The following is a 72,089-nucleotide window of genomic DNA, read 5'->3' as shown; positions in this document are numbered from 1 at the left end:
GCTGACTGTAGATTTTTCTTTAAGCTTTTCCTTTCAGTTAGTTTCTCTACTATGTAGTAGACCAAGTTCTCTTATAATGGTTATGAATTTATCTTCTGAGAGTGGTTTAGTGAAGATATCATCCCATTGATCATTTGTGTTGATGAATTCTAAAATGATATCTTCTTTTTGAACATGATCTCTTAGGAAGTGATGTCTTATGTCAATGTGGTTGGTTCTTGTGTGTGAGATAGGATTTTTTGATATGTTTATCGCACTCGTATTATCACATTTAATTGGTATAGTTGTGTATTTCAAATTGAAATCTCTTAATTGATGCTTCATGTAAAGTACTTGTGCACAACAACTCTCGGCTGCTACATATTCAGCTTCAACAGTTAACAAAGCCACGAAGTTTTGTTTCTTAGAGAACCAAGAAACTAAAGATCTTCCTAAGAAGTGGCATGTGCCACTTGTACTTTTTCTATCTATCTTACAACAGGCATAGTCCGCATCTAAATAACTGATTATTTCAAAACCAGTGTCCTTAGGATACCATAGCCCTAGGTCCATAATGCCTATTAAGTATCTTAGGATTCTCTTAACAGCTATTAGGTGTGATTCCTTAGGTGTTGATTGAAAATGAGCACACATACACACACTAAACATTATCTCAGGTCTACTAGCTATTAGATATAATAGACTTCCAATCATACCTCCATAGTGTTTTGTGTCTACGGATTTTCCCTTTTTATATTTGTCTAGGCTGATGGTGGTACTCATAGGTGTTCCTATGGGTTTACTATTTTCTATACTAAATTTTTGCATCATTTCTTTTATGTATTTGGGCTGACTTATAAAAGTCCCATTCTTCGCTTGTTTGATTTGAAGTCCAAGGGAATAGTTTAATTCACCCATCATGCTCATTTCAAATTCTTCTTGCATACACTTTGCAAATTCTTTACATAGATGTTCATTTGTAGCACCAAATATTATATCATCTACGTAGATTTGAATTAAAAGTATGTCATCTTCCTTGGTTTTGATGAACAAGGTACTATCAATTTTTCCTCTTGAAAAACCTTTCTCAATTATAAATCCACTAAGTCTTTCATACCAAGCCTTAGGGGTCTGTTTTAATCCATACAAAGCCTTAGTTAGTCTAAATACATGATTAGGATTTTCTACATTTTCAAAACCAGGGGGTTGTTCAATATATACCTCTTCATTAATATTCCCATTCAAGAATGCACTTTTGACATCCATTTGGTATAACTTAAATTTTTTGTAGGAAGCATAGGCTAATAGCATTCTTATAGCTTCCATTCTAGCTACAGGGGCAAAGGTTTCATCATAGTCTATCCCTTCTTCTTGGTTATACCCTTTCGCTACAAGTCTAGCTTTGTTTCTAATGATTATACCATTCTCATCCTTTTTATTTCTAAATACCCATTTAGTTCCTATGATCGAATGATTTTCAGGTTTGGGTACTAATTGCCATACTTTGCTTCTTTCAAATTGGTTTAATTTTTCTTGCATTGCAATTATCCAAGATTCATCCTTAAGGGCCTCTTCAACATCTTTAGGCTAATTTTGAGATAGGAATGCATAGTGATTACATAGGTTCTTTAGAGAAGATCTAGTAGTCACACCTCTAGATGGTTCACATATAATTTGTTCTTGAGGGTGATCTTTTTTATACTTCCATTCTCTTGGCAATTCCGTATTTTCTATAAGTTCATCTTTTGGGTTTTCTTTGTTTATTTCCTTTTCTTCCTTGATTTCTATTTCATCCTCCTTTTTGAACATATCATCTTTTTCTTCATTTTTGACTTCTATTGAAAAAGGATCAAAGTCTACGTGAATTGATTCAATAATGGTGAGTGTTCTTTTTTTTTTTTGTAGATTCTATAGGCCGTACTATTTGTGGAATATCCTAGGAAAATACCTTCATCCAATTTAGTATCAAATTTTCCTAAGTTGTCTTTGCTATTGAGTATGAAACACTTACATCCAAAGACATGGAAGTAAGTTATGTCAGGCCTTCTTCCTTTCCACAATTCATAGGGTGTCTTGTTTAGGCTTGATATAATGGAAACCCTATTAATTATATGGCAAGCTGTATTTACAGCTTTAGACCAAAAATACTTGGGTAAGTTATTTTCATTAAGCATAGTTCTTACCATTTCTTGTAGGGTTCTATTTTTCCTTTCCACAACTCCATTTTGTTGTGGGGTTCTAGGTGTTTAAAAGTTGTGATTTATGCCATGTTCATTGCAAAATTTTTCAACGTATTGACTCTTAAATTCTTTTCCTTGGTCACTTCTAAGGTTTGAGACATTATACCCTTTCTCATTTTGAAGCTTCTTACATAGAGTGATTAATAAGTTGCAAGTTTCCTCTTTGTTAGCTAAGAACAACACCCATGTGTATCTTGAGTAATCATCAACAATTACGAAGGCCTATTGTTTGCCTCCTAAGCTTTGGGTTCTAGTAGGACCAAACAAGTCTAAGTGTATGAGTTTTAGGGGTCTACTAGTTGATATATGCTTCTTCTTTTTGAAGCTTTTTTTTTCATTTGTTTTCCTACTTATCAAGCATCACACACTTTATCGTTGATAGATTTGGTCTTAGGCAAGCTTTTAACTAAATTCTTTTTAGAAAGCTTGGATATAAGATCCATGCTTGCATGTCCTAGCCTTCTATGCCAAAGCCAACTATTTTCACTCATGGCCGCTAAGCAAGCTATATCTTGAGAAATCAAGCTATCAATGTTTAAGCAATATACATTGTTCATTCTATGTGTAGTGAATAGTGTCTTTTGATCCTTAGAATCTTGAACTAAGTTGACTAATGCTTAATAAATTATGCTTTAGACCATCTATCAACAAGAAATCATCTATAGTAAGTAAAGAGTCTTTACCTATTTTACCAATTCCGATGATCTTGCCTTTTGTATTGTCATCGAAGGTTACAAATCCTCCATCCCTTTGAGTGAGAGAAGTGAACTTAGATTTATCTTCTGTCATATGCCTTGAACATCTGCTGTCCAAGTACCATTTATCCTTAGACAGAGTGGTCCTACAGCTACAAGAAAGGATTTATGTTGTCACTTTTGGAATCCAAACCTTCTTAACTTTCTTTAAATCTTGTCTAGTTTTAGCATTTATCTTCCACTCTTTTTTTACTTTAATGTATTTTTTCTTGAGTGGACAACTAAACATTATGTGTTTTTTATTTTTACACATGTAGCAAGTGGTGTGCTCATAAATATTTGTTGATGAATTGCTTGAATAATGTTTACATTGATTTACAAAATATCCCATAAACAAGTTTTTCTTTCTTTTGTTTGGTGCTCCATTGTAACCAATTCCTTCTTTGTTGTTTGCCATCCTTTGTTGTCCTACCATTTTTTCAAAGTTATCTTTACCTTTGGTAAAGTTGTAGATGACCTTTTCGTTCTTTTGAATTTGGTTTTTAAGATCATTTATTTCTTGCACTCTCTTGCTATCTTCATTCGCTTGAGACTTAGCTAATTTTTGAGACAAGTTATCTGCTTTCTTCTCAAGCTCTTCAATCTTTAAGTCTTTTTCTTCTTCAAAAAATTTTGAAGATTCAAGCTGATTTCTAAGTGTTTCGTTTTGTTGTTTCAAGCTTATGTTTCTTTTTGAGACTTTAATAAACTTATTATGTAGAGAGAATAATTCAGATTGAAGTTCTTTGTAAGAGGGCATGCTTTCACATGAATTACTACATGATTCATCACACGAATCTTCAGAGAGAGAGAGAGTAATAAGAGTTTACCTCTTCGTTATGTGCCATGAAGCACATGTTTGCTACTTCTTGATCACTTGACTCACTCTCTGATTCACTCGAACTTGTGTCATCCCAAGTTGCCTTCATTGCAGGCTTCTTCTTCTTCTTCTTTTCCTTCTTGAGTTGTGGGCATTCCGGCTTGATGTGCACGACCTTTTTACAATGATAGTAGGTGGGAGGATCATTTTTGCTTTTGTATTCCTTATTACATTCACCTCTTTTAGCTTTTGACTCGTTGAATTTTCTAGTGAATTTCTTATTTATTTTTAAGAATTTTCCAAGTCTTTTAGTTATGAGAGCTAATTTTTCATCTTCTAATTCACTAGATTCATTATCTTCCTCACTTGAATGTTCTTTCAAGGCTTTTAGGGCTATAGACTTCTTGTTTTTATTTTCATTGCTTCTTTCCTTCAACATCATTTCATACGTTAGAAGAGATCCTATGAGTTCATCTAAGGAAGTTGTTTTAAGGTTTCTCCCTTTCGTTATGGTTGTGGCTTTTGGTTCCCAAATAGGTGGAAGGGCTATAAGAATTTTGCCGATCATCTTATGGGTGGAATATGTTTTTCCTAAGACACTTAGTGAGTTTATGATATGTGTGAACCTAGTATACATGCTTGTTATAGTTTCATCAAGAATTCATTCTAAAAGCTTTGTATTCACTAGTTAACATATCAATTCTACTGTCCCTAACATTTACTGTGCCTTCATCGGCCATTTCTAATTTATCCCAAATCTCTTTAACTGTTTTACATGCCATGACTCTATTGAATTCATTTGCATCAATTGCACAATATAAGACGCTTATTGCACTTGAGTTAATTTGCAACATTTTGTAATATGATTCGATTAGTTCTTTATCTTCTTTAGGTACTTCTTTTCCATCTACTAGTTTAGTAGGAATTAGATTTCCATTTGCAACAACATTCCATGCCTTCCAGTCCATTGTTTGAAGGTAGATTCTCATTCGTTGCTTCCAAAAAGTGTAATTTAGTCCACAAAAAATGGGTGGCCTAGTTGAGGATTGACCCTCACCAAAGTAAGCTACTCCTATTTGTGCCATTTTGATCTTTATAAAGCTACTTGTTAGGTTTTGCTATAACTGAGCTCTGATACCAATTGAAACCTAAGTGTAGTCCCAAAAGGGCGGGGGGGGTGAATTGGGTTATTTAAAAATTCCTTAGATCCTTTTTAAGAGTTCTTGCCCTTTTTACAATCTTTTAAGGATTTCTTTTGTTCTTATTGATTTGGCAATCTACACAAGTACTTACTTCTTCTATTCAATTCGCAAACACAACATACACAACCAATTAATTAATCGTTCAAGCAAAACAACCACAAGACAAGAAATCAATTCTTAATTTGCAATATTCAGCATCCTTGTATATGAATGTGCAAGTCTTGTAGTTGGGTTTTGAATTGAATATTAAAATAACATCCAAACACTTTTTCAAGAATAGAATTTAAATAGACCTTCATCTAATAGGTTTTGGGTTGTTAATCAATCAACGTACTCCCTTATGATTTCCACAAAATATCGATTAACCAATGTACTCCCTTTTGGCTTCTGCAAGCCCAAGAAAAAATTAGGCATAGGTTTATCTAATTTCCAATGTGCGTTATTCTTATGATTGAAAGAATTATAACATCCACGCAGTTTATATCTTTGTTGAAATTTAAAAGAGAGTAAGGGAAAGAGAGTGACACCACAACTTTTACGAGGTTCGGCTTACCCCAGCCTATGTCCTCGCCTTAGGTCAACCACCTAAGGATTTAACTATACCTTGTTCCTTCTAGGTGGAACAAAAACCTTACAATAATCACCCTCTTTTTTCAGGAAGAGAAACCTCTCCAAGCAACAACCTATGCTTGGTTTAACGATTCAACAATGCCTTGAACCATCAAAGATCAAGTAAAAAGAAATGGATCCGCATACAAAAACACTCTCAAAACACAGAGCAAGTTGTACAAGTTAAATTCCAAGTCGTACTTCAAAACCAAAACTAAATAGAAAATGTGAAGCTTAAGGTTTAGAAGTCACCAATGGTTCTTAAAAGATTCTAAATGCAACTCAGAACCAAACCCTTGATTATCAATCGGATAACTTCGTAGAGTTTCCCCCCCAACAAAAAGATGTGAGCAAGAATGATCTTTTAGGAGAATTTTAGGGTTGAAATCGTGTTTTTCTTTGGTGTATTTTTCATTTAACAAGGGTGTATTTTTCATTTAGCAAGGGAGGTATTTATAGACTTTTTCAAAGAAAAATTTCCTTATTTAACATGAAGCATTTAGGTAAATTTTCAAAAGATATTAAATTAAGAAATTAATTTTGAAAATCTTCTCGTTAATTTGAAATTTAAAAATTCTCCACAGAGTCAGTCAGCTGACTCACTTGACTGGGTCAATTTTTCCACTAGTCAGTCGGCTGGATAGGCAGTTGACACGATTCTGACTTTCAAAAATTAATTCAGATAAATTGTTAGTTAGCTAACTGAACCACGTTCAAAATAGTCAGTTGACTAGGTACTGTCAGTCGACTGGGCGTTTTCAATTCATTGAGTTAGTCAGCTGGACAATTAACTTTGCTAAAGTTTTCCTGTTGGTTGACTGACTAAACCATGTTCAAAACTAGTTAGTCAGTTGGGTATTGTCAGTCGACTGGGTATGTTTAGTTCAATGACTTAGTCGGCTGGGTAGATCTCTTTTTCAAATATTTTCCAATTTTTGATTTCTTTAAAAATATAGTTTGCTTGAAAAATTTAATTGGCACTTTTTAAAATCATTTTCAAGAGTCTTTCAAGTGCTAGTCTCTAAGTCTTTGTATCTTAAGGAGCTTCACATATCTAAATAGTAACGACTTTGAAATACTTACAAATATCCTTCTAAGCATGGTCTCCTTAATCACTAACTCTTGCAACCTCTTAAGGTTCACTTTTGACTTCAAGATCTGCTTGGCCTTTAAGCTCTTCATTTGTCATTCATTACTCCAATAAACTAAGAAACTTTCACTTGATTGACATTTGATCTCCAGCTTACTTCCATGATTAACTGTGAGTGTCCTTTTACTTTGACCTGAAATAAAACCAATCAATAACACATTTTAGAGCATCCTTCATTTTGTTATCATCAAAACAAGATTGAAAAGCCCAGCTATGCCAACACTGCAGATGCATTAGTCAAGCCGAATGACATAACCATAAATTCACAATGGCTGTACCAAGTTCGGAAAGCTTTTTTTGGACATCCTCCGTCTTCACCTTCAACTAGTGATATCCATACCGTAGATCGATCTTAGACACTGTAGCTGATCAAACAGATCATTGATCCTGGGTAATGTGTATTTATTCTTTATCGTTACCTTGTTAAGTTCTCTCTAGTTGATGCACATCCTCATCTACCCGTCCTTCTTCTTCACAAATAGCACAGGTGCTCCCCAAGGGGAAACACTCGGTCGAATGTACCCTTTGTCTAGTAGCTCCTGAAGCTGTTCTTTCAACTTTTTCAATTCAGCTTGAGCTATATGATATGGAGCTTTCGATATCGGCACCATACTTGGAGCTAACTCTATAATGAATTCCACTTCATAGTCCGGAGGTAATCTTGGCAAGTTCTCTAGAAACACGTCAAGGAACTCGCGCACTATAGGAATCGTCTCCACTTTACGTCCTTTTGCTGTCGTGTCTTTCACAAATGCCAAATACCCTTGACATCCCTCCCAAAGCAATCTACCAGCCTGCAAATTTGAAAGGATTCATGGTGCAAAACACACACACGACCCTAAGAATCTGAATTCCTGCTTCCCCGGAGGTCTAAACATGACTTCTTTCCTGTGGCAGTTGATACTAGCATAACTAGAAGACAACCAGTCCATCCCTAAGATGATATCGAAGCCATACATGTCAAATACTATAAGGCAAAATGGTAATACCCTTCTCTGGATTACTACTAGAAAATCACGAACTACTTTGCTACATACAATTGCTAACCTCGATGGCATAGCCACTACTAGTTCATAGCTCAACTGTTGCATCTCTAATCCACACAGTTTAACAAATCCCTGGGAGATAAATGAATGCTTTGCTCATGTGTCAAATAATATAACAACTTTATTAGAAAGCATGTAAATATTACCTGTTACCACATCTTCAGTATTTTCTACATCACCTGGAGTCAAAGAGTACACCCAAGCCTAGGCAGTACCCCTGCTGTCCATCTCGTGGCACCTGCGCATCACCTCTGAAAGGCTACTATGGAGCTCCGCTGTAACTTCATAGATTATAATCCCTCACTTGATGTCCCATCTTGCCACATCGTAAACAAGCCCCCATAGCCCTCCAACACTGCCCTGCATGAGGTTTCCCACACATGGAAGAAATTGAAGTGAACATAGTACTCTAAGAAGCACCACTACAGTTCTTATTCTTCCCATTGCTCTACTTTGCCCCTCCATAAGAATTGGAAGGCGCAAGTCTCTTCTTCGAGATCTGGACCCTAAGGTCCTTTTGTAAACTCTCCTCTACTAGGTGGCTTTGTCAACCAGAGTAACAAAGTTCTACATCAGCCAGATAGCTGTTTGCCTACAAATCTCTTTCTTCAAGTCCCTTTAAGACTTCCAAGCCTTCATTACCTCGTTCGGAACCATGAATGGAGCAAAACGGGATAGCTCCTGAAAACTGGCAGCGTACTGCTGAACTGTCAGCTGCCCTTGCTCCAAATTTATAAACTCCTCCATCTTTGCATTCCTAACCATGGTTGGAAAATACCATTCAAAGAATAACTCCTTGAATCTGGCCCATGTCACTACTATAGGGATAGGTCGATGCTTCTCAAGCATCTTCACGGACTTCCACCATCTCTCTGCTTCGCCCAACAACATGAACGTTGCAAAGGCCACTTTCTGCTCTCAGTGCAGTTCAGGAAGTCCAGAATCTTCTCAATCTCCCGATCCAATTCTCAGCTCGAATCGGGTCTGCACTTCCCATGAAAAAAGGAGGCTTCAATTGGGTGAATTGATCAATAGAACAACCTAACTTAGCCGCAGGACGATCCTGCCCCTTATTCGTCTGAACCACCTCAGCCATCATCCGCTGAGCAAAGTCCTGTATAACATTCGTGGAGTCACTGCCAGCCTCAGGGTCAGGTCCCTCACTGCTACTGCCTCTAACATTGGCAGTATTATCCCTGGATTTCATCTTGAAAAGCAATTGAGGAAACCAATTAGAAGCTTAACCAACTAATACTGCAACACTATAAACTCTCTTCCCACAATAACAGTCCTAGTATTGACGTACCCTAATGACCCACATTCTCATTCTGACTCAATTTCTGCCCTTCCACTTAGAAACAAAACCGCTAATAGATTATTGTGATTTTCTAAACCTTTTAAATGATCTAGAAAAGCATAGAAGTTTATCAATGGATTTCTGTCTCTAGGTATAAAAAGCTGCACTCGATAATCTTATTCACATCCTAAACTCTAGTATATTCTAAACTACAGAACCTAGTAACCTAAGCTCTGAGTATACTACTAACTAGGCAGTATGAATCGCATCACACTTTTGACTGGTTAAGGGCGCTGATACTATACTGTAACGCCCCGGTCCTATATACGAACCCAGAGTGTTACTACACATCTGATATACCTGTATCTGATAAGCATACATAAATAACCCGCCCTAATCAGGGATAAACGGGTGTATCTCATATATATATATATATATATGTATTCATGCACAACGAAAAACACAAACATTCTTACGGGGTTCTATTAGACATATACCAAAATTCTATCTGTATCCTTCAGTACATAATATCAATGCTTAAAACATAAACTGTATTACATGTCCTTTACATTCCACTAGGCTAACAATCCAATATTGATACAAAAACTTATGTCTACTAACAAGACTATATGTGCCAAAGTCCCTCTAGAAGAACTAGGACTAACGTCCTGTAGGACCTAAAACCAAGGTTGTAAGATTGGGGTGAGACACTTCTCAGTAGGACATCAGCACATGACTACATAAGTTCATTCCAATTTAAAAATAGTTGCACATTATCACATTCATAGTACAGTACTTCGCAAGATATATAAACATAATACAACATCATTACAAGCAAGAGTCCCTGAGGTTAGGGTAGGGTATAAGCCCATACACTGTACTATTCCCTCCACACGGTACTCAACCTTGTGAGTTTGCCCATTTCAACTTTTAAATCATGAAAATTTAGGACAATGACCAGCTTTAGAACTTTCAATAATATGCCTAATTACCCCATGATACGGGTTATGCACTGATAACTCTTATAGAGCCCTGTTCGGGCAGGCACTCTCAAGCATCACATATATAGTCTAGCTACCCCACCTGGTCCATTATTTCACTAGTGGCCCTATACACTCCCACAAGCCAACTATCTCGATACCCGCACTGATTCACATGTGTGGTTGCACTGTACCTCAGTTAGCAACAGAACCGCGCCTCAAGCTATTTAAAGCTTTAGATAAACTGGAGTATCTTTCAACTCCTTCGAAGTGTCTTTCAACTTTTTTAGTAACAAGATGTGGTCCCAATCAATCATATATATAATTTACAATAAAACATAACAACCTATGCAGTTCCAGTAATTTCACAATCGTAATCATGCAATCTTTCATGCATTATTTCTTTCTGTCAAATAGTAGTGTTAACCGACACAAATGCTCTCGGTTCAACCCTTTTTTACATAAAAAGCTCAGTGATTAACTAGCACCTCTTTTCCACATTTTTAGATAACAAGATGGAACTTCAGTTTCATAGTTCAATTACTAGTAAACAGTTTAGTACGTTCCATTTCACATCATATATCACGCTTGTTTCGTCAAAATCCACTATAAATAATATATAATTCGAAAAATATCATTTGGACTGCAAACATGGGTATCAAGTAGCTCCTACTTTAGTTTTAAAACAATTAAAGTAGTTTTGGAAAGTTTGGAGTTCATATACCAAAACCCCTATTTTTGCCAAAAATTGTAAAATTGTAAACTCGTAAGAAACAACATTTATACCTAGTAAAATTTTGCAGATAACTAGTCAAAATGTGCATAAAGGCTATTGATCTTATAGGTCACACCCCATTTTGATAATGACAAATACTTAGGTATTTGATGGTTTTCAAGTGTTTGTGTAGGCTTAGATGAGTATCTCAAGGAATGGCAGTTGAAGTGACAAGAAGACCCTGAAGACTTGTATTTTTTAATTGTAAATTCAATGTCTGTAATATGGGTCTGTAATAGTAACCTAGGCTATGGTTTGTATTTGTCTTACCTGCACATCATGCATATTGGATATATGGTAAGCTTAAAATGACCATAGAATGACCATAGGGGCTGAATGACTTTAGGGCACCCTTTGGTTGACCGATGCTGGATTTTTGGGACTATCTCAAAATGGCCCTTGAAAAGACGCTAGTAAGACCTTAGGTCCCAATACTCACACACATATCAGATAATATAAAAGAGTGTTAAATCTGTGCTTAAATTGAAAAATATTAGGGATTTTGAGAGAGCTTGGGTGATCGAATCCTTGGAGTACAAAACTCTTTGGGCGCTCGAACGTTGACAAGTCAAAATGTTGACCAGGCTCTCGGGTGACCGAATTAAAATGTACTTATCTTCCTCAGGCGCCCGAACACCTCGAAAGGGATAGTTTACCAACTCAAGCGACCGACCGTTTTAGTTCAAAAAGGCCCCCAGACGACCGAACACATCGGTTTGGACCACCGAACATTGGACTGGGCACCTGAAGTCACGAACAAATGCTATTGACTTTAATTTGGGCTGCTGAAGCACTATCTGGGTGGCCGAACTGCGTTGAACACCTTTTGTCACTAAGTCAAGTCGGGCGACCAAACCAAGGTTCAGCCACCCGAACCTCACCCAGTTAAAATTAGTTTAACAGTGGGTAAACATGGTTATTTTGAGCTAATTGTATTTTAATCATTTAGGACTTTTTTAATTATTCCCATCATATCCCAAACAATTATATTTTTACCCCTGGCTATAAATATGACTTCATTTGCAAGATTAGTATAATTTTAGAAAATTGATTAGCCAAAATATTATCTCTTTTCAAAATACTCCTTTTGGCCAAATACTCTCAAAATCTCCACTTCCTTGATATATTATGAGATTGTGAGAACATTTCTAGAGTGCTTGTGATTGCTATAGATTGCTAGAAACTCCCATTTGATTGATTGATTGTTATATTTTTATTGGGGAGTTTTAGCTTAGGTTTATCCCACAGATTTGCTCATTATAAATCTTGTGTGGGGGTAAACCAAGTAAGCTTAGAATATTTGCATCTTTGTTGCAAGTGTCCAATAGCTTGATTTTTGGTTTGTAAAAATTCTTTCAAACAAGCAAACATTTTCAAACTAGTTTTGTGCATATTACTTTGAAGGAAACTTTTTTAAACTAGTTTGATTATCTGATTCGTATACTTGGAATATTGATGTACTATTGAAATACCTTGTTTAGATTCCAAGATATTGCTTGTGTTGAACACCGTTGAGCATCTTACTGATTATATTGTGATTAGGTGTTGATTACGAAAAACTAGCATCACTGAGCTTACACTATATCTATGTTATTGATGTGTATGTGAACGTGCGTATTTGGGTACAATCTGCCTTACATGAAAGCATAATCACTGTACCATTTTATTGTGAACAAATACTGTTGTATTTCTAGGCACGAGCCTGAAGAGGGAGACCAACTTTTTGAAATAGTCTCGGATTGGCTTAGGCCCGGTTAGGAAAGCTAGGTGCGCCATCCTGTTAAGGCATGTAGTTTGAGGTCATCCCTGTGTTAATTGAATTGGTTGTAAAGGTCGAGGTCAGCCCTGTGCTAATAGACCTAGTTTGTATAGGTGCCGCTCCACCCGTTTAAGTGAGTAAGTATAGTGGTAATCCTTGTGCTTGTTAGCCAAGGTGGGGACGTAGGCAATGGGCCAAACCTCAATAACATTTCTGCGTGTCACCTTTAATTTACTATTCTCTAGTGCATGTGTGTTTGATTAAATTGCTCTATTTACTTTCCAGTATACATTTTCATTACTTGCACTAGATTGACCATAGGATTGTGAATATACTGGTGTTAGAATGTTTACCTAGGGATTAAATTTCAAAAATACCAATTCACCCCCCCTCTTGGGATTGCACCAAAGTTAACAAAGGCATAAGCCATCTTTCTGGTGGTTCAATTTTCTAAAAATACTGATGTAAACAAATCCTATTACCTTAATCTCGAAAACTGAAACACGAGCGAATCACTCCAAAACAACTACCTAGGATCCTCAAAACCTAAAACTGAAGAACAATACTTCACTATAATCTCGACTATTACATATATACCGAACCAAAAATGAAATAAGATCCTTACCTCGATTTTAGGGAAAAACTCAAAAATCCTCAGAACGAAAATATGATCCACTATAATTGTAGAGATTCTTCTCATAATCCACGTAGTGATGTTGAATTGTTGATTCTAGCAACATACGACACGAATCCTAGAGAGAGAGAGAGGGTTGGTTTGTGTTCTAGAGAGAGCGAGAGAGAGAGAGAGAGCGAGAGAGAGAGAGAGAGAGAGAGAGAGAAAGAGAGAGAGAGAATGGAATAACTTAGCAAGGAAGAAAAGGATATTCTATTTTTAACTGGTTTGACCTGGCTAGCCTCGTTGATGAGTCGGAGTTCTCATCGATGAGCCAAATAAGGTTGTTCGTGGCTGAGAAGGTAACCTCGTCGACGAGTTAGAGATTTCAGAATCTCTCAAAATCCCTTGATATCTCCTCATTGACGGGCCTTTGCATCTTGTCACCGAGTAGTAGAAGAGACTTCGTCGACGAGAAATGATGCCTCGTCGATGAGCTCTATTGTTTTATCCTTTTTAATTCCCTTCTATTTTCTTTATTTATTTTTTGGATTCGGGTACCTACATATATGTTTTAGTATGAATATATTAAATATAGCATATCTTTGTCCAACACATGAAATTGAGCTTTAGGGAATTATTCTAGTACTACATATTTTTTTACCCTGAACTCATTTTGAAGCTTAACAGTTTAATCATCTACAAATTGGCTGCATAATTGAGGGGGAGCAACCTTGTTTTTCAAAATTCATCCGATAAGAAATATATTATGTTATGCTTATCTTGTTTTGTTTATTGGATGATTTGTTTGAGCTGAATGCAACTGTCCATTGTTTGCAAAACGATCATATCTTCGTATGGATAGTTTCTAAAGTAATTTCTTACCCCAAAATTTCCTTGAAGTAGTTTCCAATTTTTTCAAAATAATAGTGTCCAAAAAATCCATTTAAAAAATCTTCCCGTTGAGAGTTTTTAAGCCAACATTTGAGTGGCAGTCGCCTGCCATGACTTGGCAGTCGTCTGTCATAGAACAAACTCACAACACAAAACACTGGCAGTCGCCTGCCAGAACCAAGGCAGTCGCCTGGCATGACCACTAAGGCACCTAGCTATGTTCAGGCAGTCACCTGGCATGCTACTGCCTCTATGAAAAATTCTTCATTTTAATTTCGCAGTCGCCTGCCACAAGAGGACAGTCGCCTGGTCCTTCTGTTTTTCAAAAACTTTTCTTATTCAAAAACCTTTCTTTTCTTCGATTTGAAAAACATACTTTAGGGTTTTTCTAAAAATATATTTCTGAATTTCTTTTGATTTTATGAGAGTTTCAATTCAGTTTATACTTGAAATTAACTTGAAGTACTTACATACAAACATCCTCAAAACTTTATTCCATTGATCTTCAAGTAAGTCCTTGTTCTTCCATCATCTTTGAGTTTTTGATCCTTTCTTTGAGCTTCCACCAAATTATCTTTAAACCTCATGCTCTTCAAGAGCTTTCTTGATCCATAAACTTTATCATCCTTTTGAGTTTTGTCACTAGCTTTAAGCTTTGCCTTTTTCCTGAAAAACTTTCACTTAAACCACATTAAACACATCATGATTTTTTATCTTCAAAATAAGAATTGTAAGCCTTGTTAGGCCAATAATCTCCCTCATTTTTGCACTCCCTTCTCTCAAACATCTCTCCCTTTGGACATCAATCAAAAAATGAGAGGAGAGTAATACAAAAGAAATATAGTGAAGTGCTGCAATACATAGTACTTATAAATCTTACAAACATAAAGAACATACTATCTGGTAAAGCACTAGTACATCGATAAAAGTTTTTAAATAGCTCATAGATGAAATACGTCAATCGAAGGCTTCCATAGATCCACTTTCTTCTTCTTGTTCATCAGATTCATCATCACTTGATGGAGTAGAGCCAATATCCATATGAGATTTCCCTTTAGAAGAACTAGCCAAATGTTGCTCAATCTTGTCAACACGCTGAACAAGACTTGAACAATGAGTTTCCACAGTAGAAACTTTCTCCCTTAGTGTACCAAGTCCAGATTGCATTCCATCACTGAAGGTCATATAGTGATTAAAAAATGGAATGAACCAAGAAGGAGTTTCTAGATCAAGTTGAACTGAAGAAGCTGGTATGGAAGACTAAGGTGGTGGTGCAAATGATACATGACAATGCCCTTATGAAACCACCCTTGAGGAGACTTCTTATATCCCATACGCTTAAAAATAGTATTAGAAAAGAAATCATAATGGGTTTTGCTAGTGAAGTTAAATGATGGTGTAAGAACATTGAAATGAGCAAATACCATATTTAACATTCCAGCATATGGTAGAATAACATGAGGGGCATCAAATTTCATAATAATCCATTTGATAATTAGACTTGGAAGATCCAACTTTTTCCCTTTAAGAATACACCACATTACAAAACAATCTAAGAATGAAATATGATCATGAGAACCAGAACGTGGTAGGATATTGTATGTAATAAGTTTGTGTAGGATTAGAGCTTATAGATTGAGCTGTTTGTAAAGAGGTGGATGCCCAAAGTTGATAGGTGTATTAGTTATGACTAGGGGTAAAAAATCCTCTAGAGTAAATCCTTGGGACACAATCCATTGTTTCTTAACAATGTGGACCTCAAAATCTCCTGGCTTAGCTCGAAGAATTTTTCCCAAAGATATGGGCGTAAGATGAATATTTTGTCTAAGAAGATTTGTTTTGATCCCATTTTCAAACCATTCCATATTTGCATAAAAAACCGAACCACGTTTGGATAATATCCTTTTGCTTGGTATGTAATAAACTGATCCCAACAAATTTCCTTGAAAAGTTTCATAATTTCAGGAAAATCGAAATTAAAGAATGTAACATCAAGAACTTTACCTAGAATGGGTTCGGCTGAAGCGATTTGATTCCTATAAAGTTGTTTAGCATGTGCAGTTACTAACCATTTCTCTACTTCATCATTGTTGATCCTTGTTGAAGAGGTAGAACCCTTGTTACCAGTCGACTTTATCCATGGCATGTTTGTAATGAAGAGGAAGGTAGAGAAACCCTAGGTTATATTTGCGATTTGATGTGGAGGGGAGGTTTGATGCTCGGTTTCAGGCTAATTTGGATGAGGAGTTTGTGTGGAAAAGAGTACAAAAGAAGAATTTTAGAGAGAAAGAGGAAGGAGCAGGCGCTTGAAGGAAGTTAAAATGACATAAAACAGGGTTTTAAACCTTACCCGCCATGTGGCAGTCGCCTGCTAGGATGAGGTAGTCGCCTGTCAATAAAGAAACTCAAAAGTCAGTAGCCTGGCAGTCGCCTGCCAAGCAGAAAAATTTTTAGTTTACTTCTCGAATATGCATCATTCCCAATTCTCTTCTAATGAATATGAATCGCTCTTCAGAGAGTGGTTTTGTGAATATATCTACTAATTGGTCATTAGTGTTTACAAATTCTAGCATTATATCTTCGTTTTGCACATGATCTCTCAAGAAGTGATGTCTTATGTCTATATGTTTTGTTCTTGAGTGAGATACCAGTTTCTTTGAAATATTAATGACACTTGTGTTGTCACATTTAATTGGAATAGTTTGATATTGGATTTTAAAATCTTTTAGTTGCTGTTTCATATACAATGTTTGGGCACAGTAGCTCTCTACTGCTATGTATTTTGCTTCTGCTTTGGATAATGCTACAGAGTTTGTTTCTTTGAAGACCATGAGACTAAAGAGTTTCCTAGAAAATGACAAATTCCACTTGTGCTTTTTTCTATCTATCTTGCATCCAGCAAAGTTTGCATCGGAATAGCTTATCATTTCAAATTCAGTTTCCTTTGCATGCCGTAAACCTAGTTCAAGTGTGCCTAGTAGATATCTAAGGATTCTTTTAACTGCTGATTGGTGTGATTCCTTATGATCCAATTGGAATCTAGCACACATACATACACTAAACATAATATCCGGTCTACTTTCTGTTAAGAAAAGTAAGCTTCCTATCATACCTTGGTAATGCTTAGTATCTACTTTTTTTCCTTTTTCATCCTTGTCAAGACTAGTTGAAGTGCTCATAGGAGTTCCTATAGGTTTACTTTCTTTCATATCAAACTTCTTTAGCATGTCTTTAATATATTTAGTTTGATTTATGAAAGTTCCATTTTTTTCTTGTTTGATTTGTAATCCTAGAAAGTAATTTAACTCTCCCATCATGCTCATTTCAAACTCTTTTTGCATAGACTTAGCAAATTTATTATACAAATCCTCATGAGTTGCTCCAAAAATAATATCATCAACATAAATTTGTACTATAAGCATGTCTTTGTTTTTGATTTTTATAAATAAAGTACTATCTATATTTCCTCTTGAAAAATTGTTTTGAATTAGAAACTTGCTTAGCCTTTCATACCAAGCTATAGGAGTTTGTTTCAATCCATATAAAACTTTAGTTAACTTAAATACATGATCTAGATTTTTTGAATTTTCAAAATCTGGAGGTTGTTTTACATATACTTCTTCATTTATATATCCATTTAAGAAAGCACTTTTTACATCCATTTGGTATAATTTGAAGTCCTTATAGGTTGCATAAGCTAAGAGCATCCTAATTGCTTCCATTCTTGCTACGGGGGCAAAGGTTTCATCATAATTGATACCTTCTTCTTGATTATAACCTTGTACTTCTAGCCTAGCTTTATTTCTTACAATAACTCCATTTTCATCCTTTTTATTTCTAAACACCAACTTAGTTCCTATGATTGATTTGTCTTTGGGTTTAGGTATAAGTTCCCACACTTGGCTTCTTTCAAATTGATTTAGTTCCTCTTGCATATCTATAATCCAAGAGTCATCTTTTAAAGCTTCTTCAATATTTTTGGGTTCATCTTGAGATAAAAAGGCATAATGGTTGCAAATATTTTTCAATGAGGCTCAAGTGGTTATTTCTTTTGAGGTTTCTCCAAGTATTTGTTCTTTTGGATGACTTTTAGCATATTTCCATTCTTTAGGTAGTTCTAGATTTTCTACAATGTTTTCATTTGAAGTGTCGTTATTATTTTCTTTCTTTATTTCCAGATCTTCTTCTTTTTGTGGAAAATCTACTTTTTCATCATTCTTAATTTTATTCTCATAATTGTTTGATTCATCAAATGTTATGTGTATTTATTCAAGGATAGTAAGAGTTCTCCTATTATAAACCCTATAGGCTTTGCTATTTATAGAGTAGCCTAAAAAGATACCTTCATCAGATTTTGCATCAAATTTTCCCAAATCATCTTTAGTGTTAAGGATGAAACATTTGCATCCAAATACATGAAAGTAAGAGATATTAGGTTTTCTTCCTTTCCATAGTTCATATGATGTTTTATCTATACTTGATCTTATAGATACCCTATTTATAATATAACATGCTGTGTTTACAGCTTCAGCCCAAAAGTATTTAGGTAGGTTATTTTCTTTTATCATTGTTCTTGCCATTTCTTATAGAGTTCTATTTTTTCTTTCTACAACTCCATTTTGTTGTGGAATTCTAGGTGCTGAGAAATTATGGTTTATTCCATATTCATTACAAAATTTATCAACCTCTTTGTTTCTAAACTCCCTACCTTGATCACTTCTAAAACTTGTTACATTATAACCCTTTTCATTTTGTAATTTCTTACATAAGGTGATTAACATGTCACAAGCTTCATCTTTATTTTTTAGAAATAATATCCTAGTGAATCTTGAATAATCATCCACTATTACAAAAGCATCTTGTTTTCCTCCTAGGCTTAAGGTTCTAGTTGGACCGACTAAGTCTAGGTGCAATAGTTCTAGGGGTGTTTTAGTAGATACATACTTTTTCTTTTTAAAGCTTGTTTTAACTTGTTTTCCCTTTTGGCATGCATCACATATCTTGTCTTTTATGAATTTGGTATTTGGTAATCCTTTTACAAGATTTTTCTTTGAAAATTTGGATAATAAGTCCATTCTAGCATGTCCAAACTTCCTATGCCATAGCCAACTTATTTCATTCATGGCTGCCAAACAAGTTACGTTTTGATTCATTAGATTCTTAAGATTTATACAATAAACATTATGTTGGCCTAACAAGGTCTTTCAATCAGTTTTGGTGATAATAAACAAAGGACAATTTAACTTGAAAAGGTTGAGTTTTTTTGTTTCAGGAAATATGGATCAAGTATGGATCAAGTGAAGATCAAGTATGGATCAAGTGTGGGTCATCAAGGAAGATAAACTAACAAATGATCCAAAGAGAAACAAAGGCATTTGCAGATAAAGCTAGCTTAGAGCAAATATCCAAAGAACTTCAAAAGCAAAGAATGAGAATGATCTCAAGCATGGCATACAAAGTCTTAGGAAACATATTGTAAGTATTTCAAAGCTAAATATTGTTTGAAATATGTTTTGAAGCTTTTCCAAGAGATTATGAGGACCTAAAGACCTATTTAGGATTATTGAAACAAGTTTTGTAAAAATCAGAATAAGAGAGCAAATCATTTTTAATGGAAAATATTTTTAAAACGACTTTTTGTCTATTCAGATGACTGAACTCACTGTTCAGATGTCTTAAGAATTACTTCAGATGTCTGAAGAATAAGCTCAGACGTCTGAAGATTTTCTGGGACAAAACTAAAACAGGCAGTAGCTGTTCAGACGTCTGAACTCGACACTTCAGACATCTGAACCCACTCTTTAGTCATCTGACACTGTGTCCAGTTCATTTTTGAAAGTGTTTCAGGAACTTCAGATGACTGAACTCGACTCTTCAGTCATCTGAACACTATTCAATAGGCAAATTTTTTAAAATCTAATATTTTAAATTATAGCTGTTTGAGCTCCAAATTTTCTAACAACTTGGGAAACTCTTTAAGGAAACTTTAGCAACAAGGAAACTTGTTTGAAAGCCTATAAATACATGGTTTTTGTAAATCAAAATACACCAAGCATTGAAAATCTCTCATAAGCTCTCCTGCTCTCAAAGCCTCATCTTGATCATCTCTTGCAATCTGAAGTGCTGTGATTCTGAGATTCTAGCTCATCAATTCCTGAAGTTAGATTACTGATTTCTCATCTAGAGAAAAGGAATTTTGTGAAATCCTTGTTAAGCTTCAAAAGTGTATTTCTTTCTTGATATTTATCTTTTGAAGTACATAGTTTCAATTTGTACTAACCTGCTCTTTGTGTGAGCATCTCTTGTACACCAGCTTCTTGTTATTTCTCTTGTAGATTTTGGATGATTCCAGGTTGTTGGATCGTTGACCAAACGAGGGTATATTGTTTGGAGAAAGCAGGCTCTAGCCTTAGCAAAGGAGTGATTGTAAACAGGTGTTGTTCTGCCCGATAAAGGAACTGCTATAGTGAAACCCTTTAGTATTTTTGCCAAGGGCGAGGACGTAGGTTGTGTTGAGGCTGAACCTCGTAAAAACCTTGTGTCTTTCTTTCTTCTTTACTTCCTATTTTTTGTACAAGATGTTGTTGTGTGATTTAAAGTGCAGGTTGTAGGTTCTAAAGTTAGAGATAAAAAAAGACTCTTGATATTTAGAAAGTATGTTTTGATTGACCGTTTGCGGAAACCTAAAAGGGAGTACGTTGGTTAATCCGCGGAAATCTTGATCAAGAGAAGTGCATATGAAGAGGATATCTAAAGAAGGTTGTGAACATCTACAAGGAAATTGATAAAAGTACTAAGATTCTTGCTTGAGTGGTTGAATTGTTTAAGTTTAATTGATTGGATTATGAATTTTAAATTTCATTATTTTTAAGTGTGATTATTAGTTATTTATTGTGTTTTTCTTGGTGTCATAAGCAAAGCTTAAAAATATTAAAATTAAATAGAATCCAATTCACCCCCTATTGGGAAGCTATTCCTAATTTCAATTGGTATCAGAGCTAAGTTATGGATATTCCTAACCAAAAACTATAAAAAGATCAAATGGAAAACATTGGAGTAGCACCCTTTGGTGATGGCCAATACTCAACCCGTCCACCAATCTTTTGTGGATACAATTATACCTTTTGGAAAAAGAGAATGGAAATATATCTCTAACACATGGATTGGAAAGCATGGGAAGTTGTTATGGATGGAAACCTTATTCCCACTAAGATAGTTGATGGAAAATAGATTCCAAAAGAAAAGAAAGATATGACTGACTTAGATTATAAAATGCTTCAAATAAATGCGAGCACTATAAATGCGTTATACTGTGCATTAGATGCTAATGAATTTAACGAAGTCATGGCCTGCAAAACAGTTAAGGAAATTTGGGACAAATTAGAAGTAACATATGAAGGAACAGTTGATATTAGAGACAATAGGATAGACATGTTAACAAGCGAATATGAAGCATTCAAGATGAATTATGATGAAACAATATCAAGTATGTACACCAAATTTACCCACATAATAAATTCCTTAAGTGCCTTAGGGAAAACTTATACTACCTACGAAATGATCAGAAAAATTCTATGAGGCCTGCCCTCCATATTGGAACCAAAGTCTATAGCTATCACAGAAGGTAGAAACCTCAAAACCACTTCTTTAGATGAACTTATAGGCTTACTTCTTGACTCACTCGAAAAATGAGCAGCTCGAAAGCTATCCCAAGTATAGGAGTTACGTCGTGTAATATTAAGCCCAAGGGCTAGATCGTCTCCTCAGGGAATGCGTTTTAATCTCAGATTTTACGTTCGCCCAATCAAAAAATAAAAGTTACTAAACTCAGCTCAGATTCAGGTTTTCAAGATTGTTAAGATTCAATTTAACCAATTAAACAACCCGCAATCTAAACTCTAAAGACCAATGTTCACTAAATTAAAAAGTAAGAATGGAAACCCTAGTCTACTTAAGGAAATACCGGAGCACATTAACTAAAAATGGGAACTTTAAACATGGAATTAAAACACGAAACACTGAAAATTCAATTAGACACATACGCGGACAAAAAGAAACGAATCTTTAAAAAAACTATGAAATTGAAGCAAACACCATAATTTAACCGCAAACAAGAATTAAAATAGAATTTAAATTAAGTGAACATAAATAAAGCAATCAATTTAAATGCTTAGACCTAATACTAACTTTAACTACGAACAAAATAAGTAAATAAAAAAAAAATTAAACTTCAATAAAATAAAATAAAATCCCTTAACAATTATTCAAATTCTAAATTTCCAATAAACTATAACAAATATAAAGAAATATTATTTCATTGCAATTAAAAAAAACTAGAAAAGAAAAGAAAAGAAAAGGAGAGAGAGAGAGAGAGAGAGAGAGAGAGAGAGAGAGAGAGAGAGAGAGAGAGAGAGAGAGAGAGAGAGAGAGAGAGCCAAAGAGATAGCCATGGGAGTCCTCGGAGCTGCTGCAAGGGAGGCTCAGTGAAGTGGCCACAAGGACTCCTAGAACTAGTTGGCTGGTAGGGAGCTGTGGCCGTCAATAGAGCTGGATGTGCTGAGAGGCTAGACTCTCGGGCTGTGCTGGCCGAGAGCAGGGGAGGCTCGGTGTGTCTGTTGGTTTGCTGTGTGAGAAGCCTGGCTGTGCAGAGGGCTGCCCGACTGCTGCTGTGGTGTGATGGAGGGCTCGGGGTAGCTGGAGAATACTGAACTTACAGCTGAGCTGGAGGAAAGATTTGCAGAGGGAGACAGGGGAAGAGGAGATATAGAGAGGGCTGTGTTGCTGGAAGAAGAAAAGGAACAGAGGGAGAGAGAGATGAGAGTTGCCAAAGGGAGAGACCAAGGAAGAGGAAAGAGATAAGAGAAAAGAGAAAAGTGAAAGGGAAGAGATAGAAGGGAAGAAGGGGGAGCTCTCGGGCTGCCTGTGCAGGGAGAGGAAGAGAAGGAGATTTAAGGGGGAGCTGGGTTGCCCCTAGACCCGGATAGGTGAGATCCGGCCCAATTGGGTCTGACCTATTCATATATATATTTTTTATTTTGTCATTTTATTTGTTCTCTATGTTCATAGCCTATTTTAACCCTTCTAGAGCCCATTTCTCACAAAACTTTAAACAGTAAAGTTGTAGATAATCCTTTCCTCTCTCTCTAGAAATTTGAATCGCCTTGATCGGAGCTTGGAAGAAAAAGTTATACATGAAATAGGAACAGGTGTTGGTTTTGGTTCCCGGGACTTTTCCTGCGATAGAAAATTACCAAAAATTCATAAATGGTGCAATAAAATTCAAGAATAATAAATTCAGCACTCTATTAAAATATTGGACAAATTTGGACATTTAATTAAAAATATAAGCCGTAAAGCCCGGAAAACAATGCCCAATTATGCAGTTTTGACGCGTAATCACTTCTCACCTATGAAATGACCGTAAAAGAAAGAAACCCTGAATCAAAGCATAAAAGATCCATTACACTAAAAGCATCTAGTCACAACACTAGTGAAGAGGAAAGTGAAACAAGTGACTTAGATCAAGATGAATTAGCATTCATTACTAAGAGACTAGGGGCAAATTCTATAGAAGGAATAAAAGGTTTTCTAGAAAGTTCAATAAAAAGAAACCCAAAAAAGGAGAGCCAAGTAGGAAAGAAAATAAAGGTAAGAATGAACCACCAATATGCTATCATTGCAAGAAATCAGGGCATATCAAACCAGATTGTCCGTTGCTTAAGAAAGACAAGAAGAAAAAGAAGGAAACTATGAAGGCTACTTGGGATGACTCTAGCTCTAGCGAAATAGAAAATGAAACAATTGGACAAGAGATAGCAAATATGTGCTTCATGGCGAATGACGAAGAGGTAAATTCTTGCTACTCTTCAACTGAATCTCAAAATGAGTCTTGTGATGAGTCGTGTGATAGTTTGCATTCTTGTAAGGAATTACAAGCTGAGTTATTCTCACTACATAAAAGATTCATAAAAATTTCCAAGAGAAATATAACTTTGAAAGATCAAAATAAAGAACTAGTGAAGCAACTTGAATCATTCAAAGCTATTAAAGAAGAAAAAAATTCTCATATTAAGAAGTTGGAAGAAGAAATAAATATAGCAACACAAGAGTTAGATAAAACTCATAAAGATAATTTAAATAAAAAGGATCTAGAAATAAATGAACTCAAAAAGGAAGTTGAGGATAAAGAAAAGATTATCTATAACTTTACCAAAGGTAAAGAAAACTTTGAAAAGATGATTGGACAGCAAAGGCTTCATGGGAACAAAGAAGGAATAGGCTACAACAGTAAAGCAAATAAAAGGAATAAAAAGTTATACATGGGATACTTTGTTAAAGAAGCTAAGTACTACGCTAACACTTCATCAAACAACAAATATGAACACACCACTTGCTATATGTGCAAGAATAAAGGTAATGTAATGTTTAATTGCCCATTAAAAAGAAAGTATGCTAAAGTTCAAGGAGAATGGAAAGCCAATAGTGGAACTAATAACAAAACAAAGAAAGTCAAAAGAATTTGGGTTCCAAAAACTAACACATAGTATCCTTCATTGTAGGTTTGCTTGAAAACAACGTCAACAAATAAATGGTACTTGGACAGCGGGTGCTCAAGGCATATGATCAGTGACAAGAATAAGTTTACTACATTAAAACAAAAGGATGGGGGATATGTCACCTTCGGCGACAAAGCCAAAGGTAAAATCATTGGCATCGGAAAAATTGGTAAAGAACCTTCACTCACTATAGATAATGTGATATTAGTAGAGGGACTAAAACATAATCTTTTAAGTATTAGTCAACCAAGTGACAAAGGGTTCGAAATAATTTTTATGAAAGAAAAATGTGTTATCCAAAATCCTAAAAACAAAAAAACTCTGTTTATGGCTCATAGAATAAATAATGTCTATTGCATAAATCTTCAGAAATTAGCAAATCAAAACATAACTTGTTTGACAGCAATGACTGAAGTAAGTTGGTTATGGCATAGGAAACTAGGACATGCAAGCATGGACCTGCAATCCAAATTATCAAAGCAAAATCTTGTAAAAGGACTACCAAATACAAAATTCATTAAAGACAAGATGTGTGATGCATGCCAAAAAGGAAAACAAGTAAAAACAAGCTTTAGAAGTGACCAAGGAAGAGAGTTTAAAAACAAGGAAGTTGATAAATTTTGTAATGAACATGGTAACTCATAATTTTTCAGCACCTAGAACTCCACAACAAAATGAAGTCGTAGAAAGGAAAAATAGAACCCTACAAGAAATGTCAAGAACAATGCTTAATGAAAATAATCCACCTAAATACTTTTGGGCAAAAACTGTAAATACAACATGCTACATTGTAAATAGGGTATCAATAAGATCAAAAATAGACAAAACACCATATGAACTTTGGAAAGGTAGAAAACCTAATATTTCCTACTTTCAAGTATTCGGATGCAAATGTTTTATCCTTAACACTAAAGATGATTTAGGAAAGTTTGATGCAAAGTCGGATGAAGGTATCTTCCTAGGTTACTCTACAAATAGTAAAGCTTATAGGGTTTATAATAAAAGAACTTTACCATTATGGAATCAATACACATAACTTTTGATGAATCAAATAATCATGACATTAAAGATAAGAATGATGAAAAGGAAGATACTCCACAAAAAGAAGAAGACCTTGAAATAAAAGAAGAAAATAATAATGATGCTCCAAATGAAAACCTTACAGAAAATCTGAAACTTCCTAAAGAATGGAAATATGATAAAAATCACCCAAAAGAACAAATTATTGGTGAAACATAAAAAGGAACAACTACTAGAGCCTCACTAAAAAATACTTGCAACCATTATGCCTTTTTATCTCAAGATGAACCCAAAAACATTGAAGAAGCCTTAAATGATGATTCTTGGATTATAGCTATGCAGGAGGAACTAAATCAATTTGAAAGGAGTCAAGTGTGGGAACTTATACCTAAACCCAAAGATAAATCAGTCATACGAATTAAATCGGTGTTTAGAAATAAAAAGGACGAAAATGGAGTAGTTGTAAGAAATAAAGCTAGGCTAGTAGCACAAGGGTATAATCAAGAAGAAGGAATTGATTACGATGAGACCTTTGCCCCTGTGGCAAGAATGAAAGCAATTAGGATGCTTCTAGCTTATGCACCACATAAGGATTTTAAGTTATATCAAATGGATGTAAAAAGTGCATTCTTAAATGGATATATAATTGAAGAAGTGTATGTTAAACAACCTCCAGGTTTTGAAAATTCTAAAATTCCAAACCACGTAGTCAAATTGACAAAATCTCTTTATGGTTTGAAACAAGCTCCAAGAGCTTGGTATGAGCGGTTAAGTAAATTTCTACTTAAAAATGAATTCACAAGAGGAAAGCTTGACAGTACTTTATTCATTAAATCCAAAAACAAAGATATGCTAATAGTTCAAATATATGAGGACGATATTATATTTGGAGCTACAAATGATGATCTATGCAAGGACTTTGCCACATGTATGCAAAAAGAATTTGAAATGAGTATGATGGGGGAATTAAATTATTTTCTAGGATTACAAATTAAACAAGCTAAAAATAGAACATTATAAATCAAACTAAGTACATCAAGGATATGCTCAAAAAGTTTGATATGGAACAAAGTAAACCCATAGGAACTCTTATGAGTACATCCACAAGCCTTGATAGAGATGAAAAAGGAAAACAAGTAGACATAACACACCATAGAGGAGTTATTGGTAGTTTACTATATTTAACTACTAGTAGGCTTGATATTATGTTTAGTGTGTGTATGTGTGCTAGATTTCAATCAGAACCCAAGGAATCCCACCTAACAGTCGTTAAGAGAATTCTTAGGTACTTGGAAGATCACTTGATCTAGGTTTATAGTATCCAAAGGACACTGATTTTAATATGATAACTTACTCCGATGCTGATCATGCCAGATGTAAGATTGATAGAAAAAGTACAAGTGCCACATGTCACTTTCTAGGACAATCCTTAGTATCATGGTTCTCAAAGAAACAAAATTCTATAGCCTTATCAACTGCCGAAGCTAAATATGTGGCAGTTGGAAGTTGTTGTGCACAAATCTTATATATGAAACAACAATTAAAAGACTTTAATTTAGAGTATAAAATAATACCAATAAAGTGTGATAACACAAGTGCCATAAATATCTCTAAAAACCCAATTTCACACAAGAACTAAACATATAGACATAAGACATCATTTTTTGAGAGGTTATGTTCAAAAAGAGGATATAATTCTTGAATTTATAAATACAAGTGATCAATGGGCTGACATATTTACAAAACCCCTAAGTGAAGAAAGATTTATATATATTAGGAGAGAACTTGGGCTAATCCATAGCAGAGAAGCATATTAAAAAAAAAAAAAATTTTCAGCATTCCTCTGCACTTCGGTCGTCTGAACTTCACACCCCAAATGACTGAACACTGTAGCAAATAGGTTCAGATGACTGAACCTGGAACTTTAGACGTCTGGGAGGCTACTGCCTCTTGAAATTCTGGACTTAAAAATCTTTAGACAACTGAAGTTATCTTCAGTCATCTGAATTCACGGGGTTTAAATATAACTAATGGACTAAACCCTAATTTCACACTTCTAAAATTGGTTGCTCCACTCATCTGAACACCTTCCTCTCCATCCTTTCTTAATTTCACTTCAATCCAAAGCTTCTATCCTTCAAAGATTCAATCCATGAAAACTAGGGCATCTCATTCTCATACCCTCATGCCTCGAATCAAGCAAATTGCCAACAAAGGTTCTTCCTCGGGGAAAGATGCTCGAAATCTTGACAAGTGGCTTGTGGCTCCTCGAGCTCGAATTCGTTATCGCACTTCACTCGGTATAGTAGATCCTATCTTAGGCAAATTCTGGATGTTTCATTCTTCAATACTGAGTTTCCAGATATCCTTCCATTATTTCATGCCATTGGTTGGTTCGATTTCATCACCCAACAACCCAAAGGATGTTTTCCCCATTTTGTCAAAATTTTCTATGCTAATATGACAAATGAAAATGGGATTATTTCTTTAGAAGTTAAAGGAAAGAAAATTTTGCTAAACTCTGAAATATTGTCTCCCATTTTTTAAATTACTCCATGTGATTTTAACTGCCCCATGTTTACACAATCCTGGATTCTAGAACAAGGATTCACTCCTGAAACTTTTCTTCCAATGATCATGGAAAATGAACCTATCTATTTTGGGCATCCTTCGTTATACAAACAATTAAGCTTAAAAGGCTAGATTCCACACAAACTTGTTTCAAACAATATCCTACCTAAACAAGGCTCTTTTTATCATCTTTCCTATATTGATTGTTTCGTTCTTTGGTGTCTTCTTAAAGGCAAGAAACTAGACTTGGCTAGTTTAATCACTAGATGGATGTGGACCAAACTGGAATCTTCTCGAGTTATTCCTCTTTATGGAGGAATTTGTACTCTTCTCTTTAACCATCTTCATGTTACCAATAGTTCTAAATTCTTCACAAAAAGAACCCGATATGATCTTTTCAATGAGACCTCCTTGAAGCAAATGGGGTATGACAAGGGGAGTTCAGAATGGTACTTGAAGTCAGGAAGGACTCAACATACAACACCAGCCTTAACAGCAGCCTCAGCCTTAGCCTCAGCACCAGTATCAATAACAGCATAATCTTCTCCTGCACAGGACCTTGGTTCATCTCATGACACACCTTCATGGTTCTTATCCTTCCAAAAGGATTTCTTCAATTTTTCATCTAAAGTTCGCACTGGGCTTCAGAATATTAAAGAAAAAGTCACATCACTTGATAAGCGTGTCACTTATATAGAAAGATATCAGGCTAGATCTTCTAAGGGAGGTGATCCCATGAACATTTCCTCTGTTCCTCCAAGTGCAGATGATAATTATGATAATGACTCTATAGAAAATGAAGGAGATTCTAAAGGAGAAGGAAACCAGGAAGATGAAGCCAATACTGAAGAAGAAGGATCTCAAGAAGAAGAAGTAGAAGGAGATGATTCTGAAGAAGAAGGATAAGACAGAATTTCCTAACCTAGGTTGTCATAACTCTTTTTACATGTATTGAAGTATTAGGACTTATGTTGATTCCAAATGTGCCTCATATGTTTTGTAATCATAGCACTATGAAACTTTTTGTAAGGGTGCACATGAAACTTCTATGTATTGATATTTTGAGTTGATCTATAGATGCTCTTTTGTACTAATTACATCTTGTTATGAGAATTTATTTTTTAATAAATTTTCATAATCCAATTACTCTTTTTGAATAATGATAAGGGGAGAGAATAGAGTGGTCTCAATAAAGATAAATGACATAATGGTTTCAGATAATTGACTGAATGGTTTTAGTTGACATGGATATATGATATCAGCAATAACTTACTATGCAACTCATCAATTGGATAAATAAAGAATATTTGATAGATGATGAATGAGCATATGATGAACTTATCTACATGGTTTGCTTATTAATGCTTATAGTAAGGGGGAGTACTTCATCTACATGGCTATCTACATGGCTTGCTTAATAATGCTTATAGTAAGGGGAGTACTTCATCTACATGGCTATTTACATGGCTTGCTAATGCTTATAGTAAGGGGGAGTACTTCATTTCACATAAAACCTTTATCTTTACTCCTTGTTTGTCATCATCAAAAAGGGGGAGATTGTTGGCCTAACAAGGTCTTTCAATCAGTTTTGGTGATAACAAACAAAGGACAATTTAACTTGGAAAGGTTGAGTTTTTGTGTTTCAGGAAATATGGATCAAGTATGGATCAAGTGAAGATCAAGTATGGATCAAGTGTGGGTCATCAAGGAAGATAAACTAACAAATGATCCAAAGAGAAACTAAGGCATTTGCAGATAAAGCTAGCTTAGAGCAAATATCCAAAGAACTTCAAAAGTAAAGAATGAGAATGATCTTAAGCATGGCATACAAAGTCTTAGGAAACATATTGTAAGTATTTCAAAGCTAAATATCGTTTGAAATATGTTTTGAAGCTTTTCCAAGAGATTATGAGGACCTAAAGACCTATCTAGGATTATTGAAACAAGTTTTGTAAGGATCAGAATAAGAGAGCAAATCATTTTTAATGGAAAATATTTTTGAAATGGCTTTTTGTCTATTCAGATGACTGAACTCACTGTTCAGATGTTTGAAGAATTACTTCATATGTCTGAAGAATAAACTTAGACGTCTGAAGATTTTTTGGGACAAAACTGAAACAAGCAGTAGCTGTTCAGACGTCTGAACTCGACACTTCAGACATCTGAACTTGACACTTCAGACATCTGAACTTGACACTTCAGACATCTAAACCTACTCTTTAGTCATCTGACCTTGTGTCTAGTTCATTTTTTAAAATATTTCAGGAACTTCATATGATTGAACTCGACTCTTTAGTCATCTAAACACTATTCAATGGGCAAATTTTTTGAAATCTAATATTTTAAATTATAGCTGTTTGAGCTCCAAATTTTCTAACAACTTGGGAAACTCTCTAAGGAAACTTTAGAAACAAGGAAACTTGTTTGAAAGCCTATAAATACATGGTTTTTTAAAATCAAAATACACCAAGCATTGAAAATCTCTCATAACCTCTCTTGCTCTCAAAGCCTCATCTTCATCATCTCTTGCAATCTGAAAGTGCTGTGATTCTAAGATTCTAGCTCATCAATTTCTGAAGTTAGATTACTAATTTCTCATCTGGAGAAAAGGAATTTTGTGAAATCCTTGTTAAGCTTCAAAAGTGTATTTCTTTCTTGATATTTATCTTTTGAAGTACATAGTTTCAATTTGTACTAACCTGCTTTTTGTGTGAGCATCTCTTGTACACCAACTTCTTGTTATTTCTCTTGTAGATTTTGGACGATTCCAGGTTGTTGGATCGTTGACCATACGAGGGTATATTGTTTGGAGAAGGCGGGCTCTAGTCTTAGCAAAGGAGTGATTGTAAACAGGTGTTGTTCCGCCTGGTAAAGGAACTTCTACAGTGAAACCCTTCGGTATTTTTGCCAAGGGCAAGGACGTAGGTTGTGTTGAAGCCGAACCTCATAAAAACCTTGTGTCTTTCTTTCTTCTTTTCTTCCTATTTTCTGTACAAGCTGTTGTTGTGTGATTTAAAGTGTAGGTTGTAGGTTCTAAAGTTAGAAATAAAGAAAGACTTTTGATATTTAGAAAGTACATTTTGATTGACCGTTTGTGGAAACCCAAAAGGGAATACATTGGTTAATCTGTGGAAATCTTGATCAAGAGAAGTGCAAATGAAGAGGTTATCTAAAGAGGGTTGTGAACATCGACAGGGAAATTGATTAAAGTACTAAGATTCTTGTTTGAGTGGTTGAATTGTTTAAGTTTAATTGATTGGCTTGTAAATTTTAAATTTTAGTATTTTTAAGTGTGATTATTAGTTATTTATTGTCCTTTTCTTGGTGTCATAAGCAAAGATCAAAAATATTAAAATTAAAAAGAATCCAATTCACCCCCCCTCTTGGGAAGCTATTCCTAATTTCACATTATTTATCCTAAGAGCTATAAACAAGATTTTATTTTCTTTGGGATTTTGAATAACACATTTTTCTTTCTTAAAGGATATTTCAAACCCTTTGTCACTCAATTGGCTAATTCTTAAAAGATTGTGTTTTAAACCTTATACTAATAATACATTATCAATAGTAATAGAAGGTTCTTTACCTATTCTCTCAATGCCAATGATCTTACCTTTGGCATTATTGTCGAAGGTGACATATCCTCCATCCTTTTGTTTTAGAGAAGAAAATTTGGTCTTATCACCGGTCATGTGTCTTGAACACCCGCTATCCAAGTACCACTTGTCCATTGATGATGTTGTCTTAAAACATACCTACAATGGAGGATCCATTGTGTTAGTCTTTGGAACCCAAATCCTTTTAACTTTCTTTGTTTTGTTTTTAGTTCCATTATTTACTTTCCATTCTCCTTGTACTTTAACATACTTCCTTTTTAGTGGATAATCAAACATTATGTGACCTTTAGTTTTACACATATAACGAGTAGTGTGTTCATGTTTGTTATTTGAGGAAGTGCTAGCATAGTGCTTGGTTCCTTGACGAAGTATCCCATGTATAATTTCTTATTTTTTTGTTTGTTTTACCATTGTAACCTATTCCTTCTTTATTGCCATGTAGCCTTTGCTGCATAATCATCTTTTCAAAATTATCTTTACCTGTTGTAAAGTTATAAATAATTTTTTCTTTATCCTCTATTAATTTCTTTAGTTCATTGATTTCCAGATCCTTTCTATTCAAGTTTTCTCTATGAGTTTTGCCTAATTCTTGAGTTACTTTACTTACTTCCTCCTCTAACTTCTCAATACAAGAATCTTTTTCTTTTTCTTGAATGATCCAAGTTGCTTCAGTAGTTCTTTATTTTGTTCCTTCAAGGTTATATTTCTTTTGGAAATTTTTATGAATCTTTTATGTAAGGAAAATAATTCATCTTGTAATTCTTTGTATGAGGGCATACTATCACATGACTCATCACAAGATTCATTGCAAAATTTTGTTGAAGAGTAGTAGGAATTTACCTCTTCATCATTCGCCATGAAGCATACGTTTGCCATCTCTTGTCCACTTGATTCGTTTTTCGTTTCGCTAGAGCTTGAGTCATCCCAAGTAACCTTCATAGCTTCCTTCTTTTTATTCTTGTCTTTCTTGAGCAATGGGCAGTCCGGTTTGATATGTCCGGGTTTCTTACAATGATATCATATAGGAGCATTTATACTTTTATTTTATTTTCTACTTGATTCTACTTTTTCAATTTTTCTTTTGTTCAACTTCTTAGGAAATCTTTTATTCCTTCTATAAAACTTTCCTAGTCTTTTAGTCATGAATGCTAATTAGTCTTGATCTAAGTCACTTGTTTCACTTTCTTCTTCACTTGAACTGCAGCTTGATGCTTTTAGTGCAATAGATTTCTTATGCTTTGGTTCAAGATTTCTTTCTTTTAGAGCCATTTCATAGGTAAGGAGTGAACCTATGAGTTCATCTAAGGAGGTGGTCTTAAGGTTTCTTCCTTTGGTAATTGTTGTAGCCTTAGGTTCCCATATGGAGGGAAGGCCCCTCAAAATTTCCCTAATCATTTCGTATGTGGTATATGTTTTTCCTAAAGCACTTGAGGAATTAATTATGTGGGTGAATCTTGTGTACATACTTGATATGGATTCATCTGAATTCATCTTGAATGCTTCATATTCGCTTGTTAGCATGTCTATCCTATTGTCCCTAACATCAATAGTTCCTTCATATGTAACTTCTAATTTGTCCCATATTTCTTTAGCTGTTTTATAAGCCATGACCGTATTAAATTAGTTAGTGTCTAAAGCACAATACAAAGAATTTATAGCACTTGAGTTTATTTGAAGCATCTTATAATCTGAATCGATCATATCCTTTTTCTCTTTTGGAATATGTTTTCCATCTATTATCTTGGTGGGAATAAGGTCTCCATCCATAACTACTTCCCAGGCATTCCAATCCATGTGTTGGAGGTATATTTGCATTCTCTTTTTCCAAAAGGCGTAGTTGTGTCCATAAAAGATTGGTGGACGAGTTGAGGATTGGCCCTCTCCAAAAGGTGCTACTCCTATGTTTGCCATTTAGAACTTTTTATAGCTTCTTGCTAGGAATTTGCCATAACTTGGCTCTGATACCAATTGAAATTAGGATAGCTTCCCAAGAGGGGGGTGAATTGGAATTTTAAAATTATTTCAAGTTTAATTCTTTGTTTTATATCAACAATCACAACAAGTAAATACATAAACAATTCAACCACCACCAATCAACAAGATAATCAAAAACTTGATCTTTGTATCAATAGCACTGTAATAAATTGTAAAGCACGCTGAATTTATGTAAGCCCTGTGTTTATTCCAAACTCACAATTCTTCTTTGTGTTTAGCTTTTAAGCAAACTTTCAGATTAACAAGTTTAGGAAGATCAACCAACGTAGTCCCTTTCAGTTTCCGCAATCAATGCTGATCAAACCAAAACAAATTATCTTTCGGTCTATTTAACAACCATACACTCAGAATTAACAATTTAAAGCATACACGCAGGTTGTAAGTATTGCTGAAAAATAAAGAGTAAGGAAGAAGAGAGACACAAGATTTTACGAGGTACGACTTATACCTAGCCTACATCCTCGCCTTTGGCAAACCACCAAAGGATTCACTAGTTCAGTTCCGTTGACGGGTGGAACAATACCGATTACAATCACTCCTTCCGTTAGGCTAGAGCCTGCCTCTCCAAATGATATTCCCTCGTTTGGTCCAACGATTCTACAACCCTGAATCATCTATAAACAAGAACCAAGATCGAGAAGAGTTTGTGTACAAGAAAATACTCTCTCAGCATAGTAGGTTAGTACAACATTCAGCACAATAATACTTCAAAGTAATTCAAATATAAAAGAATTTGAAGCTCAATATTGAATTTAAATCACCAAATATCTTTCAAGTATTGAAAGATTTAGACTTTGAAGGCTTTACTTCGAAGTTTATATCAGTAGTAACTTTGTAGATAAAGATGGATGAACACCAGAGAATTTGAAAGTTTTTTAGAGAACTTTGATTGTTGGAAATTTCTTGGTGTGAAAATCTTTGAAATTTGGGGCTATTTATAGATGTTTAAAAGTAATTTATTACCCCCAAAGTTTCCATGAAGTAGTTTCCAAGTTTTTCAAAATAATAGTGTCCAAAAAATCCATTTAAAAAATCTTCCCGTTGAGAGTTTTTAAGCTAACGTTCAAGTGGCAGTCGCCTGTCATAGAACAAACTTACAACACAGAACACTGGCAGTCGCTTGCCAAAACCAAGGCAGTCACCTGACATGACCACCCAGGCGCGTGGTTATGTTCAGGAAGTCGCCTGGCATGCTACTGTCTCTATAAAAAATTCTTCATTTTAATTTCGCAGTCGCTAGCACAAGAGGACAGTCGCCTGGCCCTTCTGTTTTTCAAAAACCTTTCTTTTCTTTGATTTGAAAAACATACTTTAAGGTTTTTCTAAAAATATATTTCTAAGTTTCTTTTGATTTTATGAGAGCTTTAATTTTGTTTATACTTGAAATTAACTTGAAATACTTACATACAAACATCCTCAAAACTTTATTCCATTGATCTTCAAGTAAGTCCTTGTTCTTCCATCATCTTTGAGTTTCTGATCTTTTCTTTAAGCTTCTACCAAATTATCTTTAATCCTCATGCTCTTCAAGACCTTTCTTTATCCATAAACTTTATCATCCTTTTAAGTTTTGTCACTAGTTTTAAGCTTTGCATTTTTCCTGAAAATTTTTTACTTAAACCACATTAAACACATCATGATTTGTTATCATCAAAATAAGAATTGTAAGCCTTGTTAGGCCAACACTATTCTTTCCTATCCAGAATCTGCACTGGTGTTTCCTCATATGCCAAAGTATTACTAAGTTTTATCCCTGCCTAGCTGATCACATAGGAGGGATCTAAGACGTATTTCCTTATCATGGAAATATGAAATACGTTGTGCATTCTAGATAAAGCTGGTGGTAAAGTTAGCCTGTAGGCGACTAAACCCACTCTTTCTAGTATCTCAAATGTGCCAATAAACCTAGGACTCAACTTACCTTTCCTCCCAAACCTCATAGCTCCTTTCAGGGGTGCTATTTTTAGAAACACATGATCTCTTGCATTAAATTCTAATTTTCGGCTGCGAGTATCATTGTAACTTTTATGTCGACTCTGAGTTGTGCTGATTCTATCTCTAATAAGTTGGACCTTATCGTATGCCTACTACACTTAGTCTAGTTCCAAAACTCGTCTCTCACCCATCTCATCACAATATAGTGGAGATGGCACCTCCAACCATATAATGCCTCATAAGGTGCCATGTCGATATTGGCCTGTTATTATCCGAAAACTCAACCAACGACATTTATTGGGTCCAACTACCCTCGAAATCTAGTACACATGCACTTAGCATATCCTCAATGATCTGGATCGTCCTCTTTGTCTGCCCATTAGTCTGAGGATGGAACGCAGTGCTGAATGATAATTGAGACCGCATAGCTTCCTGCAAGCTCCTCCAAAATCGTGACGTGGAACGTGGGTCTCGGTTTGATACTATAGAAACCGGCACACCATTTGGCCGCACTATCTCCTGAATATATAATTTTGTTAGTCTGTCCATGAAGTAGTTGACTTTTATAGGGAGAAAATGAGGAATCTTTGTCAGTTTATCTACAATCACCTGAATCGCATTCTACCCATGCAACACCGGCGGTAAACCTATAACAAAATCCATAGAAATATGGTCCCACTTCCACTCAAGGATGTGAAGTAGCTGCAACTGTCACACCAGTTTCTGGTGCTCAACCTTCACCTATTGGCACATCAAACACTACTACACAAATATCAACTATCTCCCTCTTTGTACCACTCCACCAGAAAGACTCCTGAAGGTCCTTATACATTTTAGTACTGCCAAGATGAACTGTATACAGGGTTCTGTGAGCTTCCTCTAGGATTGTCATTCTGATATCCTTATCTGTAGGCACGCATAGCTTGGTACGAAACCTCATACCTCCATCATCTAAAATACTAAATTCCTCTTCCTATCCATCCTGCACTTTAGCTATCAGCTCTACTAATTCTACGTCATCCCTCTGAGCAACTTTAATTCTTTCCCGTAGGGTAGGCTACACCACTAAGTTGGAAATAAATGTCTGATAATCACTCTCTACTAGCTCCACACTGAGCCTCTCCAAGTCCATCTGGACTAGGTGTTGAATTATTATTGCTAACTATGTTGTTCCCCTTGATTTCCGGCTCAAAGCATCAGCCACCACATTTACCTTCCCTGGGTGGTAACCGATGGTGCAATTGTAATCCAAAGTAAGTTCCAACCATTTTATCTGCCCTATATTCAATTTCTTCTGCGTGGGGAAGTACTTTAAACTTTTATGGTCTGAAAATATTTCACATCTTTCTCCTTACAGATAATGCCTCCAAATTTTCAATGCGTGAACCATTATATCCAATTCTAGATCGTGGGTAGGATAATTTTTCTAACATCCTTTCAATTTTCTGGAGGCATATGCTACAACTCTACCATGCTGCATCAACACACATCCAAACCTTTTCGAAGATGTATCACTTTAGATTACATAATCATCACCTCCTGATGGAATGGTCAATACCGGTGCAGTGATGAGCCTCTGCTTCAATTCTTGGAAGCTCTGCTCACAATCGTCATTCCATTCAAACCTGAAATTCTTCATGGTTAGTTGCATCAAAGGCCCAGACAATCCTGAGAATCCCTCTACAAACCGACGGTAATATCCCGCAAGTCCTAAGAAACTCCCGATTTCCTGAACGTTCCTCGGCTTGACCCAATTCACCATTGCCTCTATCTTGTCGCGATCTACTAAGATTCCATTTGCTAATATAACATGCCCCAAAAATGCAACTTTATCTAACCAGAACTCACATTTTCTAAACTTGACATACAATTTATTTTCCCTGAGCATATGAAGTACCAGCCTTAAGTGTGTCTCATGCTCCTCAAAACTCCTCGAGCAAACCAGTATGTCATCAATGAAAACAACAATGAACTGGCCTAAATACTGAAGAAAGACTCTATTCAGCAAATTTATAAATACAATAGGAGCATTCGTCAGTCCAAATGGCATGACCAAAAATTCATAATGGCCATGCCGAGTCCGGAATGCTGTCCTAGAGATGTCCTCTACCCTAACTTTTACTTGATGGTACCTAGAGCATAGATCATTCTTTGAAAAGACCCATGTACCCTGAAGCTGATCAAATAAGTCATCTGTACGGGATAGATGATACATATTCCTAGCTGTTACTTTGTTTATTTCCCTGTAATCTATGCACATCCTTATAGTTCCATCTTTCTTATTCAAAAACAAAAATGGAGCTCCCCAGGGCGATACACTAGGTTTGATAAACCATTTATTCAATAAATCCTACCACTAATCCTTTAGTTCTCCCAATCTTGCTGGAGCCATTCAATAAGGAGCTTTAGAGATCGGTGACCTCCCTGGAAGTAAATTGATAGCAAAATACCTCACGGTCAGGAGGCAACCTGGGTAGTTCCTTTAGAAAAACTTCTGGAAACTCCTTTACCACTGGTGTACTGATAAACTTCAATTCATTTTATGTCACCTCTTTTACATAGGCTATAAACCCCTAACATGCATCGAGGAGTAGTCTTCTCGCCTGAATTGCTGACACTAACTGAGGCGGGGATTGCACCCACGACCCCACAAATATGAATTCTTGCTTTCCCGGTAGTCTGAATATCACCTCTTTCAAATGACAATCGATACTAGCATAATTAGCTTCTATCCAATCCATACCCAGTATTACATCAATCCATGCATGTCTAGTACAATTAGATCAGTTGGTAATACTCTCCTCTGATTATCTACTGGATAGTCTCTGAGCATCGTACGACACTCTACCACTAACTTTATCGGTGTAGCTGCTGACAATTCAACATCTAGTATCTGTGTCTTAACACTAGATAGTTTAACATATCCCGCATACAAAAAAGTGTGGGTGGAACCAGAATCAAATAAAACAATAGCTTGATATGATAAAGTAGTAAGGGTATTTGTCATGACGTTGCCTGCGGACTCCGCGTCTCTCAGTGTCAAAGCATAAACCATCGTCGGGGCAACATTCCTTTGCTGGCCTCCACGGGGCACCTGATAACCTTCCCAGCAAGTTCTAAGAGCAGGAATGACACTAGGTGGTGTAGGGAAATCTCGTGCTAAATGTCCTAGTCCACCACAACGATAGCGTATGCCTCTCCCTGCTCGGCACTTTCCTAGATGTGTCTTTCCACACGTCTGATAAACAGGGTAGATCTGCATTCCTTGAACCTCACAACCCCTCATCTCCTGCCTCTGTCCCTTGCCATAATTATCTATCCTCCACGGGACCTGACTAGATCCCTATTGAAAACTTGAAGGTATGGACCTCTTCTTTTGTCCCTGCTCCTCTACACCCATCTGCTTACTGACCTCTGCCATAGCTACTTTGTCAACAAACTTAGCAAAGTCTTGCACTTTTAACACTACTACCTATTTATTTATATCATGCCTCAAACCTCTTTCAAACTGTCTCGCCTTCTTTGCCTCATCAGGAATGATATATGGGGTGAAGCGGGACAACTCTATGAACCTCACCGCGTACTTTTGGACTGATTACTGTCCCTACTTCAAATTCAGGAATTCCTCTACTTTGGCCTCTCTGGTAGTGGTCGAAAAGTATCTGTAAAAGAACAACTATCTAAACCAGCACCAAGTCATAGCTATAGGTATCGCCCTCTGTTCCTCCAATAGTCTTACAGAAGTCCACCATCTCTCGGCCTTTCTTGTCAGCTTATAGGTGGCAAATAAGACCCTCTGCTCTCCCGTGCACTGCAGCACCACCAATATTTTCTCAATTTCTTGCATCCAGTTTTCGACGACTACAATATCAGCTCCCCCTGAAAATGCTAGAGGATTCATCTTGGTGAATTTATCTATTGTACACTTGTGAACTACAGATGACGCCTTTGCTCCTTGGAGCTTTATGCAATATTAACCATGACCTACTGAACTACACTGCATAATACAGCATCTGAATCAGCCCTGCCTGCGCTCGAGGGCCCTACACCCTCACTACCACTCACATGAGCATTGCCACCCCCAAGGTCCATCCTGAAAAGACAATAAGCATAGCTTAGGGACCCTATTATTATAATTTACGTATCTAACCTTTATCTTAACATCCTTAACTTAATTCAAGATTTTGTCCTACACTATAGAAACATAACTCGGCAATAGTTTACTATGGATTTCCTAAAATCGTTACCCCATGAAAGACACAGAAACCACCAAAGAAGTCTTGCCTCCATACTGTAGAACAAAACCTCAAATCATTTTCCTATACTCTCGTATTGTTTTCACTACACTCTAAAGTCTACAAAACCTAGCAACATAGGCTCTAATACCAAACTATAACGACCTACCTATTTTTCTATATATATATATATATATACATACATATATATATGTTTATAACAACATACATAATAACCCTGATATCCTGCTAAACTGATATAGTCATGATCAACTCGGACCCATGGGTATCGAGGATATACCTGTCACACATCTCTGATACCTAAGCAATGAAAAACATAAATTACATACATGCCATACAACACCGAACACAATACCAGAGCTCTACTAAATATGTCATATATATACAAACATCCACAAAGGACCCAAAACGTATCCTAGGGTCATAACCCAAAAACCATTCTGACCCTAACTCAACTACTTACCCTTTTGACAAGGTAGCTTGATGAACCTTTACTGCTGTGGAGCTCTATCTGGGTTTCCTAAAATATTTGTAATGATAGGGTGAGACACCTCTCAGTAAGGGAGATAAACTAATATCAGTGTGTGACAACATGAGTATTATCGTGCTTAACTTGAACTATACCTAATATGTATATTTGAGAAAAACTGGCTGTATAAACTCTGAGAAAAACATGATTGATCATATCATAATAAATATCATACTAATTTCTGTAATCATGTAAAATATCTTCTATAACTATACAATACTGAAATAATACCCAGGATGGATAGCTAGCTGATGTCATGTCTTACCCCCTACATGATAGGGTTGTGCGGCCCGAAGCTGAGACCTAGCAATGACTAGCTGACCACGCTAAGTCAAACATAAGTCTATAAGTACGATGGGCCTATCCCACCTAGTCCAGACTGCCAAGGGAACACCTGCACTACACTGAAGCCACATCAACTGCCATCTCCCACACTCTATATGAGATGTGTGGTAGCACTAATATAAACTTGAACTTATATGTATAGCTACGGTACCGTGCTTTAAAAGACTAAACTAAGCCATCCTGGTTCTGATAACATATAGTACATTTCATATTACTGATACATAACTATTTCATATTTCTGAGTAATATTTGACATGATCATATTTTCAGGTATTCTAACATAACATACATAATTACGGCATCTACGCCAACTGTTAATCATGCCATCTAAGTTGGCCATTTCATAGCATATAAATCACGACATCTATGCCGGCCATATTATAGCATATAAATCACGATATCTATGCCAGTCATATCATAACATACTGAACATGAGTTTTCTGCACTGTTTAACATAATATTCTAAACCATAGTTTCTGTACTATTTTCATGGTTTTTATGAAAACCTATTATAACATGCTTATTCTGAAAAATCATAATATTATGGTATAACATAATTTTCATGGAAATTTATACTCATGCCACACAATTATGAATAATACTCTAAACATAAAATCTGATCTGAAATCATATTTTGTGATAAAATGTATTAAATCTATTTTCCTGTTCAACAACAGTATATTCAAACACTGTACTATACAAATATAATTTCTGAAAATAAATGTTGTATATTAATAAATAATTTCATGAAAAATGCTAACTTAATTTATCCCCTTACCTAACTTACTGAGAAGCCCACAAATCTAGACAAACCTACTCCTATGTGTGTTCCAAGCTTAACACCCTGAAATTCACATTTCCCAAAAAATCAACATATACCAGTATAACACCTTCCAACACATTCCCCTCAGTCCAGAAATATCCAATAACTTACAAAACTTAAAATAACCAACTCACCCAAATTTTGAGATGGTGCTTAAATACTCCAAATCAAAATTTTAATCTGGCAGTATTATAGAAAATCTTCCTAGGAGTAATATGGCGACTTTCGATTGGCAAATTGGTAAGAATCGAAGCTGAAATTCTAGAGAGAAGGTGAGAGAAGTGAATTCTAGAGAGAGAGAGAGAGAGAGAGAGAGAGAGAGAGGTTTTGCATGCAAATTTCTTGTTGAATCCTGAGTTTAGGATACTTATAGAATGCTACCTCGTCGACAAGACACATCGCCTCATCGACGAGTCCAAGAAGGGAGTTAGGCTCTGATATAATCCCTCTCGGTATCTTTTTATCGAAGAGACACGTGGTGCACGACGAACTATAGAGGGAGTTCATTGACGAGACCTGAGAGTTTGTGGACGAATCCTACTTAATTCCCTCTTTGAATTTCCTTTTCATTCCACTTATTTTCCTCTCTCTTAATTATTAAATGGCTATTATTTCCCTAGTCTCTATAGTTTTACCTTTACTAGCTTTCAATAACTCAAAACCATCAACGGTTTCTCTGAGCTCCACCAAACTGTCGACGGTTTGGTCTTGAACCAAGTTGTCGATGGTTTGGTTTTGAATCAAACCTTCTCTTCTCTTTTCTAAAATATACTTAATGCTCTATCATTAAGGGGTTTATATATATACATATATCCACTTACATGCATATGATTTTCGAGGGTATTACAATCACTTTTCAAGGTCAACCGAGCTTACTTTGAAAATTCAAATTTTTGGCTTGACAGTCGGCTGGTGATGCCCTGGGTTGACAGAACCTCTTGGGTTGACTTAATTTCCAATGCTTAAACATGCTTAATTTTATAATTAAAAAATTTTAAAAATACCAAGCATGTCCCCAATGGTCAAATTTTTCAGAAATCTATAAATCCCTCCTTCATAACTCTGATTAGCAACTTTGATTAGCCAGTTTTTTCTCTCAAATTTTTTCTTAATCAACCCCTAACTACATTTTATTTGCAAATTTTTCTTTGAGGAAAATTTTTAACACTCTTTCCTACTCTCTTTCACTCGTTCATTTGAGAAACACTTTTGAAAGAGAGCAATTATTTTTGTTTGGCCATTTATTTCTTTTACATCAAATGAAGTTACTCACACTTAATCTTTCTATTTGAAAATCATTTTGACAGTATCCTTAAGAGTTTTTCCTGCATTATTTTTTTGATAAATTTCTTTGGGAAACTCTTTGTTGCATGTGAATCTTGCACATCCATTGCAAGATTCATAAGCTTGTTTGTTCTTTACTGCAAAAATCCTTATTGAGCTTGAACCCTAGATCCCCTACATTTAGTTGTAAAATATATTTTGGAGATATCATTTGAAGGTTCTTGAGATCTTTAAAAGCATGTATTTAATGTCTCATTTTCATCAATGAATATACATATATATATATATATATATATATATATTTGTTTGTTTGGAAAAATCATTTGAGAGCAATCTCTAAGTTCTCCTAGTTTTTATTGAAAAATATTTTTGGAGAATATTTATTTGGATTTGAAAATCTTTGAAGCACTTATTATATACATCATCTTTTATAGATTGAAAATATTATTTTGAAGAATGACACCCGTACTCTACTGAGCTCATATTTCATATCATACTAGAGTGCATTTTTTAGCTTCATTGTTGTATATCTTTGCTTGTATTTAGAAGCATGCATTTTGTACAAAAATATTTTTATCGTATCAGTTGGGTTTAGCCTATAAATTGAACTAGGGAGTCTTTTTCCTATAAGGGAGACCAGTTTGGTTCAGTTTGGTAAATTGAACTGGGGTGTCTCTGCCCTGTAAGGGAGACTAGTTCGGCTCAGCCTGGTAATTGAACTGGGGTATTCCTTGCCTCGTAATGAGAGGTTGTATGACCATGGCTTAGCCCTGTAATTGAGTTAGGATTTACCTTTCCCTATAAGGAAATGTTGTAAATGGCTTTTGCTCCACCCATTTAAGTGAATAGGGATAGTGCAATCATTGGGAAGTATGCCTAAAGCGGGGACATAGGTTGGCTTAGCCAAACCTCGATAAAAAATCATCTCTCTCTCTCTCTCTCTCTCTCTCTCTCTCTCATTTATATTTTCAAACTTTAACTTCTATATGTGTATGCTTGTTCATTTATAGTTATAATTATTTGCATGCACACATTTAAATTAAATGAGATATGCTACACACGTGTATGTATGCACTCATAGCTTAATCATTTTACATAAAAACTTATATTTTGAATGGGATATGAGATGATGGATGTATGCAAATATTTAATTTGTAAAGAATACCACATTTGTTTTAAATATTTGCATACTTGATTCATTGGTGGAATTAAGACTACTTAGAAAGATCCTAGGTTGTGTAATACTGTTCGTGATTTAAAATTGACCTAGAAAGTTTTAAATCTCCAATTCACCCTCCTATTGGGATCACACCAATTACATCACTTATGATTCTCAACATATGAGAGGCTCAAGATTGAATTGCTTTCAATTTTAACTGCATATGCATAGGTCTCCTTGAAATTTATGCATTCATCTAGATTGAAACCTAGTGCAACCATCTTAGCCATTTAGTTCCATTCTAAGGATATGAAGCTCTAAATGATTTGACTTAAATACTGAGAGCTTATGAAGAGAGTATGAAGAAATACTCTTAAAAATTAATTTACTAATAAGTTTAGAAGAGTATTCAGAGAAGCAAGACAATATTCAGAATATTTTCGTGGTAGTTATGTCCTAACTATTTAGACAAAGGGCTTTTGGGAGAATATGATTCTTTCTTAGGCAAAGCTCTTTGAAGATTTCATATTTTCCACTATTGGAAGGTATCCTTTAAATACGAACCAATGGATAGATGAATCTTTGCCGGATGTGATCATGGTTTGGTAAAGAGTTCCTATGGAGGAGATAGCTATGCACGAATAAAAATTAGAGGACTTTTACATTTTAAGCATACAGGGAATATTTTAATTTAACAATAAGATTTGAGTCCCTTAGTGGATGCCTTTATCTATTTATGAGAGGATATCTTTTAATAAGCTTTTGAAAAATATGGAATTTATGATGATCAGTGCTTATGACTAGAGCGATGACTAAATTTTGATCAATGCTTTTATGTTCAAAAATGAGTTTAGGGTTAAATGATATATAGTACTAGATGGATCCCTAAAGTTCAATTCTGTGCAATGGACAAAAGATGCATAACTTAAGATATTAATATTTAGGCATGAATTAAGCATTAAGAAATGTTTATTAGGTAAAAATATCTTTGTCCATTTTGAGGTAGATTTTACTTAAGCATGTTTTTGAGTTATTATTCGAGATATGATGATTTATGTTTTCCATCTTAGAAATATAAGATTCCAAATATCTTACTCGGTTAATCCTTCAACCTTTACTTTGGACAAATTAGAGGAATGATATGAATTATGAGGAGACTGACGTCCCATTTAAGTAGAAAATAACTCATTATTTTTCAGTTTGAAGTTTAGCATGCCAATCATTATATATATATATATATATATATATATATATATATATGCATTAGGTTCAGATTGGATATATTCCTTGAATTTTCATATTGGCTTAATTATGTAATGTTCTTAGTATACCAAAGGTGTAGTGAATGCATATACTATGATTTGACCTTTTAGGCACATACCACTTCCTAAGCCTTTTAGTCATCACAACCCCCTATAACTAATCCTAAGATCTAAGGAAGAATTAAACAATTATGTAATTCCTATTAGAGTCTATTCTTCCTTTGGTTCAAAGGGGTTTGTTATCCTGATTACCCATATCATTTTCCTATTCTTGCTTTTTGTGCATCTATATGGGCAAGAATAACAAATGTGCCCTTTTCTTTTACAATATAAGCAAGTTTTATAGGCATGTGAAAGATTTTGCTTATTTATTCTATTTTTATTTGATAAGGCATAAGAATGACTATGGGATTTATAAGCTAAACATGAACCCTTTTTGAAAATATCTTTATTTTTAATGCCCAAGGGTTTATTTGAGTTATTCTCTACACTTGTAACATTGGATGTTATTCCAGAATGATTTTCCTTCTTTCTCTCCAAGCAAGTGATTTTCAAGACGTTCACAATCATTTTCTTTTCTAAGGTGGCATGATATTCTTTTAGATCTTCTCATTGTACTGCCAACCTTTTATTTTTAGTTTTCAAGATTGTTTTCATCTTAGACATCCTCACTAGAATCTTTCGTATTTTGAATAAAGCACTTTCTAGTTGTTTGCAAGAAGGCATGCTTTTAACATTTAATTCATCACATGATTCATCATAAAATTTATCACAATAATCATCATACGAATCAATGCATTCATTATTAATAGAATTATTACTAAATTTATCAAATGATTCCTCACATAATATATCACAAAGTTTAACACATGAATCATCACATGAAGCATACAATGAAGAAGAATGAGATACATGTACCTCCTAATTGACTAATGCATGTAAGCAACAAGTTGCTTTCTCCTAATCATTTGTAGTCAAACCAAATGGAGTACCGATCTCCTTCTCTTTGGACCCTCCATATCTCCTCTCGAGCTCCTCCCAAATATCTCTTGCACATTTACATGCCATGATATTATGAAAAAAATTAGAATCTAAAGCACGATATAAAATATCCCATTTGAATTTACATAAACTAATATTATTTTCATTCTTTAGCAAACAAATTCCTTTAACAATCACTTACCAGGTCCTCTAGTCCTTTGATTTTATAAATACGCTCATTCTTTATTTCCAGGCGGTGTAATTGAAACCACAAAACCATGGAGGCCTAGTAAATAATTGGCCCTCACAGAATGGGGATGCACCAACGTGAGCCATTGCGATCTTTAACAAAATACGTTTAATTTTTTGCAATAAGGCTCTGATACCATTTGTGAGGAAGGTTGTATTCCAAAAAGGGGGTGTGAATAGGGTATTTAAAAAATTCTAGGTCAAGTGTGTCCTATATTTTTAAAACCACAACCAAAATTACATAGCCTTAGGGTCTTGCTAAGCAATCATAAATACCACAAATATTTAAGCACACAAATATTTAAAGCAAATATAATAATCACAATGAATTAACTATTAACATGCAAGCGCTGAAAATAAATAGAGAAGGGAGACAGAGCGCAGGCATAGTATTTTTTTGAGGTTCGGTTGTACCCGCCTACGTCCTTGCCTCAAGCCAACCTACTTGAGGATTCCACTGCCCTACTCACTTAACCGGGTGGAGTAGAAAGCTATTTAAAGCTTCTTATAGGGTGGATTCCCCCTAACTCCCTTAACTGGGCGGAGCCAAACTGTTACAACCGCTCCTTACATGATGGAGCACCTCCTCCTTAGGTGATACCTCATGCCTAGAATATGGTTCACTGCCCGAACCACGGGGATACAATTGATATGAAATAATTTTTTGTGTACAACAAGATGCTTTTCAAAATAAGCTAATGTGTACAACTGAAATTCTATATGCACTCTCTAATGATATGAAATAAAGCTAAATAGAGTATGTATATATTTCTCTCAAAACAATTTTTGCAATATTTGAATGAGATGTATATAATAAACACTTCAAAGATTCAACCCCAAATAAAACTTTCTCCAAAGAATATTTTTCAATATGATAGCAGGAGAACTTAGGGTTTGGCAAAAATAAATGTAGATGATCTCTGTTAAATAGAATGCAAGAAGCTTTTCAAGCAATGAATATATCAATAGATATATGCCCAAAACCTTCATGAATAACTCACAAAATTTCTCTAAAAATGATTTTTATGATGAAAGAGAAATGGGAGAAAATTTGATCTTTAAAATATCTCTCAGTGATAGAAAGTATTTCAAGTAATGAATATGAGTTGATGCATGCTTAGTACTTTTCAAGAATCTCTATAAAAGGATTTCTCCAAAGAATTTTTTCAAAAGAATAGGTGTAGGAGAAATATGAAATTTGCTCTAAAAAATATTTACAATAAAAACAAGACGAGTTTTTGAATCTTGCAATGGAATGCTTAAAGATTCACGAGCTATAGAAGTTTCTCCAAGAATATTTATCAAGAAAATGAGTGGGAGAAACTCAAGATCAACTCTCTAAAAAGATTTTTGAAATCAAGAGTATAAGAGAGTATGTTTGATGATTTTGAAAGAATAAGAGAGAGAGAGCCCAAAATACATTTGAAAATATTCAAGTAAATCAAAAGTTGTTAAATAAGCTTTGAAAGGGATTTTTATAGTCTTTAAAATTCTAGTCATTAACTAGCCATTTGGGAATATTTTAATATTACAAATTGAATTTTTCGGCCATTTGGGAGCTTAAAAATAGCTCAATCTGAGAGGTGTGGTCAACTGGTAGTAGCTCTGGTCGGCTGGCCTTGGGCGATTTTCAAATCCCCAAGGTTTGGTTATCTGGAGCTCAAAATTTGCTCTGCCAGATCATCAGGCCAGTTGATTGGGCCTATCCAGTTCATTTACGGTCGGTTGGCTAGGCCTCTGCATTTGGCTATAAACGTGGCGTGGTCAACTGGGTTTTTAAGGGTAACATGGACCGGTTGGCTAAGGCTTTGTAAAGCAGGCCAAAATAAGAAGCTGGTTGATTGGGCATAAAAAGCTTTGAATGGTCGGTCGAATGGGGCCATTCAATACTAGCCAAGTGAACACGCCAGTCAGCTGGGCCTAAGAGGCCGGTCGACTGGCCACCTTGAAAAACTTAGTACTTAGCCCGGTTTGGATGTTTAAAAACAATTTACGCGTTTTGTATTATTTTAGCTTTTATGAAAAAGGTTTTTCATGAAAAATGTTCCCCTAAGGTCAGCCTATGGTCTACTAAGCTTTAATTATATCATGCAAGACATGCAATATAAATACAAAACTACATGCAATTGCAATTGAAATATATGTCTTCTCTTCTTTTGCTCTTTAACTTTTTCCATGGAATACGCCAAGTTTATATGCTCTTCAAGACCCTCATGGCTTCCATTTTTCCTCTTCCATGTGTGCGTTGAAAATTATGAGTCTATTCAAGTACTAGACACACACATGAGATACTTGTGCTTTGTCTTTATCAAAACAGGGGATCAGACTCAACAAAAAGTCAACACTTGAAATCCTTATGAGATGGAAAGGCAATATAACATGCAAATGGCTTTACAATTTAGCTACTGGTGCGTAAGTTTCTTTGAAATTGATAACTTCTTCTTGGTTGAAACCTAGTGCAACCAACCTAGCTTAGTTATGGCCAGCAATACCATTCTAATAATATGAAGCTCTAATTGATTGATCAAGTATTGAGAACTTATAAGGGAATATGGATAAATACTCTTATATAAAGAATATTTTTATAATTAAATCAATAATTGTATTCAGACGAGAATTTTCTTTTTGACCTAGTCATATGTTCTGAATGCTCAAAAACCAAATTGCATTGCACAAATACTTTGAAATCAATGGTTAAGTGGGTGTTTCTTAGATAAACATAAACGTTCATTTTAGAGAACCCAACATTGCATCTTTATAAAAAAAATATTAAGGTTCTTCTTGTACTAAGAGTGCAGAATGATTACATGTTTTTATAATTAAGAGCGAGGGGTTACCCTATGTAAAGATTTACCAAGTATTTAATAAAGAGTTGAGAGCTGATTAGGGAGTATGGACTTTTTCAAAAAATAAGCATAATATTTTCATGCTTGTGGATTAAGCATGATAAGTATATGCTAACTATTTAGGCAATGATCATTCAGGATTGTATGAAGCTTTCTTGAACAATACTCTTGGTGATTCCTGATTTACCACTAATGGAAAGGTAACCTACATATATGTTCACAACTTTGAGCAAGGATACGAAGCTATAAGCGATGATTCTTTATCGAATTTGATTGTGGTTTGGCAAAGTTTTCCTATGGAAGAGATTTGATCTTGCTTTAATAATGACTAAGGAATTTTTACAGATTAAGCACAGAGGGTATATTTTATTTTGACTTAATGAAAACCTTGAATCCCTTTTTGGATGCTTCTAATTTGATCATAGTAGAATGTGTGAATTTAGGTGTAATCCCAAGAGGGGGGTGAATTCGATATTTTGAAAATATTTAGTTTTACTTCATCAATCAATCCCTATTTTAAGATTTAACAAAGAAAATCACCAGTGCTTGAAATTAATTTAATCCAATAAGTTTATATTCAATTATGCCCAATTAATTACCAAGTGTTTGTAAGGTTATTCAACATACACACATGCAAGATAGGTAATGAAATGCATTGCGGAAATTAAAAGGAGTAAAGGAAGAGAGAAGGCAAACACAATTTTTACGAGGTTCAGCCAACCTGGCCTACGTCCTCACCTTGAGCAACCCACTCAAGGATTCCACTAAATCCTTGCTCCTTTAACGGATACGGAGCTTCCCTTACATCCGTTGCTTACAAGAGGTACAACTTCCTCCTAATCCGCTGCTTACATGAGATACAACTCTCTCCTCAAACTCGGTTCACAACCCGAACCGCGATTACCATATAACTATTCTAGAAAAACTTAATAATGCTTCTACACAAGCTAGTGAGTAAAATAGAAATCTCTAACACATATTCATATGATAAAACTTGAAGCTCAATGAGTGTATGTAATGTGGTCAATAAAATCTCCAAATAATCTTTGGTTTAAAAGAATATGACTATTCCGCTTCAAATATTGAATCCAATTAAATGATTTCAATACAAATATGTAATTCAGTTTTGCTCCAAAAATATAGATCGATCAGTTTTGTTCCAAATATCCAAAACACAATATGATCTTTGTATATGAATATGTATATATATTGTTGGCCTAACTAGGCCTTTCAATCAGTTTTGGTGATAACAAACAAAGGACATTTTAGCTTGGAATGTTTGAGTTTTTGGTGTTTCAGGAAAACAAGGATCTCTGTCGACCATAAAGTTAGATAAACTAACAAGTGATCCAAAAAGAAGCTTAAAATAGCACAATACTAATTAATGCATGGGAAGCTAAAACAAGCTTAAGCAAACAATCCAAGGGATTTCAAAGCAAAAAGAAAGTGGATGATCTCAAGCTTAGCATATAAGGTTTTAGGAAAACCAATGTAAGTACTTCAAAGTCTAAATATCTCTTGAAATATCTTTTGAAGCTTTTTAAGGGAATTATATGGACTTAGAGACCGATTTAAAAACCTCGGAATAAGTTTTATAAAGAATAAATGAAAGAGAGTAAAACTATATTTATTATTGAAAGTTAACATTCAGAAAGAAATCTGTTCAGAAACCTAAAGTTCTGTTGAGAAGCCTGAAATGACAACATCAGATGACTAAACTCCAAGTTTGGTTGACTGAAGAATTACTTCAGACGTCTGAAGAATAAGTTCAGTCGTCTGAAGATTTTTTAGTGAGAAATAGAAACTGGTAGAAGCACTTCAGATGACTGAACCTTGATCTTGGTCGTTTGAACTCGACTCTTCGATCATCTGAACCCTATCCTCGGTCGTTTGATCCTGTATCTAGTTCTTTTTTTTTTTTTAATAGACATAGGAACTTCAGATGACTGAACTCAAGTGTTCAGCCATCTGAACATTGTTAACGGGTAGAAATTTTTAAAATTTTATTTTTTAAATTTGAGTTGCTTGGGCTCCAATCTTTCTAAAAACTTGGGAAATACAACAAGGAAACTTGTTTGAATGCCTAAAAAAACATGGTTTTCCAAATCAAAATACTACCAAGTTTTGAAAAATCTGCCATAAGCTCTTTTTCTCTCAAAGTCTCAACTTGCTCTTCTTTTACAAACTGAAAGTGTCGGTGTTTTGAGATCATTGATCATCAATCCCTAAGTTATACCTATTGATTTCTCATCTGGAGAAAAGGGAGTTTGGTAAAATCTATTCTTAAGCTTAAAAAGTGTATTTCATTCTTAATATTTACTTTCTGAAGTACATAGATTTGAATTGTACTAACTTGCTCTTTGTGTGAGCATTCTTTGTACACAATCCTCTTATTGTTTCTCTTGTAGTTTTTGGATGATTTTAGGTTGTTGGATCATTGACCAAGGGAGAGTACATCATTTGGAGAAGACGGGCTTTAGCCTTAACAAAGGAGTGTTGTAATCGGTGTTGTTCCACCCAGTAAAGGAACTGTGATAATGGAACCCTTTGGTAATTTGCCAAGGGCGAGGACGTAGGTTGTGTTGAAGCCGAACCTTGTAAAATCTTTGTGTCTCTCTCTCTCTTCCTTATTCATTGTTTTCCTGCACAATATATCTTTGTGTATACTAAAGTGCAGGTTGCAGTGATTGAAATTAAAATCAAAGGAAGACTCTTGATATTTAGAAAGTACATTTTGATTAACTGTTTACGGAAACCCAAAAGGGAGTACGTTGGTTAATTTGCAGAAATCTTTATCAAGAGAAGCACAAACAAAGATTTCATCCAAAGAAGGTTGCAAACATCTACATGGCAGCCAATAAAAGGCTTAACAAACTTGCATGATTGGTTGAATACTTTGGTTAATTAGTTTGTGTGTTTAAATTTCAGTATCTTACGGTGTGGGTTTTTGGTTGTGGTTATTAGTTGATTGATTTAATTTTCTCATTGTTGTATTAGAACAAGTAAAGTCTTAGAAGAGGTCAAAATATAAAAATAAACCAATTCACGCCCTCTCTTGGGACAACTATCCTAATTTCATATATATATATATATATATATATATATATAATATGTGTTCCAAAGATAAAAAACCTAATATAATAATTTTCATAAAATATCCCTCAATAATATATATTTTTGAGCTCTTAGGATATTTAATGAAGTGGTTTTGTAATATCGAAAATATTGAGCCCTTAAATGAATAAACACTTGAATCGTAAATGTTAAACCTTTGGCAAAACTTTTCTCAAGAAGTGATCTTTTCAAAACAATACATATAAGTTCACTCAAGATCAATCTTTCAAATAATATTCAATGATAAATTTTTTAGATGAAAAACTTTTTGAGAATAAGTAATAACATATAGATGGATTTACAAAACCTCAATACCAAGTTGAATGCACAAAAATTGCTAAAATGTCTTTTAAAAAGCAATGTAGCCTTAGCTCAGATTTGATGTATATGCTTTGAGATCCCAAGCAAGAGATCAGCAGTGTGTTCAATGCTCTCCTAAGTTGTGCTAAACGTTCAAGACTCTCAATCTTTGGCCAAAAGTGAGGCACTAGGGTTCTTAGGTTAATTTTATATGAGTTTTTGACCCTAGGTTTAATCTCAGCTGTTGGATCAATTTAAATGGAAGAAATTCCATGCGTATCCTTACTGAATCACAGTTCTGCGTCTGACATTCGTCGATGAGAGAACACCTTCGTTGATGAGTCTTCAACACTCGTTCCTCAACGTGAACATGAGTTCGTCGAAAAGAAACTTGTTTGAAATTTTTTCGCTCTCGGTATTTTATTGTCGACAAGAAGAAGGTGTTTGTCGCCAAGTGGCCTTCATGCATTCGTTGACGAGGCCATTGGGTTTGTCAATGAGGCCTTTAAAAATTGCCCCCAAAATTCAGTTTAACTTAGACTCTTTTAGATAAACTCTTCATGATATGCATGTGTCCTAAGGTCAGTCTAAGGTACGATTTTGAGCTTCTAGCTATATCATATAAAATATGCAAATACAATGAAATCTAAATACTCATTGCCATGACTATCTTGAACTTGACGCTTGCATCTCCATTCTTCTACTCTTTTAGTTCCATGAGTTGTGTCTAGTTGTATATTCTTTAATCCTCATGGCTTCATTGACTTCCTCAACTTCCGTGCATGCTAAATAATGTTCCTATTCACACTCTCAATGCACATATCAAATATCAAGTGATTTTTCATTATCAAAACAGGATTAGATTCACAGAGTCAACAATCTCTCCCTTTTTTGTGATGACAAATACATGAGTAAAAATAGAAAATAGGTTACGCCTAACAAGGCTCCCCCTCAAATAATGCACAATATAAAATTCAATAATATGAAATATGCTCATATACAATGTTAAAATAGGCAATAGTTTTGCACATAGAACTCATGTACTTATGTGTTTTTCGCTCCTTGCTTTAAAAAAAAAAAAACTTATATGCTTCTCTCCCTTTTTGCAAACACTATTTTTTCTATAAAACTTATATCTATAAGACTTATATTCTTCTCCCCCTTTTGACATAAAAAAAAAAAAAAGGTAGGTATCTAAATGTTCTGACTCAAATATCTCATTTCTGCAAATCAAAGCTCAACTTCTCCCCCTATGTTATTCAATTTACTCCTCAGCCTTTCTAATGTATATATGTGTTGTGGAATCAAATGTTAGTATGTACAAACATAGTATTTCAATTTACATAGGCATGTATAAGCAAATCAGTCATTAAAATCCTAGCACTTAACCATGCGATAACCATGTCTTGAGTTCAATGCCAGATATCTCAACTATGCATAAGACCTAATTCATGTCTTATTTTGGATGAATCTATCCTCCAGAAGTGTTTCGTGAATATGTCTGCCCATTGTTCATCTGTACATACAAACTCAAGTGTCACATCTCCTTTTTGTACATGATCACGAAGAAAATGATGTCTAATTTCTATATATTTAGTTCGTGAATGTAATATAGGATTCTTTTAGATGTTTATTGCACTCGTATTTTCGCATCTTATAGGAATTTTGTCATAGCTTAATCCAAAATCCATCAGTAATGGCTTCATGTATAGCATTTGAGCACAATAACTTCCTGCCGCTATGTATTTTGCCTCTGCTGTGGAAAGAGCAACTGAATTCTACTTCTTTGAAAACCAAGATACTAAAGAATGTCCTAATAAATGACATGTTCCACTCATGCTCTTTCTATCCACTTTACTACCGGAAAAATCAGCATCTAAATAGCTAATAATCTTAAAGGATGTATACTTAGGATACCATAATCCCCGTTCAATGGTTCCTATCAGGTATCTAAGTATTCGTTTGACAGCTAATAAGTGTGACTCTTTTGGTGCAGCCTAAAATCTTGCGCACAAACAAACACTAAACATTATGTCAAGTCTTTTTGCAGTCAGATATAGTAAGCTACCCATCATCCCGCGATAGAGCTTGACATCCACGGGTATACCTTGTTCGTCTTTGTCTAATTTCAATGAAGAGCTCATAGATGCCCCTAGTATTTTTCCATCTTCCACATTAAACCTTCTGAGTAGATATCTAATGTACTTTGATCAATTTATAAAAATTCCATGTTTTGCTTGTTTGATCTGAAGTCCTAGGAAGAAATTTAGTTCACCCATAATGATCATCTCAAACTCATTTTGCACAACTCTTCATTTGTTGCTCCAAATATGATATCATCTACGTATACTTGAACTAGGAACATGTTATTATTCTTAGACTCTATGAAAAGTGTTGTGTCTATCTTCCCTCTGATAAATCAATTTTCTAGTAGAAAATTGTTTAGTCTTTCATACCAAGCTCTAAGAGTTTTCTCTAAATCATACAAGGCTTTTGTTAGTCTATAAACGTGATTTGGATACTTATGGTTTTCAAAACCTGGGGGTTGTTCTACATAAACTTCTTCACTTATATAGCCATTTAAAAAATGCGCTTTTGACATCCATTTGATACAACTTGAAATCATTAAAAGCAGCATAGGCTAAAAGCATTCGAATGGCTTCCATTCGAGCTATAGGTGCAAAGGTTTCCTTAAAGTCTATTCATTCTTCCTGGTTATATCCCTGAGCTACTAGTCTTGCCTTTTTTCTAACAACTATCCCATGTTCATCTTTCTTGTTCTTATATATCCATTTTGTTCCAATAACTGTCTTATCTTAAGGTCTAGGAACTAATGTCCATACTTTATTTCTATCAAACTGGTTTAGCTCTTCTTGTATGGACATCACCCACGATTCGACCTCAATTGCATCACTCACATTCTTAGGGTCTTTTTGAGATAGGAATGCACAATGACTAACCATGTTTCTAAGTGAGGATCGTGTGACTACTCCACGTGATGGTTTACCTATTATTTGATCAATGAGGTGATTCTTTATATACTTCCATTCTCTAGGTGTTTCATTAATCTCATTTTCAATTTGATTATTTTCATAGATGGTTCCTTAGCATCATTTCTCTTATCTGAATCATTTTCAATAGACAGTTTTTCAAATTCTTAATTTATTTCAATTTCATCCTCATCATTATTTTTGGAGAAGGGATTTGACTCATCAAATACTACATGGATAGGTTCTACAACAGTTAATGTTCATTTATTATATACCCTATAGGCTTTACTATCTAAGGCATACCCTTGAAAGATTCCTTCATCTGATTTCACATCAAACTTTTCTAAGTGTTCATTGTCTCTAAGCACAAAACATTTACAACTAAAGACATGAAAATATGATATGTTTGGTCTATGGCCATTCCATAATTCATAAGGAGTCTTATTTAGAGATGGTCTGATCAAAATTCTATTTAGAACATAGCAGACGATATTTACTGCCTCAGCCCAGAAGGACATGGGTAGTTTATGTTCATTAAGTATAGTTATGGCCATTTCTTGTATAGACCTATTCTTTCTTTCAACTATACCATTCTATTGTGATGTTCTAGGATCCAAAAAGTTATAAGCTATTCCTAATGAATTGCAATAGTCCTCCATGCCTTGATTTTTAAATTCTCTACCCCTATCACTTTGAATTTTAGTGATAGTATATACCTTTTCATTTTGAATTTTGTTGCACAAATTTATGAATTGTTTGCATGCTTCATCTTTGTGACCTAAAAATAGTACCCATGCATATCTTGAATGATCATCAACTTTGAAGAATGCATATGATTTTCCTCTTAAACTCTAAGTTGGGTTTGGACCAAATAAGTCTAAGTGTAGCATTTGAAGTGGCCTCATAGTAGAGATAACTTTCTTCTTCTTAAAACTAGATCTTGCTTGTTTTCCTAGTTGACAGGCATCATAGATTTTATCTTTCATGAATTTAGCCTTAACCAATCCTTTAACTAAGTCTCCCTTAACTAGTTTAGATATCAAGTCCATGCTTGTGTGTCCTAGTCTCCTATTCCAAATCCAATTAATTTCATTCATAGCAAAAAAACAAGTAAGATGTTGAGAAGCAAGATTACTAAAGCTAGTGGCGTAGACATTTTAATTATGATTTGCAGTAAACAGTACTTTATTTTCATATTTGTTCTCTACAATGCATTTGTCATGTTCAAATGAGACTTTATAACCTTTATCACACAATTGACTTATACTCAATAAGTTGTGTTTCAATCCATCAACTAATAACACGTTATCAATGACAAGCAAAGGTTCCTTACCAACCTTACCAATTCCAATTATTTTACCATTCGAGTTATCCCCAAATGTAATGAATCCTCCATCTTTGGATATGATGGAAATGAATTTAGTTTTATCTGCTATCATATGTCGCGAGCATCCACTATCCATATACCACTTGTCCTTCGAGGAGGACAATCTCAAGCACATCTACAAGACATAATTAGATAACTACTTTTGGTACCTAGATTGGCTAGGGTCCATGGGGGTTAGTACTAGATTCTCCTTTGACTTTCCAGACTTTCTTTATTTTGACATCTTTATTTTTAAAAGGACAGTCAAATTTTATGTGACCCAACTTCTTACATTTAAAACATATAATATTTTTATAATAGTATTTAGTTGGAATATAAGATTTTGACTGTCTTATGAAATATCCCATGTAAAGATGTCTATGTTTTAGGTTATCCTTTCCATTATAACCAAGGCCTTCCTTTTTTAGGGAGTTTCTTTGAATTCCAAGGAGTTTTTCAAAATTAATTTGTCCTTTTGTAAATTTATAGATAATCGTAGATTTATCTTTTAAAACCCTTTCTAATTCTTCAATTTTCAAATCCTTGTCTTTTATAAGAGATGCATGAGATTTATTTTGACTTTCTACTAACTTTGAAAATTCTTTCAATTTTAATTTCAATCTAGAATTTTTCTTATTCGTTTTCTCAAGCATTTTAAGGGTATACAAATATTCCTGATGCGGTTCATCGTAAGAAAGCATGCTATTTTCATTTTCTAAATCATTGAAATAATAAGTTGAAGCATAACAAAAAGATTGTAGCTCATGGTCTTCATGATCCATCTGACATAGATTTGCAATCTCGTCGTCACTAGATTTAGATTCTGAACTAATGGTACTGTAAGTATCCTAGCCAACCTTTAGTGCCTTCTTCTTCTTCTTCTTAGACACTTTATTCAGCTAGGGACAATCTGGCTTGATATGTCCAACTTCTCTACAGTTATAGCACATAGGAAGATCATCCTTTTGCTTCCTCCTGCTTGACTCTCCCTTTTCTATTTTTGAGCCCTTGAATTTCCTGGTGTGTTTCTTGTTCTTTCTTATAAACTCTCCGAATTTCTTAGTGATAAGCGCCATGTTATCATCTGATTCTGAATCACTTCCCTCACTAGAGCTATTGGATGATGCCTTAAGCATTGTAACTTTCTTGGTTTTGTTTTGCTCATTCTTCCTTTCATTTATTGATTGTTCATAAGTAATAAGCAAACTGATCAATTCATCAACAAACATCTCCTTCAAATTCCCTCCTTTTTCTATTGCCATGGCCTAAGCTTCCCAAATTGGCAGTAGTCCCCTAAGTATCTTCCTAATCAACTTATAAGTAGGGCAAGATTTACCAAGAGCATTTAAAGAATTCGTGATGTGTGTGAATCTAGTGTACATGTATTGAATAGATTCATCAGCAGTCATTTTAAATGCCTCCTATTCACTTGTAAGCATGTCTATCCTACTATCTTTTACTTCCTTAGTACGTCATATGTGACTTCTAACTTTTCCTAAATCTCTTTAGTAGTGTTGTAGGCCATCATCTTATTAAACTCATTTACATCTAGTGCACAGAATAGCAAGTTCATTGCAGTAGCATTTACTTGCACATATTTCCAGTCTTCCTCTGTATATTCATCTTCAGTCTTAGGAACATTTACCTTATCAACTACTTTCATGGGAACATGGTTTCCTTTAGAAACTATATTCCATACTTTCCAATCTACATTTAATAAGTATATACTCATCCTACGTTTCCAGTAAGTGTAATTTAAACCACAAAAAATTGGTGGTCTAGTGAACGAGTGTCCCTCACCAAATGGAGTTACACCGATGTGTGCCATGTGATCATTTTACAAAATAATGATTAAGTCTATGTAAACCTCACTCTGATACCAAATATGAACTTAGGTGTAATCTCAAGAGGGGGGTGAATTGGGTATTTTGAAAATATTTAATTTTACTTAACAATAAGTCCCTATTTTAAGATTTAACACAGAAAATCACCAGGGCTTGAAATAAATTCAATCCAATAAGTTTATATTCAATTATACCCAATTAATTACCAAGTGCTTGTATAGTTATTTAACATACACACATGCAAGATAGGTAATGAAATGTGTTTCAAAAATTAAAAAGACTAAAGGAAGAGAGAAGGCAAAAACAATTTTTACGAGGTTTAGCAAACCCGGTCTGCATCCTCGCCTTGAGCAACCCACTCAAGGATTCCACTAAATCCTTGTTCCTTTAACCGGGATGGAGCTTCCCTTACATCTGCTGCTTACAAGAGGTACAACTTCCTCCTGATCCGCTGCTTACAAGAGATACAACTCTCTCCTCAAACTCGGTTCACAACCCGAACCGCGATTACAATATAATTATTCTGGAAAAACTTAATAATGCTTCTACATAAGCTGGTGAGTAAAATAGAAATCTCTAACACATATTCATATGATAAAACTTGAAGCTCAATGAGTGTATGTAATGTGGTCAATAAAATCTCTAAATAATCTTTTATTTAAAAGAATATGACTATTCCGCTTCAAATATTGAATCCAACTAAATGATCTCAATACAAATATGTAATTCAGTTTTGCTCCGAAACTCTAGATCGATCAGTTTTGTTCCAAATATCCAAAACACAATATGATCTTTGTATATATATATATATATATATATATATATATATATATATATATATATATAATATGTGTTCAAAAGATCAAAAACCTAATATAATATTTTTCAGAAAATATCCCTCAATAATATATATTTATGAGTTGTTAGGATATGTAATCAAGTGGTTTTGTAATATCGAAAATATTGAGTCTTTAAATGAATAAACACTTGAATCATAAATATTCAACCTTTGGTAGAACTTTTCTCAAGAAGTGATCTTTTCAAAACAATATATATATATATATATATATATATATATATAAGTTCACTCAAGATCATTGTCTCAAATAATATTCAATGATAAATTTTTAAGATGAAAAACTCATTGAGAATAAGTAAGTACAAATAGATCGATTTACCAAACCTCAATACCAAGTTGAATGCACAACAATCGCTAGAATGCCTTTTGAAAATCAATGTAGCCTTAGCTCAGATTTGACGTATATGCTTTGAGATCCCAAGCAAGAGTTCAATGATGTGTTCAATGCTCACCCAAGTTGTTCTAAACATTCAAGACTCTCAATCTTTGGCCAAAAGTGAGGCACTAGGGTTCTTAGGTTAATTTTATATGAGTTCTCAACCCTAGGTTTAATCTCAACTATTGGATCAATTTAAATATACAAAATTCCACGCGTATCCCCGCTGAATTGCAATTATGCGTCCGACATTCGTTGACAAGAAGACACCTTCGTCGACGTGTGTTCAACACTCGTTCGTCGATGTGAACGTGAATTTGTCGACAAGAGACTTGTCTAAAGTTTTTGTGCTCTCGATATTTTTTCTCGTCGACGATAACAAGGTATTCATCGCCGAGTGGCCTTCATGTGTTCGTCGATGAGGTCATTGGATTTGTCGACAAGGCCTCTAAAAATTTGCCTCCAAAATTTAGTTTAACTTAGACTTTTTTAAATAAATTCTTCATGATATGCATGTGTCCTAAGGTCAGTCTAAGGTATGATTTTGAGCTTCTAGCTATATCATATAAAATATGCAAATAAAAAGAAATCTAAATACCCATTCCTATGACTATCTTGAACTTGACGCTTGCATCTCCATTCTTCTACTCTTTTAGTTTCATAAATTGTGCCTGGTTGTACATTCTTTAATCCTTATGGCTTCCCTGACTTCCTCAACATTTGCGCATGTTAAATAATGTTCCTATTCACACTCTCAATGCACTGATCAAATACTAAGTGATTTTTCATTATCAAAACAGGATTGGACTCATAGAGTCAACATAATGTATTTTAATAAGCAATGCTTGATTATTGCTTAAGAAACAACCATGATAATCAATGCTTATAATCAAGTTTGGGAAGGTTTTACTAGTAGAGTTTTACATGCTAAAGTATAAGTGATGACTTATTTTTCATTTTTGAATGTCTTTGAAATTTGATTAAACATTAAACTTCCAAGATGAGTTTAGGGTTGGATGGTACACATTATTTACGTTCTTATGATTGACTCCCCTAAAACTCAATTTAAACATACATACATATTATTTACGTTCTTATGATGAACAAGATATGCTATACTTTAGATATTCATATTTAAACATACATAAAGAATTTAGAATTGTCTAACTAAGAAAAATACCTTTGTCCATCGAAAGTGGATTCTCTAGAACAAGCTTATGAGATTTTATTCAAGAGTAGATGATCTTTGTTATTCATCTCAGAAATACAAGATTCTCAAAGAAAATTTCTCATTGTAATCCTCAAATAGGCTAGTTAACCCGTTAACCTTTACTTTGGACATTTTGGAGGAATGATATAGATTTATGTGGAGACAAATGTCCTATTAAAGTAGATGTTGTTTCATTCATTTCTAGTCCGAAGCTAGCATGTTGTCTTAGCCCTTGAGCTATAGCCAATACTTTCATATATTAACCAATCAACAATGATATATGCAGTTACAAGATCATATTGGATTTATCATTTGAATTTCTCATATTGGCTTAATTCTCTAAAGTCCTTAAATACATATACTAGGATTTGAAATTTTAAGCACTATCTACTATCCTAAGCATTATGCAAATTTATTTAGTCATCCCTATCCCTTTTCATTTAGGTATGGTTGAATCTACTTAATTTTCAATGGATAACTAATCCTAAGATCTAAGGAAGAACTATTCTAAAAATTATGTGACTCATTTTGGTACTCATTCTTGCTTTGGTCTTAAGGGGTTTGTTTTCTTGACAACCCATACCATCTTCCTTTCTTTGCCTCTAGCCTCTCTAAATGGGCAAGTGTAACGAATGTAGCCTTTCCTTTCACAATACAAGGAAGTTTTGTTTAGCTTATTAATCTTATTTGTTGAGGCATGAAAATTATTATGACCATGGTATTTAGAAGATGAACTTGAATCCTTCTTGAAAAAAACAAAATTATTTCTTTTAAATCCTAAGGATTTATTAGAGTTATTTGTTTCACTAGTTACTTTGCAAATTATTTTAGAATACTCTTCCACCTTTCTATATAAGCTAGTGATTTTTAAATCATCTTCTTTTTTAAGAGTGGCATGAGATTCTTTTAAATCTACTAATTTTTTTTCCAAGCTTTCATTTTTATTTTTGACAATTATGTTCTTTTTGGACATCTAAACTAGAGTCTAGTGAACCTTAAATAATTCTTTTTGTAGTTCTCCATAAGAAGGTATGCTTTCATCACAAGATCCATCATATGATTCATCACAGGATTCATTACAGTAATTAAATGAGGTAGAGGGAGATATGTGTACCTCTTCATCGTTTAAAGCCATCAAGCAACAATTTTCTGCTTCTTAATCACTTGAGTCCAAATCATCCCAAGCGGTGGCCTTCTTCTTTTCGATTCCTTCATAAGTCATTTCTAATTCTTCCTAGATTTCCTTAGCACTTTGATATGTTGTGATTCTATTAAATTCATTAGTATCTAAAGCATAGTATAAAATATTCGTGGCACTACAATTGAGTTGCAATAGCTTAATGTCATTATTATCCATTTCATAGTTTAGGAATTTCATCATTATTAATAATTTTCATTAGCACATAATTCCTTTGGACAATTACTCTCCAAGCTCTCCAATCCATTGCTTGGATAAAAATGCTCATTATTTGTCTCCAAAAGGTGTAATTTACAACACAAAACATTGGAGACCTTGTAGAGGATTGACCCTCACAAAACGGGGATATACCAATAAGTTTGATGTGATATTTATATAAAAACGGTTAAGCTTATTGTAACCAAGCTCTGATACTAATTGTTAGAAAAGGTGTAGTCCCAAGAGGGAGAGGAGTGAATTGGGAATTGAAAAACTTTATACTAATGCTCTAACAATTTTAACCACAACTTAAGCACATGATCTAAAGAAGAAAATGCAATTAACAATCACAACAAATATAAAAAAATATAAGTGTGCTTTACTTAAAGACATTAGATAAGAGAGAATAAAACACGTATTTTTACATGGTTTGGCAATCCTTGCCTAAGTCCTTGCCTCATGACTCACTCGAAAAATGAGCAGCTTGGAAGCTATCCCAAGTATAGGAGTTTTGTCGTGTAATATTTAGCCCAAAGGCCAGATCGTCTCCTCAGGGAATGAGGTTTAATCTCAAATTTTATGTTTTTCCAATTAAAATTAAAAAGTTACTTAACTCAGTTCAGATTCAGGATTTTCAAGATTTTTTGAGATTTTCTTTTGACAAATTGAACAAACATACAAATTAAACCCTAATCCTAGCATGCACTGAATTATATAGCAAGAAACAGAAAACATACATCTAATTAGGCAATAATTTAAACACGCATTAAACTTCGGAATGAAACTTAAAGACAATAACCTTCCTAATAGCTTAAACATACAATAGGAAAACTCAGTCAAACCTAACCTCAACAAGAACCAACCTTTTTTACGCAATCAAGAAGTAGAAAAAAAATTAAAACTTTAAAAACTAAATAATATGGAGCACGATAAAAAAAAATTTGGACTTTAAGAAAACTAAATTTAAACTAAGTAGAACTCAAAAAAACTTGAATTTTTAAGAAAGCAACTGATTAAATCTAAAAAAATAATTTTTCCCCTTTTTTTATTTTATTCTTGTTTTCCTTTCAAAAACCAACCCGAACTTTAATAAATAAAAAAATAACCCATGCAAGTTAAGTCTAATGATAATATTAAACAAGAAAAAAGAGAAGTTACTTGATAAATGATAATAATCAAACAAGAATTAAAAATCGAAACTTTAATTAAACTTCTAATAGCAAAACATAGCATTCATTTAATTATTTAGAGCCAAGAACAATAAAAACTAAAGAAAAAGAAAGAAGTAGAGAGAGAGTGAGGATGGTTGGACTGAAGCTGTAGGAACATATGGGAGACTCTTGGCATAGGAGCAACACACAGAGTAGGTCTCTAAAAGTCTCGGGTGGCTGATCTTGGTTGTAGCAGTAGTAGGTTCTTGAGGGAGCTCTCGGGTGTTGTTTAGCAACAACTGGTGGTGGTTGGAGGTCCTTGGCAGCAGTCAGTGATGGTTGGAGGTCCTTGGCAGTAGCTTGTGGTGGCTGGAGGTCCTTGGTAGTAGCTGGTGGTGGGTAGAGGTCCTTGGTAGCACCAACAGCATAGGAGAGGAAGGGTTGGGTAGCTGCAGCAACTGGAGTTCGTGGGTGGAAGAAGAAGACAGGGAGGAAGAGAGAAAGGAAGGAGAAGGGAAAGGAAAGGAAGATAGAATGAGAGAGAGAGCAAGGTGCAGAGAGATAAGAGGGAGAAAGAGAGAATGAGAGAGTGAGAGAGGGAAGGGAAGGAGAGGCTTGAAGAAGGGAGAGTAAGAGAGTAAGGGAGAAGAAGTGGGGTCGCAGGGGCTGCCTACGCTGAAGAAGAAAGAATGTAATGAATAAATAGGGGAAGGGGGGAGCCCTATGTCCATATGCCCACAAGTGATCCAACCCGATTGCATGGTCGGGTCACATCAAGTCTTCTTTTATCCATTTATTTTTTCTTTTCTCCTTTTTGTTTTTTTGCTTCTTATTTCCTTCTTATAATTTCCCATAAACAAAATCGAAATCGACCATCCTAGAGCTCGTATCTCTCAAAGCTCAAAACACAAAAGTCGTAGATAATATTCTTATATTTCTTTATAATTTTGAATCATGTCTATCAGAGCTTGAATGGAAAAGTTATGTGCAAATTACAAACTGATGGTGGTTTAAGCTCCCAAAAATTTTCGTGGGATAAAAGAAAGCCAAAAATTCACAAATTGCTCGATAAAACCCAAATATTATAAATAGGACACCGTTTTAAAATATTGAGAGTAATTAGGTATTTAAATAAAAATATAAACTCTAATACATGAATTAAAATGTCTAATTATGCAGTTTAAGCCCATAATCACACCCCGCAACTAACGTTTTGCTAGTCTCTAGAAAATAATGTGAATGAATTTCAGGGCAGTATCCATAATTACCAACTCCAGAAAACATGAAATTAATGCCCATGCAACACAATCATACCGTTTCACATATAGGAATATAATTGAATTTCGCACAAGCTCGTTCATATTCAATGCACACAACTCTAAAGCACATCACTCATGTAAGTTTCATCATTATATAGCATTTAAGAACAATATACTCACATGAAGTTAACCAGCGGTACAATTAAAAGTTAATGCGGTCATATATATTTGAGTATAAATAGGTAAAATCTCGAGGTGTGCGTGATGACTGTGACTCATTACACCTAAGATACCAGTGGACACCTATAGAATGGTCATTTTGACTTGGCCTGACTGGTATACCCTAAAAAACACTCAAAAAGAATGGGTTCACTCGTCATATGTGGGGAGGAGTGTTGTAATCAAACATACCACATATTGAAAGGAACAAATGCTAAATATATGGAGTGGACTAGTTTGAGAAGGATCTAGCCTATCTATGAGGAGCCACGTCCTTCACCCTAGCATCTTTTCACCTACTCGCCATGTCCAACTGAGACCACCCTAGATCAACTTATTCACGAACTTGACGTGAATATATCTGAGGCATTAAACGGTTGAAGAATCTTCATACGTGGAGAACATGTGTCGTGTTCTTGACTTTTTTTTTTTTTTTGTGGTATTTCTGTGGAGCAGGCATTAGAATTTCATTTTATGTGCATTTCTATTTCTTATTCTTTCTTCTGCTCACTCTTCAATTTCTATCTTTTCTTGATCAATTAGGACAATAATTATACTTCTTTTGTTGTATTCATACCATCAATGGGAACTAAGCTCGAACAGTGGTACATGAACTAAGTCTATTTCTAAGTGTGGTTCAGCCTTCACATATTGAGTAGGCTACAAGACCTAGATTTCTATCTCCCCACTAGTGTCACCTCTAGGCTAGCAAATCAAAAACAGAGACTAGTGTATAAAACATCGTCTAGAAGAAAAGAGAATTGAGTTTCATGAACTCTGATTTGATGTTAACACTCAGAAGGACAATAAATAGCTCAAGGATATCTCACAAGGTGTCATAGTTGCCATAGGTGTTCTCTCAGTACTCACAAGGAACCCTAAATGCAATGAATCATACGAATGTGTCTATTCAGCCTCGTAAGATGCTGTGTAAATATAAGAGTTTATATAGCCACATTAACACGAGTGTACTACCAATCAATTCTTTATAGAGTTACAAAGTCATATAAAGAGAAACTATGCATAAATGACTCGAGTGTGTAATTCTTAGGTTATGTGCAAGTATTTGAAGGGTATAAGTCAGTGTCAATCATGGCATAATTGTTTATCCTCACTACTCTTTCTTTCTTTATTTTTTTTGATTTTTTTTAAACCCAGAAAGTATACGTGCACAGTGTCATATGCAAATGCTCACCCCCCCCCCCAACGAAAGTGGAACATTGTCCTCAATGTGAAAGCATGGGGGGAATAGAAAAACTGTGCACAAGAGAAGTAGGGCGTACCTAGGTGGAGAAGTAATGAAAAAGAAAAACTGAACTATAAGAAAATGTACCTGAAAATTAATTAAAAATAAAATAAGGTAAAACAAAATAAAAAGAAGGGAAAGAAAAATATCACAGTTGTCTGGCAGAGGCTCTAGAGGAATTTCGTCTGGTGGGTGCGGGTCTATAAATTGAACTAGCGGGTCTCCAAATTTGAGCCGCTACAATGAATCAGTCTTCATATCTGCACGAAAGTCAACCTCTAATGAATTAATACTCTTCAAAATACCAGACAATACGTGTGCAAATTGACTTTCTTGTTTTAACAAGAAATGGTCTTTATTCAGTGTATTTTCTAGGAAATTTACTTCTTTACGAACTAGTGTTTGAGGAAAAGTTGTTGGAACAGTTAACTTTAGTTCTTTAGAAGCATTAGCATTAAAAGTTTTACTTGGATCCTTGAAAGTTAAACATTCACCATTCTGCACACCCTCTTTATCGGGTGTACCAATCATCTTACCACTGAAGGATTTGCTTCAGCATTGGACTTTTGACATTTATTCCAGTTAGGTGTGACAGTTCCATGACTTTCAAGCTCTGAGGATAATGTACCACAGGTTGGTACTCCTTATAAGTATCAACCTCCTTATCAATTGACTGCTTCAATTCTAGGCTCGTTTTCTCTGGTTTTTCTTTGACTTCATCTATTTTAGTCATAACTTCAGGTTCCAGGACAACTGGTTGTCAAACAATGAGCATCTCAGGTTAGGAAACTTCTTTCTCGCTTCTCGAAGTAATGGCGGCCTCCACTGTCTCAATAGAAACATTATGTATTTGTTGTTGTTGCTGCTGGTATTCTTGAGGACTAGGCTGAGGTTTCACAAAAAATTCCTATTTTTCTAAGATATCCAACTACGTGCTTATTGCATTAGCGGTGTCCCACAATTCATTTAAGTTCTGAGTGTATTGATTGATTTGAAATTGCATGATATTTTGAAGTATATTCACCATCTGCGTCATGCTATCATCAAGAAATCCTAACGGCACACAGCTCTGAGGGATCTGTTGTGGCTGATACTGAGGTGAAAGAATGTCTCGATAATATGTTGGCTCATATTTATCTTGACCACTAATTGTGCTAATAGGTTGTACTACCATGGGTGCCTGATTGTATCATGTATTCTACTGTGGGACACTTTCAACTAGGTAATCAAAGAATGATAGTGCCTGATTCAGTTTGGTGCTGAAGAGCTCTCCATTGCACATGGTCTGGACAAAGTGCTTGCAATTAGGGATAAGAGCAACATAAAAACAATTAACTAGCCTCCATGATTCAAAACCGCGATGTGGACAAGCACTTTGCAGATCTTTGAACCTCTCCCAGCAAGCCCGAAAAGCCTCGCCACCCTGCTGCACAAACTAAATGATTTGTTCCTGTAAAAATTGAGTTCTCTGCAAGGGACAAAACATATGCAGAAAATCATGCTCCATATTAGACCAATTAGTGATCAAGTGAGGTCTCAAGGAATTAAACCACATCTGTGCCCTATCCTTCAAAAGGCAAGAAATAAACGCAGTCTAGCAGATTCATCAATTATAGTGCGAGAGATAAAAATATTGCAAGTTAACTCGAACTCTATCAGGTGGTGATAAGGGCACTCAAATTCCGTCTCATAGAACTAAGGTAATAATGACTTCCTCCCGCACTGCATCATGAAATCAAGTTCTTCATTAGGTAAAATAGTATAAGATGGGGCAGTGGTGTATTGAGACTACAAAAAATCCATAAGCGTGCGTGGTGCAGGTGCAGCCATATTTATTTGTTTATTTCTTTTTCAAAAGTAAATATTTTTTTCTTTTTTTCTTTTTTTCTTTTTATTTTTCTTTTCCATAAGACTAATTAAAATGATGGGAAAAATGCTAATGAGACTAAGACCAACATTCCTCGGCAACGGCGCAAAAAATTTGACTGGAAAAATGAGCAGTTCGGAAGCTATCCCAAGTATAGGAGTTTTGTCATGTAATATTTAGCCCAAAGGTTAGATCGTCTCCTCAGGGAATGTAGTTTAATCTCAAATTTTACGTTTTCCCAATGAAAATTAAAAAGTTATTGAACTCAGTTCAGATTCGGGATTTTCAAGATTGTTTGAGATTTTCTTTTGACAAATTGAATGAACAAACAAATTAAACCCTAATCCTAGCATTCACTGAATTAAATAGCGAGAAATAGAAAACCTTTATCTAATCAGGCAAGAATTTAGACACGTGTTAAACTTTGGAATGAAACTTAAAGATGATAACATTTCTAATAGCTTAAACATACAATAGAAAAACTCAGTCAAACCTAGCTTCAACAAGAACCAACCTTTTTTACGCAATCAAGAAGTAGAACAAAAATTAAAACTTTAAAAACTAAATATTATGGAACACAATAAAAAAAAAAAAAATCAGACTTTAAGAAAACTAAATTTAAACTAAGTAGAACTCAACAAAACTTGAATTTTTAAGAAAGCAACTAATTTAAATCTAAAAAATATATATATTTTTCCACTTTTTTATTTTTATTTTTTTTCCTTTTTTTCCTTTCAAAAAACCAACTCGAACTTTAATAAATAAAAAAATAACCCACACAAGTTAAGTCTAATGATAGTATTAAAAAAAGATAAAATAGAAATTACTAGATTTAAATGATAATAATCAAATAAGAATTAAAAGATCGAAACTTTAATTAAAATTCTAATAACAAACATAGCATTCATTTAATTATTTAGAGGCAAGAACAATAAAAACTAAAGAAAAAGAAAGAAGAAGAGAGATAGTGAGGATGGCTAGACTTAAGGTGTAGGAACACAGGGGGGACTCTCGGCACAGAAGCCGCACACACAGCAAATTCTAGAAGTCTCGGGTGGCTGATCTTGGCTATAAGAGCAGTAGGTTCTTGAGGGAGCTCTCGGGTGTTGTCTGGAAGCAACTGGTGGTGACTGGAAGTCTTTGGCAGTAGCCAGTGGTGGCTGGAGGTCTTTGGCAGTAGCTGGCTGTGGCTAGTCGTCCTTGGTAGCAACTGGTGGTGGCTAGAGGTCCTTGGTAGCACCAGCAGCACAAGAGAGGAAGGGCTGGGCAGCCGTAGCAGCTGGAGTTCATGGGTTGAAGAAGAAGATAGGGGGGAAGAGAGAAAGGAAGGAGAAGGGAAAGGAAAGGAAGAGAGAATAAGTGAGAGAGCAGGGGTGCGGAGAGAGAAGAGGGAGAAAGAGAGAATGAGAGAGCAAGAGAGGGAAGGGAAGGAGAGGCTTGCTAAGAGAGAAGAGGGAAAGGAAGGGAGAGTGAGAGAGTAAGGGAGAAGGAGAGGGGCCGTGGGGATTGCCTACCTTGAAGAAGAAAGAAAGAAAAGAATAAGTAGCGGAAGGGGGGTGCCCTATGCCTATGCGCCCATAAGAGATCCGACCCGGCTACATGGCTGGGTCACATCAAGTCATCATTTATTTATTTATTTTTTCTTTTCTCCTTTTTGTTTTTTTGCTTCTTATTTCCTTCTTGTTACTTTCCCGCAAACAAGGACAAAATTGACCATCTTAGAGCCCATATCTCTTAAATAATGAAACACAAAAGTCGTAGATAATTGTCTCATATTTCTCAAAAATTTTGAATCATCTCGATCAGAGCTCAAATGGAAAAGTTATGTGCAAATTACGAACTGATCTAGGTTTAAGTTCTTGAAAATTTTCCTGCGATAAAAAAAATGCCAAAAATTCACAAATTTCTTGATAAAACCCAAATATTATAAATAGGACACCGTGTTAAAATATTGAGAGTCATTAGGTATTTAATTAAAAATATAAGCCCTAATATACGAATTAAAATGCCTAATTACGCAGTTTAAGCGAGTAATCACAAGCAACCCACTTGAAGATTCCACTATGTACTCCTTCAATAGGTGGAGAAAGCCTCTCTCTTTTAGTAGGTAGAGAAGTGTTTATGATCCCTCCTTCAATAGGTGGAGTTACCTCTCTCCTTCACTAGGAAGAGATGCCTCTCTCCTTCACTCAGGTGGAGTTGCCTTTCTCCTTCAACAGGCGGAGTCGCGCCTCTCTCCTTCATTAGGTAGAGTTGCCTCTCTCCTTTAATAGGTGGAGATGCCTCTCTCCATCAATAGGCAGAGATGCCTTTACAATGTGGAATCATTGAAAATGATGTACAAAGAATGCTCCAAACTTGAGTGAATAAGTATAATAAAATATCACACTAATACACTCTTAGTAGATTATGAGTGAAGCTTAAAGAGTTTCTAGAAGATGAGCACTTGAAGGATAAACAAAAAATTTACAAAGTGCTTGAAAAGATTTTTCAACAAAGATAAAAAACTTTAATGTGTATGATAAATGTATATCCCTCTTTTTTCATGTTCTAAAATAAGTTTACAAACTTGTATTTATAGGCAAGATAATGAACTAGCCTTTTTATGACCGTTGGGCTTTAAAAGATAATTTATTACATTCAAAACTAGCCATTTCTAGTCATTGCATCTTTCAGCTGCACGATTTAGTCGATCAAATTGGGGACTCGGTTGTCCGAATTTCTGGGAAATTTCAACTGTGATTTTCCTAAAATACCCTTCAGTATTTGGAGCATAACTTTTGATAGAGAACTCCAAAAAGGGCGATCAAGGAATCAACAGAAAGTTAAGAAAGAATCCCACAACTTTCATGTGTAAAGATGTTTGAATATGGGAAGTCATGGGTAGAGAACATCGAGTGGCTGCAAAAAAAAAAGAAGGGGATTTGGAGAATCTTGTTTTGGGGTTTTTCATTCCAAAAAAGATTTTAACACTTTGAAATAATATTTGTACATTTATAAAATGATTTTCAATGAAATATAGAATGCCTAGAATCCAACTAAGGTCACCTATGAGCTTCTTCACATAATCAATGATAGTGTACTCACATAGGTCATATTTACAAAATACATGAATTAAATTCTTCTAATTCTTCAAGCTTGGACTTCATGAGCTCCATAATCATAGTCATAGTCTTTAAGCTTGGTCTTTATAAACTTCATGTTCATAGCCATATAACATTGTCTTATACGCTTCATGGCTTTCCAACTTACATATTTTATTGTGCTTAATACCTTAATACTTGTGTACACACTTAGTAGCACAATTAGATGTCTTGGTTTGTCATTATCAAAATGGGATGAAACCTAGAAAATCGAATAATCTCC

This window comes from Malania oleifera, chromosome 12 (genome assembly GCF_029873635.1).
Source record: "Malania oleifera isolate guangnan ecotype guangnan chromosome 12, ASM2987363v1, whole genome shotgun sequence".
NCBI classification, from domain to species: domain Eukaryota; kingdom Viridiplantae; phylum Streptophyta; class Magnoliopsida; order Santalales; family Ximeniaceae; genus Malania; species Malania oleifera.
Note: the sequence above shows the minus strand (reverse complement) of the source record.